Raw genomic sequence first — 71,646 nt, 5'->3', positions numbered from 1 at the left:
TGCTGACCCATGACTGCACCCCATCTTCCAGCTCCAACCTCTTTGTTAAGTTTGCGGACGACACGACTGTGGTGGGTCTCATCAACAACAACGATGAGTCAATCTACAGGAGTGAGGTGAGCAGGCTGGCCTTGTGGTGCAAGGACAATAATCTCCATCTGAACGTGGAGAAGACGAAGGAGATTGTTGTGGACTTCAGGAGAACGCACACCCAGCATGCTCCCCTGACCATCGACGGTGCTGCAGTGGAGAGGGTGAGCAGCACCAAGTTCCTGGGTGTGCACATCTCTGAAGACCTGTCCTGGAGCCTCAACTCTGCATCACTGGCCAAAAAAGCCCACCAGCGCCTTTACTTCCTCCGCAAACTGAGGAGAGCAAGAGCCCCATCCTCCATCATGCACACATTCTACAGAGGCACCATTGAGAGCATCCTGTCCAGCTGCATCACCGTGTGGTACGGCGCCTGCACCGTGTCCTGCCGTAAGTCTCTGCAGCGCATCGTGAGAGCAGCTGAGAAGATCATTGGTGTCTCTCTTCCCCCCCTTCTGGACATTTACCACACACGGCTCACCCGCAAAGCCACCAGGATTGCAGGTGACCCCTCCCACCCGTCTCACAGCCTCCTCAGCCTGCTGCCATCTGGGAGGAGACTGCAGAGTCTCCGTGCTCGAACCAGCAGGCTCAAGAACAGTCTTTTCCACCAAGCTGTCAGGAGACTTAACTCCCTCCCTGCTCTCCCCCCCATTCGTCCCCTCAGCCCTCCTCCCACCCTCTGCCTTCCTCCCCCCTCTGCCTCCTCACCCCCTCTGCCTCCTTCCCCCTTTGCCCCCCCCCTGCACCCTGCCACAGTCTGCCCCTACAGCATCTGTCATCACCCCCCTCCACCTCCACCCCCCTTGTGCTCCACCAATTCACACACTCTAAAAACTCTGCACAGCCGTTTACTGTTTATGCTATTTGCACTATTTGCTACCTTTCAACGCACTACCTCACTTTTTAACTTAATCTGCACTCTGTTTATATTGTTAATACTTTAATTTATCCACATACTACCTCATGGTGAAATTCTCACAAGTGCCCTTGTCTGTCGATTGTCTGTCGTTCGTTATTTGTTGTCCAAAATGTCTTTAGTTAAGTTATCTGTTTTATAGTATTGTTTTTTTATTGCTAGTTTTTTTAGTGCTCTTTTTATGCACTGCAGGTTTGCACTGGGGGTTGGGGGGGATTGCAATTTCATCTGTGCTGTATGTTTAACATGGAGCATATTTGACAATAAAGCAGAAGGGTTTTCAGCTCAGGGGTCACCCAGGGTTTGTTGTTAGAGAAACACTGTACTTTTTTGGTGGGTACAGTGTTCTCAACACAGACGTGTATGTAATCTGTGATGCAGTGGGTTAAGCTGTCGATGAGGACATGGACAAGAAGGGCCAAAGCCAACTGCACCTGCTGAGGCGACTATGGTACTTCAGAGTGTGCAGGACTCTGTTATGGACATTTTATGACACTGTGATGAAATCTGCATTTTCTATGCAGTGGTCAGCTGGAAAGGAGGGAGCACAGAGAGAGACAACCTTTATGAGGAGATGCATAGATCATATCGCTGCAAGTGTCAAATAACCCAAAAAAAATCATGTGGAACTCGCTCTCTATTTCACCATAACAACGGCAATCCACACATCCTTACGAAACATGGACAGCAGAAGAAATGTCATGTTTGTATTGATGTGACTTCATCACAAAAAAGTAGTATTGGCCTACCCTTTCTAGTTTGTTTGTTTTGAAATGTAGCTGTGGATGAGTTCATGATGGGCAAGATTGTAGAGTGCTGTTGCAAACGTGTGGTTGTGAGAGAGTGTGTGCATTGTTTTTGGTTATGTTGCAAGGCGGAACAAATGTTGTGGTGTTACGCCCCCCACGGACTGAGGTGATGGGGGAACGTGCAGGAGGAGAGGCATGAGCATGTTGTCTTCAGCTCAGCAGGGGATTTTATTTGGTTCATTCAATGTACGAAACTTCAAGCAAGTCTGTTAAAACCTCTTTTCTTTACAAGCAGCCAACGAGGTATTGTATTTTGTAATTTAATTTATTTGTGTTAATTGATGCAAACCGTTGTCTGATGTATTGTATCGTATTGTATTTTTTAAGTTCTCACGGCGTGGATGGTGTGAAAGAAGAAGGCATCAATAAACGCTTGTTTCTTCCAAAAAGAGCTTTCCTGTGTTGCCGTGTATCGAAAGGAGTTACATGAAATGTATTTTGCAAATGAAATGGACAGCACAGGATGGTTGCTCCAGATGAGGCGAACAGGAGTAGTTTCTATCTTCTGGGAGTTTTACCAGCTCTGATGGCAAGAGTAAGCCATGTTTCTGTTAGGCAGATGATGTTGCAGTCCCTTATGTCCTGCTGGTATTTTACTGGACCTGTCAGATCATCCATGTTGTTATACAGGGTCTGGCAATAGCAAGTTTGATTCTTGGCTGGGGTGGGCGGTGGGTTTGATTTTGAGAATGTTCTGAACACCACCGCCTTGGTGCTTTTCCTCATTGTTCCTGCCCTGTGTTGTGTTGTGCAGGATTTTATCTGGCAGCCACTGATAATCATAGAAAACACCAGTCTCCTATGCCTAAAAGCATATTGCGATTGTAAGTTATATTTGCTGGAAGATAAGGATGTAACGATTTGCATAACTCCCAATACTATTCCCAATACTGGGTTCATTCTCTGAAGATTTGTTTTTTGCAAACTGAGACTGCAGACAAATTATGACACAAAAAGATTCCTTTAATTTTTTTCTTGAAAATAGCAATGCACCTCATAATCTCTTTGGCTCTTACACTCGTTTGGGCAAGCGGGGCTACAAACCTGGTTGTTAGAATGGTTTGGCTTTGCAGCTGCCAGCCTGTTTGTTACAACCAATGCCTCTGCGCTACAGCTGCTGATGCTCACCATATTACTATATTATAATGGCCGAAAAAACAAATTGTATTTTCATGTCACATACAAATCTGTTACAGTACATTTAATTGAGAAAGCACTATGTCCTGTTGACTAATCAAATATTTAAGGCACAGATTATACAGTTTTATCAGATCAGGAAGTTGAGAAATTTACAAAATATATTTGCTGGCCTTTATTTTTAATAGGTCGCTAATAGGTAGTTAGGTAATAGTTCCCAGACCCCCCCACCCCACTCCCCTTGATTTAGTTTTGTCAATGTTAGACACTGATAAAATAATCAGCCTGTTCATTATTAGAAGTATCCGCGCCTGCTGCACATGCATTCAGCACGCACTATATCTGCAGTGTTTATAAAGCAGCTGTTTCACAGAGTGGAGATGTTCACAGAATGAGACTACAGGGACTGTGACCAAACATTTCACCGGATGTGTTCTCGACTCTGTCGGTACGGATCAAGGATCAACTGTGTGCTGATGCACAAAAAGTTAAAAGGGCATGTTGTGGCTGGCGCTCCAGTGTGTGTGTGCTTTTTCAAAAATCTTCACAAAGACAACATAACTAAAGAAATATACACAGCCTCAGCAAAACAGTACAGACATCATTTGGACACAGCAGCGCCATCTTGAGCTCAGATGTACAAAGTACAATCAATCAGATAACACAAGGAAAGAAGCTACATTGAGTACAGCTATGAAAGCCTTGTGGAAATTTCACTAAATGACGCATTCTTTTGATTGCATAAACTTAGCACATTAAAACTTTATACAGCAGAACAATATAAACACAAATGACAGCCCAGCAACAGTCATCAGATGCGACATTATATGTCACTTTTATATGCATTTTGATTGATTTAAAATTACATTTATGGCTTAGTACGTGTTACAAGTTACAAAGATGTTTTCAGCAGGCCTACATTCCATAGTTGAGATCATCAGCAAGTAAAGGGGTTGAGCTGACAACATCGGGCAGATCTCTATAGTTACCACCATAATCATATCATATAAATAAATGGACAGCTATAACTGTCTTTTAATATCTCAGAGGAATAAGCGACGACAACTTTATTTAGCTATCAATGACAAACTTTTTACTTTTTACACCATAATCCAATATCTCTTGTTATTATTATAGTCTTCGTCATTTTTAAAAAAGAAATCTTGTTGGTTTTGTTGGTGTTGCCTGCTGTAATTAGTTTAAGTTTGTTATTATTTTTAAAAATATTGACTTAATTATTTTATCCATCCTACATTTCAACATTTTTTGTTTTTGTTTCATTTTGGAACAAACTTGTATAACTTTTTTATACTCTTGGTATAAATTGTATGAAAATATCAAAATTTATATTTCTCAGCACTGACAAACACAATCACTTTCTGATTGATTCATTGTTCCATTTATTATAATTTCTTTTTTACTTTTTGTTATTGATATTATTATTCTAAATTGAACTGACCTATATATTTTAGTTATATATCTACTCATTAATTTAGATAGGTATATGTTATAAGCCAGCATATAAAATACACAAAATGTATGTTACTCTCAAAACAAGCCCTCCCTTTTTTCCCCTCAATGATCCACGATACAAAATGATTCGTTTTTCCTTTCTTTTTGTTTACTACTATTTTGTTACATTTGTTATTATAAATTGTATTGTCTTATCACATTATATTTTTTAACCTTTATTTGTTTTTCTATCTCATTCTCAAATATATTCAGAATTTAACTTGATCACTCTCTCAACATCACTCTCTCATTTATCCATTAGTCCACTTTCTATGATTTAAATTATAGTTATTTTTATTATTAGACTTCAAGACAAATAATTTGAATCATACTTTAGGAAACAATGGACATCATTTATGGAAACAAATAACACAAGCACAAATGTCCTACAAAATAAAACAAGGCCATCAGCAGTTATACGATATATCATAGTTATTTTAAAGCTGTTGCAGATTAAGTGTCCAAAGAAGCAGTTAACAGCATTCAAACTCTAAGTGCTTCTGTTTTACTTTTTCATAACAAAGATTTGAAGTTAAAGAGATTCAAAAAACAGGAGGGTTTTTCCCCTTAGAGAATATTTCCACTTGTTCGGAACAGGAAATGAAAACAGATCAGACAGATGTTTTACCCCTGTGAGTTACTTTCAAAAATATGGATTTCATTTAAAGTAATTCATGCATAGATTTTGTAATTACAAGTGACTAGTCTTTGTACTTGAATGGTTATATACATAAATTAGCAGGTTTAAATTTAAGTGTGAACAACTGTAAAAAACATACAAATTGTTTTTGTCTGCATAATTTAATTTCAACTTCACAGAAAAAAAATATTCCGATAATCTTTTTTTGTCTTCAACATCCTCTATTGTGCAATGTACAGGTAAATGTAAATTATTATTTTTTTTTTTTTAAGTTTTATTTTTGGCCTTTTTGCCTTTATTTGAGAGGGAGGACAGTGGATAGAGTCGGAAAGGGGGAGAGAGAGCGGGGAGAGACATGCGGGAAGTAGGCACACAGGCCGGACGCGAACCCGGGCCGCCCGCTCGCGAGGACTGAGCCTCAATACATGGGGTCGCGCGCACTGCCGCTGCGCCACCGGCGACCCCGTAAATGTAAAATTTTTATAACCATCAAAATTAAAATTTATTGAAAGAGAGATACATATATATATATAATTTTTTTTTCAAATTACAGAAAAGAAAGTCAAATTGGGATCCTAATAAACTGCATTTAAAAAAATGTAAATCAACCATTGAGGACCTATGCTATTGTTATTTTTCATTAAGGGAAATCATCTTAAAATTAAAGCTTTCAGACTAGCTGTTTTTCTCTGAATTAATGTTTTCTATTCTGTCACTAAGAAGCTTTTAACATCAGGACTGAGGAGAAGTGTAATAATCTTTGAATGTGTGACCTTCTGGCATCAGATATTTTAAATTTAAATCATCAAATTTCAACAAACTTTATGTTGTTGTTTAGACATGTCTTTTTTTGACGTGATCTTTTTAATTTTGCCATGCATACACAGCAAAATAGCAAAATGATCCTAATACATACCTATGTAAACTGAAACAATAATAATAATGATAATAATAATAATAATAATCATTATTATTATTGTGAAGTGATTCCAGGGAAGTGCAGTGATTTTTATGTGCAGGTATATTCAAACCCCGTCTCAGACTTAAACCATTAGGCTCAGTGGACGAAATTTCTGTATAAATTTAAACATTTACATTTTATATATCGCATGTAAAAGCAATGGATTTTCTTGACATTTCTGACACAGATTATTTAACTTTCAGAAAAAGAGGATATGAATAGAAGAATGAAGAGTAAAGGGATTGCAGATATTATATTAGAGAGATTTAAGTGGTGTGCTATATGGCCACTGGGATAATTGATTATGATACTTTGTGATTGACTGACACTGACATCAGAAAAATCACAAATACACAATTTCACACACTTGTCTTGCCCCTCTAGTCGTACCTGTCTGGTTGCGAGCTGCTTGCTGTGTGTCCATGCAGTTGGTCAGGTGCGGCGGGTTGCTGAACATCCTGCTTGGTGGCTGGTGATGGTGGTGTGGGCCAGCCACAGATGGGGGTTGAGTGGGTGGTGGTGGAGGTAGTTGTGCCCCAAATGTTCCATACCTACAAGCCCCAGTTCCTGTGAATTGCCCAGAGAAATGGACAGTGAAGGCGCTGAGGCCGCAGTGAGGGTTATCGTCATGGTGGTGGGGGTCAGTGTTGGCACCCCAGGTGGGTTCCTGCTTGATGAAGGAGTGTTGCCCTAAGGAGGTGTGGGTGGCTGCCAGGGGAGGATAAGGAGATCCAGCAGCATGGAAATCCAGCACAGGAGCCCATTGAGTGGCTGAGCTGATGGGCAGGGCAGGGCAGCTGGGGCTATGGCCCGGAGGGAGCGGGGGCAGCAGAGAGTTAAGGTCACGTACATCTGAACCCATCTTGTTGGCGGGAGACAAACTGGACCAGTTAGGCTCTGTGCAAATAATTCTCCCTACAGCTTTCTGACTGACTCGAATCCAAGGCAGCCACCAATTGGATGCTAAAAAGTCTTTGTAAAAAGAGTTTCACCTTTTTCAAAGTTCTCACTGGCTTGATTCTTGTCCATAAGTTGTGCACAACACAACAAAGATGCTCTGGAATGTCCAACAGAAGGTCATGAAACAAAGGAAATGTTTCTCTGCAGCAAAACACTGATAAGAAATAAAGAAAAATTGAAATGTTGTTCAGACTTTACCATGTCCATCAAAACAGTCCATGTAAGAAAAGAGGGGCATCTGCTTGATGCTTTCTCAGTAAATGGAGGGAAAGGAGTGGACGACTGAGGAGGAGTGGCCTTCTTGTCTCTTCCAGCTGTGTGTGTTTTTGTGTATATTTACACGTGTGTGTGTGTTCCAAAAAATGTAGGGGGCGGAGTAAGGAGGGGAGGAGATAGGGAGCCCTCTCTCTGCCTTCATTGAAGTTCATCCTTCATCTGAAGGAAAAACCAAAGGGTAACAATTACAAAGCCCCTCCAACAAAAAAGTTCCTTGTAACACGTTCCTTGACATTTTGATGATGTGGGGAAAAATATTAAATTCAATATTTCTCTCAGATGACTTAAAACAATATCCCATGAACTACCGTTTTTTCAAACAAACGTTTAAACAACTTTGAATGTAGGCCTATACTGTACATTATTTATGCATCAATTGTCTTGTATCTAAATCCTAAGCTTACTTTTCGACAGAAACAAATTACTTACGAGGCCAGGCGTTTATTGTTTTATAGGCCTCGTCTATTTTCACATGATTTTTACATGTTAATTTATGCAAGCCTAATGGTTAACAACTTGACCTCGAGATAATGCACATTATTTTCTTGATATGTTTTGATATGGTCGTTGAGTTGTCGGGAACAGACAGATCTCTCTCTTTCTCTCTCACATACACCTTTTATTTATTTCTGTTTATCCATTTAGTTTGTTATTTCGGATCTCGTTATGATAACTACTTCAAGCAAGTACGAGAGGTAAGTAAAGTTTCTTAGGCAATTTACAAGAGGCAATGAAGCATCTGTATAACCTACATTTAGGTTACACAGCATTGAGGCTAGGCTATCTGAAATAAAATGAAAACATCTTATTAAATCCATAGTAGGAAAAAAAAAAAGATATTAAATCAAATTGAGCTTTTTTTTTTTTAGCTAATACTACACGATTTTTGGGCCAGCTTTACAACATAAAAAAGTAACACAAAAAGCCATGAAAAAGTGAAATAAAAAACATAAAGCATATTGGGTTGATTTTTTTTCATATTTTATTGGAATTATTATAATAATTATTATATTCATTACTGTGGCCTAATGACCGCAATTGAAAGGGGGATAGGCTAACCTACTTTGGTAAAGTTATGATATTCACAGTTTAGGCTTTCCCAAATCACCTACCCATCAGCTGAACATTGCTTTTAGAAAACTGACACCTCTTTGCAAACACAACAGATGGTGCATGTTAGCACATGAAAGGGGGTTTGAAGACAAAGATGGTTTATGTCTTTTGTTTTGCTAATGAATTTTCAATGACCTTTTTTGTTAAGTCTTGTAATCACTGTCAGACAGGCCAGAAGTAAAAAGGACAGCCACAGGACCATTAAATCTGACTGATTTAAAAGTTTTACCTCTGAAAAAAGCACTGAAATTGATCAGAATGACCTAAGAATCCATGAGTTTGTCCAAAAAAAGGATTTAAACACACAAAATAAATAATGTTTATTTGAATACAATTTTGTGTATTTTATTAAACTTTTGTACACTCTTGGTGTTCCCGGTCAGGAACTGCTCCAAAAAAAGTTTACCGTTAATGTATAAAGACATTGATCTAGTAATATTGTGAAATTGTTTTGGGATAATTTCCTTTGTAAAAATTAAATATCCTGGTCACTTTTGACCAGGAACACGAATAGTGTTAATTTATGTGACTTTTAATACTTTAAAAATATTGACTTAATTATTTTATCCATCCTACATTTCAACATTTTTTGTTTTTGTTTCATTTTGGAACAAACTTGTGTACATTTTTTTTTTTACCCCTTTCTACTCTTGGTATAAATTGTATTGAAAATATCAGAATTTAGATTTCTCAGCACTGACAAACACAATCACTTTCTGATTGATTCATCGTTCCATTTATTATATAATATTATATATTATATATGGGAAAGCCTAAACTGTGAATATCATGACTCTACCAAAGTACGTTAGCCTGCTCTTATTTCTGTCTGTTCTCTATCTCCATTCAGGATCACATCAGCCAAATACTAATATAATTAGAACAGTCCTACATGCACCAAGTCTGTATATTGGCATGGCTGCCTTTCTTTTCTGTGGAGCACTCAGGAATTTCACCAGATGATTAATCCAGTTTAAAGAGTGGTGGCCTCTGCAGCAAAAACACATTCCATAACATCAAACAATAAATCACTTCAAATGTGGGCTTGACAACATTAGCCCCCGTGATTCTTTACAAAAATGGGAGTACTATATCACTTTCATGCTTTGCCTTTTATCTTTTTCCACTTTGTTTAGATAATTCCACACAGTGATGGTGGCCCAGACAGAACAAGTCATCTTGCATTCTTTAGATGGGCACTATAGATAGCACTACATCCAGCATATTCAGTATCCATTAAACTAAATGTATAATATGAATAATATGTAATATTAAGTCTGAACTGTTTTTGTATGCTTACATGTACTATTTATGGCACTTTATGGTGTCTCTCCCTGTTCCATTACAGACTCCCTGTTCTATTGCAGACCAGTTGTTATTCCATCCTCTAATCTATTTATTAATATAAAGGATGATTGACAAGGGGATCATCTTTTCTTAATAGAGCTTATTGGTATCTTTTTTTAAAAGTACATTATTACCTTTCACAAACCACATTAGTATTTAAAATAAACACAATGTACTTGTGCCCTAATAAAGGCATAAGCGCTCAGTAAAGAAAATCCCCTCATCCCAATTATACCCACCTGATAAATTACAGAAATCTCAGAAAGAGGAGCCAGAGTGAGATGTCCTGATCGGGTGAAGACCTCATGGATAAGGTCCTTTGCCAGATGTTTCCAGTTCACTACACTACATTAGGTTTGCCAGTCTGCCCAGCAACCTTCCCTGCCATCTGATCAAATTACCACCAGGTGGTGATCAGTTGACAACTTCACCACCTCTTCACCTGAGTGTCAACAACATATTGTCTGATGCAACAACTATAGAGATGACCATGGATCTTTGGAGCCAGACTTTCTGTACAGGTTGGTATGGAGGAGATATTTGCTGGTTTCACACAGCTAGCCTTCCAGAGACCTCAACCGCACCATAGATTTGTGGAAGGCACTGCCATGTCATGGATGGAAAGAGGCGATATTGGAAACATAAGGGGACCATAAATTGGGACATTGCTTTGGCAGAGCTGAACATTCATCCCAGAGGTGAACTCTGCAGGACTCTGGAGATGAGCCAGAAGTGAGATCGGAGTTTTTTTTTGTGTGCTATAGTTTGTGAGTGTCTCAAGAAATGACAAAACTTTGATATTGTGAAATTACAATACCCTATTTGTGAAAGCATGTGAAACATTACGTGACCTCAACAATTATTGCAGTATATTAGTAATATCCCTCAAAAATAATTAAATCCATAAAAAAACAGTGTTTAGTTAACTAAACTCTATTGAGTTTAGTTAACTAAACACTGTTTTGCCGTTCTCTGCCGTTGTCTGCCAACTTCCTTGTGAAAACCTTCTATTTGTAGCCCAACATATTGCTCTTGCAGGACAGCAAACAAACATTGTGTATCTTTATAAGAGAAACACAGAGGTTATCAGAGAAAAATAACCATCCTGAATGTAGGAGGGGAAGCTCTGCTGAAACTCTGAAACTAATGACCTTTAACCTATTTTTCCCCTCAATCTGACAGGTCATTATAGGCTAGACTAAATGCCATCAATCAACAACGACAGATTACCATCAGCTTGTATTATTGGTTCCCTGCATATAACTATTTGAAGGGAAAAACACCGTATCCATCTTTCATCAGTTGTCAAAAGACAATGTTTATTTTATTGTCTGGATAAATCCAGACTGTGTCTAAAATGGAAAAAAGTTTATGGAAATGATCAACAAAATGACTTTCTTGTATCTTGATAAACAGTCATAAGTCTTTCTTGAGACATTACAAGAGACTCCTTTATGCTGAATATCTCGGCCTATATGCCATGTTTCACTACGTTGATTTTGCGTGAACTTCTCCCTCTCCAGCCCTCGGGAGGAGAAAAGGCCTGCCCCCTCAGTGAGACATAAAAAGTGTTTAATCTCAATCCAATCTTCCTAATGTAAAAATATCTGGAAAGTCTAATTTACATAAGAACAAGAGAAGTCTTGTAATATAGCCTTTACCTGCTTTTTGTAAACATAACAATGAGCATGGTCTTGTTACCTGCTCTTTTGTTAATGTTAACAGACAAACAGTAAGGTCCTTTACCTGCTTTTGTAAAGTGTCTTGAGATAACGCCTGTTATGAATTGACGCTATATAAATAAAGATTGAGATTGATAAGAACACAAAACTAGAAAGAATAACAAACTAGGTATGCGAGAGAACCATATACCATTATTAACTTTAAGCCTTTTCAGGTAATCAGAAAAGTATGTCTACCGCCACTATAATCCTCACTGTAAAATAATTCACACGGAAATAAAATCTAAAGGGTATCATAGAATTCACATACAGTTTTCTGTGTCTCCACTTCATCACTCTCTGATTGGTGTATCAGGATGACAGCGGAGAGGTGGAGACAGAAGTTTTTAGGAGATGGCCCTAAAAGTCCCCCCTAAAGAAAAATAAAATAAAATAAAGACTAATAAAAAAAAAAAAATTAAAACGAGTTTAGATGCTGTTACAGAGTATTACATAGTTGCAGCTGTTGTACTTGCATTGGCAGCCGGAATCAGATGATCAGTCTTCACACTCTTCCAACATGTTTTGACTGATGTGTTCTCTTCTGAATGCGTTTGCGTCATCATTTGCAATCATGTATATGTTCCCTTCATGCTCTTAAATAAGCTCCAATAATCAGCTGGTTTTGGTAACAGAAGTGACATTTCATGGCAGTATTAGTGGGGGTCAATGCAAGGCAAACACTTCATGATTAATACATTTAATCAATGCATTAGTTAATCCACGTTTTTAACTCGTCTTTTCAAAAATACATAAATATAAATATTTTTTTACTGAATATATTTTAATGCATTTAGTTAATAGTGTATGTTAATATCTTATAGGAAAGCTGCTCAATAATTTGTGTGTAACATGATCTGAGGAGGTTCTACATTTTTTTGCAGAGTAGAATAAATTCAAGTAAGAATATATTGGTGAATCTCAGACGTGTGCTTCAAACATTCGTATTCACGGTTTAAGCACATATTTGTGCATTGCACTATTAGTGAATTTGGCCCATTGTTCGGATGAACAATCACACTACACAGAGAAAAAAACTTAACCCAAAGCGGATAGGACTTATAGATCTGTGTGTAATGAGTGCGTAAGAACATTACCACACAAAGAGTGGCATTTATCAACTGGTACTTTTGGAAACGTGTAAATTTAAAATAAAATGCCGTAAGATTTAGATCCATGTTTCGAGTTTTCTTTTAATAAAAACCCCTAATAAGTGACTTTGTCTAGTTTAAAACAGAGGCGTTGCCTAATTGGTCTGAAAATCTTAAAAAGACCGCTGTGACAGCCGTTTGAAATGTTTTACCATATCAAGTTTTACATTATTAGATGATTTGGCGACCCGTGCGCTCTGCAGTAAGAGCGTTTCAAAAGACGCACTGATCTGGATGGTCCAGCTTGTTCTCTGGCGAGAGCGTCACTGCTTGATTAATCCCACAAACAGCTATGACCCCGATGATGCTGCACTGTAACTGCACTGCTTGCGGAGTATTCTGTTATCCTCCAGCTGCAGATACTTATAGCTTCTGTGCTGTGATGTGTTTTAATTTTTTTTGCACTGAGTTTAAGATCAAACGTAATCAGACTTTCAAAAAGAAAGTGCACGAGCCTGCAAGTTAAAAACATGTGGGATTAACTCAGAAATCTGAGAATAACACTACTTTGCTGCTTTCAGGCTGTCTTCCTACAGTGACAAAACACCCACCGTTTATCATTACGCTCGAGTGTATCTACAATGTTTATGTTTACAGGTCTCAGACTGATTTCTTCATATACTAACGGCGAGGTCACGTCATTTTATCAGTCTCCCTTACGTTAGTGTCATATTGTATGTAAAATATTAAAAACGGCTCACTACATGCGCGTTTATAGCCTGATAAACTGCCGGTTTTAATAACACGTTTTAGTTTTAATAAAGATGACTGAGGCGCAAGACGCACAAAGCGCAAAGATGCCTTCACACATTTCGCCTTCTCGTTACTGAGCACAGCAGCTTCATCTGCTGCACGTATTTATTGTTTAAACAATTAAAGGGTGGAAATCAGGTCGGCGAATCTCTGTCACAATCATTAGATACATATCCTCAGAATTAGTCACAACAAAAACAAAACACGAACTTGCAGTCTGCTGAAAACCATAAGAATTTCTACTAGCAAAAAGTATTAAAGCCCTAGGCTTTAATACTGAATTTTCTATTGATTTGTTTTTAATTACAACATAATCATGACCTTTGTATTTTATAAAAGCAGATACTTAATGTAGGAAACATGACATAATTTTTAAGTCCTAAATGAAAGGGGGGGAAAAAAAAGAACCCATACTGTAATATTTTCCAAACACAAAGATTATTGATCTCATTTAGATGTTATCATTGTATGAAACTTTATTAACATACTGATTAACGTATGCGTTTCTTGCTGACAGATTCCCTCACTACCAGTCATTCTCATTATAATCAATTAAAACGGGCAAACAGTCTGACTGATCATAAATGATTCAATCATATTCTTTTCATGATATTTTGATTTCAACATGTCATACATAATATTTAATCCCAGCTCATCACATCTTTACAAACGGACAGATGTTCAGGTGGTCATGAAAGTTTTTTTTTTTTTTCCATGAAGTTTTATTAAGACAGGTTGAGATGATTATTTGATTTATAGTGTAGTAAATTAGGGAATATTGCAAAACTCTGAGAATAAATTCCATACAAATAAATGTCTTCACATAGGTGTTCATAAATCTTGATCTATAATACATCTGTATTAAAAACATATGTAGAACGATTTAAATCCAATAGAGAAATCTGTTAGTTGTTGCTCAAAGTTGTGGTAACTGGAACCTTATTGGTAAAAAATGTAAAGGTTCATTTCTGGCTTGTGTAGGGACACATTAAGAGTTTTTCAGGATTCTGAATCCAATGCAAAAATTTGTTTAGCAAAAAAATCCACTACTTAATAGAAAAACGGCCACACCCACTTTTACTTGAACATTTCAAAGTAGCTATATATGTGGATTTCAATATCTGGAATACTAAAAATTACTGCACAACATTGTCAAATGTTTCAAGGATCATAGAGCATAATTCTCAATTACATTTTAAATTAAACTACATTTTTGCATGTATTTTCACAATAATGAGTGAAATATGCCATTATAAATCATTAAACTTTTTTATTTGGTCATAGAAAGCATCTTGCAGAGCACCCCCCCTCAGTGTCTCATGAGCTCCCAATTTAAGAACAGTCGTATGAAGACTCAGACCTGGACCCCTAAGATATTTGACAATATGGTGTAGCATTATTTATTTTTACTAGTATTCGAGATATTGAAATCAACATATAAAGCTACTTGTACAATTACAAGTAAAAGTGAGTGTGGCCGTTTTTCCACTTAGGAGTGGATTTTTTGTGTCCCCACACAAGCTACCTAAAACCAGAGATTAACCTTTTTATTTTTTCACCAATAAGGTTCCTGTTATCACAACTTTTCCTATAGCAATAGGATTATAAGATACTTTTATGAATACATTTGTGAAGAAATGTCGTTTATTCACAGATTTTTGCAATATTCCCTTTTTATATTTATTTAAATAGGACAGTGGATAGAGTACCAATTCTGGAGAGAGAGGGGGAAATGTCATGCAGGAAAGAGGCTGCAGGTTGGACTTGAAACAAGGCCTCCCGCTTGAAGAACTACAGCTTACATACATGGGACACGACCTAACCTCTGGGCCATCAGTGCCCAGGGACAAATATTTAATCTCAAAGATATGCAGTTTAAGTATCTGTGAAGTCAATACACTGCCTTGAATGAGTAATACAATGGTAAATGAGCCTATGCCCCATCAATGAAAAACACTGAATTCCTTGTATTCTATTAGTGTTCTGAATGAGTCAACATTTTAGGGAAAAAAGTATGGTAGTCTCCATCAGCCAGCAGTGGCTGTTAGACCATAAATAGTAGGTTGAAGTGGTTGTATTTCTCTGGTCACTGTGAGTAAAGAGTTCATTATTTTGAAAGCCGTATAGCTTCTATAGCTAAACAAACAATGTCTACAGATTATTAAAATCACAAAATGTTCAATGTTAAAGAAATACGTTACTCAGATAAAGCTGATGTATGGATGTATATTATATATTATATTTTTTCCCATGGCACCCACAACCAACAGTTTATTTAACATTAAAAAAACAAAGTCACAAAAAAAGGGTGCATTGGGGGACACAATGATGGAATGTGAATGTCAGCAGTGTCTTTATTTACCCTGTAGAAAACACTGGGCATTAATTAACAGCAGGTATCCTCCCTAGCCAGAGAGTTATTGACGGTTTCAAAGCTCCAACACTTTATAACCCATCCTGTGTATGTCTGCAAGAGGGAGGAAGGGACAGAAACTGTATGTGAGAGAGAAACTGAACGTGCACATTTGTGTGCACATTAAAAGTGACTCCTTTATAATCAACACCTCCCCCACCTCTCAACCCCTCCTGTCCCTTCCTACTCATAGGGATAAGGGTCAGCAGTAGTAGACAGAGACTATCAAACGCTTCAGATTTCTTTATGAGCTCATAAACATTCATGCCTATTCATAATCATTAAATGTGGTAAGATGGAAGAGGAAACCTTATGCCACCATCAAATGTGGACTGTTAATTATAGTATGTGAGGAGAATAATTGTGGGAGCTAGAGAAAGCAGGGGGTTTGTTAACAGTGTTGGCTTTTACTAGTAGTATACCCTACTGTTCTTTCAAGTTCATAAAAGTACATCGTACATGTTTGACGTGTATGATGTAAATGCGTGTAGACTTATCTATAGTCCGCTACTTCATGCCCACACAGGGGCAGCAACTGAGTTAACGAGAGATTTGTATAAGCATGTGTTAATTAGACTGTTCAGAATGGATTTTTCTTAATTAGGATTGTGGGTGTTTTGTTAATTACCTTTTTCTCAATTGATTTAAAGAGGTTCTGACATGTTTTTGTGCCCCTACTAATAATAGCGCCAACAACAGCAGCAGACAGAAGATGGTGTCACCCATAGGTACCTAAACCCCAGAGAGCTAATTTGAAACATTCAACCCAGATATGCTATGAGGCTAATTATTTTTCAATTACCATGTAAACAGTTCCAAGCCTTTTGAACTGACAATAGTGCGTGGCCTTTTCAGTTTGTTTATTTGACTCACGCTGTGCAAGACGTGAATTTTATGTTTTGTTGCTCGAATGAATTACATCCGACCCCACAATGTGCCAAATAGTGTTCTTTTGGTAAGTGAAGCAGCACAAAGCTGACTCAGCCAGCCTGACTGCCACAGGAAATAAAAAAAATGTTGTGAAGAAGAGATGGCAACAAAATAAATTACATTTGAATAATGTGTAACATATTTTACTTTAATTATAAGAATAACTGGGGCTATAATAAACTTCACGCAATAAATTCCAAATGTAGGATAAAGATTTTAACAAAAAAATCATAATGGCATTTAAAACATTTCTAAAAACATTAGAAATTGTGAACACATCAGGAAATTTATTCTTTGAAAAAACTGGATCCCCTCAAACAATTCTTGTTTTCTATAACTTTAAGTATAAAACCCAGTGAACATATTAGCAGACGGGAAACTTGCATGTTGAGGAGGAAAATTAATCAATGTTTTAGTACTATAAAATGAAGTATTTTATTGTGTGGAATATTTAAACTTACACTTTCAAGAGCTACAAGGTATGTTAAAAAAAAAAAAAGAAGTTAAACATAGAAACATAGCCTCCGTAAACAAAACAGTACAATTTGGATTTTTAGTCGTCAGTTCTTTGTCTTTTGTGCAATTGTACCCTGTCTGTGTTGAGAAATTGTTCCATTTTAGAGATCTGGGCTCTGAAGGAGTGTTGGTCTTCCCTGACTGGAAGCATGTGGGAGACCTCCCAGTCTTTTTCTAAACTCGGACCTGGAGCTCTGCCATCCCTAGTGTACAGAGAAACAACCAAAAATGATAGTGTTACTACTCTCAATACAGAACAAATACTAGATTTCATATAGTGTGTAATGTACATTTTGCAGTTGCATCAAGAATTTGAAGGACTTTGTGGACATCATGACTGTGTATGTGATCATGCTTGCTCTCACAAACAAAAGTGTATCATGTATGTACACAGGAATACATTGCAAAATCCTTGTCAAATTTTCTTGATTTTTTTCTGTCTTTGCAATACATCAATGATACAGGACCACATCAAAAGATGAATTAGCATGATCCACAACAACTGTTGTTCAACATGATTTTTAACAGTACCCTTCACACATTGCGTTTAGTTAATGAATTAGGTTTTTAAAAAGTTTCCCTCCTGAAACAGCCCCGAGTGCACTATAGCATAGTTTGCAATGCTAAGCAATCAAGTTTTTGTACAGGAACAAAATGAGCTTACACTGGGGTGGTCTGCCATAACAGTCTACTGACTGTGTGGGAGAATGAGGAGACCGGGAGTGAACTGATGGATGAAGTAGCTCTGCTCTCCTGTGTAAAAAAAAACAAACACAAAAATGTAGTTAAGTTATCTAAATTGGCTTTATTTTTGTCTCTGAGATGGATCATTAACCAATGAACGTACAGGTAGATAAAAGCAATGGGAACAGTATGCAGCTCAGAGAAAGTAGCCAGAACAACACTGATTCCTGTAACATTATCAATTAATCAATCTTTATTTGTATAGCTTCAATTCATAATAGGTGTTATTTCAAGACACTTTACCAAAAGCAGGTAAAGGACCTTACTCTTTGTCTGTTAAAATTATAAAAGAGCAGGTGAAAAGACCATGTTCATCGTTTTGTTTACAAAAAGCAGGTAAAAGACCTTTTACCACATTACAAGTATGCAGAATCTAGTGCAGAAAAAAGGTGCTTCGACCGTTACAATTTTTGCAACTATGCAACCAAAGATTTTTCTTACACTTTTGCAGCACTATGATCTTATCAAATAGTGAGTTTGCAATGAAAAAATGAATAAAAAAAACAACCCAAACAATGGAGAAAGTCAGAAGAGACAAAAATGAAGTGCATTTAGACGATTGGTTGTGTAATTATGCAGTAAAAAGAACTATTGCTTGAATTTAATTACCTGAACAAACTGATGCAGGATGGAGCCATCTGACATAGCTATGGGGCTGACTGTTCTCTCAGCAACACCCCAGTCAAGAGCTGGCCTAGAAGAGGACTCAATATCAAGCAGTGTTTTATTTGCTAGATTCTGCTTAATTGCTGATGATGCATCTTTCTCATGGCTTGAATTGACAGATGGCTTCCAGTCTGTCTCCCAGTTGGTTGCCATTGCATCTCCTGCATCTTCTATTAGGTCAAATTTCTTGTGACAGTTGTAAGTATTCACTTCAGCTCCCATGGCAACGTCACTTACATTGTTTCCCTCAATGCGAATGTTGGGCTGAGCTTCCAGTTTATATGCATTAGAATCAACACCATAATCTGTTAATAGCTGTGCACGGTCCTTATCTTGGGTTTCCTGAATTTGGGATAACGCCTGTGTTTCAACCAAATGTCTCACTAATGCACATTCTTCATTCAAACCTGTTTCAGACATTTCGTCTTTTCTGTTTGTGTTGTAAGGATTAATTGGTTGTACATGAACTGTGTCTGTTTCTGACTCTTGAATACTGACACTACAGTCCAACTGGGCCACTAGTGATGCAACAATGGCCTGTGAGCTATGTGGCTGATTCAGTGCTTCAGACACTTTATTTGAGATTTTTCCTGCTGATTTATGGGTTGAGTCACATTCCTGGATTTCCTCAAGCAATGGCCAACTTAAACTCATCACCTGAGTGTGGGACATAGCATCTTGAGCAAAACTCTTGACCTCATCATGGCAGAAGACTTTTTTAGAGCAGTCTGATTGCACACAGGTAGTAAATAGTGTCTTTGCATCCATGAAGGTAATGCCCTGCTGTGGATTGCTCTTTTCTGTAGTTGTGTACGAAGTCATCTGGGCATCTGTCTGGTTTTCTGGCATGTGAAGCTCAGATTTTTCTCTCTCCTCTGCTCCATTTGTCATTTCTGCCTCTTTTGTATCTCTAGTGGCTATTCCAAGTTGTTTGCTCTCTCCCACATCCTCTGCTGACTGCTGGCTATGCTCTTTTCTGCCTACTCTATCTGCTCTTTGGGTACTGATCAGTCCTCTCTGTAGTCCATCAGTTCCGCCCTCCTTCACATCTTCTCTGTGGGCTTCTTTTTTGCTATACTGCTGCCCACTATTACTCTCCTCTCTGTCTTTTTTTCCTTTTTTCAAATCATCAATCCATCCCTGATTTTTTTCAGTTTTCTTCACTTTAACACTAACATCTTGGCTTAGTGAGTCTAAAGATTCCTCAATAGACCTATTGCCAAGGCATGATGCAGTTGACGCATCTTTTACACTGCAAAACCCAGTTTTGCTAATCTGCAGACCCTCATCAGAAACAGAGGTAGAAGAATGAAATAAATCTGACCTGACATTACAACCTCTCTTACTTGTGCTAACATTTAAGTGTTTGTTTGATAAGCTGCAAGCTGTCCCATTAGGACTACTGTGGTTTTCGGTGTTAGTGGAGGCCAGGTTCTGCAGAGTTGGTAGGTCAGATTCAGAGATGGGTTCATGAAGAGTTTCCTTCCCTATAATCTGCTCCTCTAAAGTGGGAACGTGCTGGCTGTTATAAATGATGCTGTGGCTGCTGTCTGTCTCCTGTTCAGAGAAAATATGTCACATTCTTAGGATAAAAAGTTGATTTTATTACACATTAAACAAACAACAATACCAAAAACCAGGAGGGTAACATCCACTTAGCTAAATAAAGCTAAGCTCACCTGAAAAAGCCAGGCTGAAACTCGCTCCATCTCCCAATAAAACCTTAAATTGTACCACTAATGCCATCCAACCATATCTGCTGACTCAGGACAGGCTTGCATAGTCTCATTGTGTGCGTGCACCTGGTCTATTTAAGAAGCTCAAATGAACTGATGAATGAAAAGAATGTCTGATTTGAAAAACACCTACTGCAGACTATCAAACGCAGATGCACTGCATTTTATTGATATATGCTATTGTAGCTGAACCAGCAGTTGTTCATCACTATTCTTAATTATTACATATTTATGGTTTTAGTAATTGTATGTACAGACTGTAATGATTATTGAACTGGACATGCTTTACTGATGGATAAATAAATATTTAATATTTTGTTACTGTGTCAGATCACTGCGAAGTCCGAGGCAAATTTCCCATTGGGAAATTAAACATCTTCAATTAAACATCTCTTTGGCCAGAAAATATGTTTAAAGTTGGAAAGTAAAATCCTAAAGCTTAGTCTCTGTTTGCATTAGGGATGCTCGATATTGGCTTTTCTACCGATATCCGACATTGTCCAACTCTTAATTTCCGATACCGATATCACCGATACCGATATATGCAGGCTTTTTACATCAAAACTGTTAGGTAACAACAACATAAAATATCTCCTGTGGAATTAACACATTATGCCTAATTTTATTGTGATGCCCCACTGGATGCATATGTGAATGAAACATGGCTTTCCAAATGTACACACTGAGAAAAATAAGAGAACAACTTAAATTATGGAAAAAAGTGCCATATTTATTTAGTGTTAGAGAGAAACCTCAACAACAAACAGCCTCAAACAACACCACAGACAATATAAAAAAAAGGAAGAGGCATATCTTCAGTCTATTAGTTGTAAACAAACATAGTCAATGAATGTCTGGCCATAACTTGTCAAATAATATACTCAAACTAGGCTCAATCTCTTTTAAGAGTAACAAAATCCTCTCTCCTGATGCCTCCGGTACTCCAAAGGGCATCCTTTCTGGGACATGACTTCTCCTAGGTATGCATGCACCTAAAGAAAGAATAAAAAAGACAGGGAATAAATGTATAATAGAATTCCTCCATTTCTTTAATAGAATTTCTATTATTTATTTTTCTTTGAAGCACTGACTGCCAAATGGTTATTGTATTCATTGTATGTAATGTATATTTTTAATGTGACACACTCAGCACAGCAGATTAAATTTAGTTTGATGATTAAGTTAATCAATTACTCACCTGCGCTGTCTCGCTTGTAGGTGCTTGAGCTGCAACTTCATTCTCTGCAAGGATCTCTCTCTCTCATATACTTTATTAATCCCGCGAGGGGAAATTCGGTTTTCACTCTGCATTAATGGAGAGGTCTCAGAGTGAGGGGGCTGCCCACAGCGAGCGCTCCAGAGCGGTTTTTGGGGTTCGGTGCCTTGCTCAGGGGCACCTCGGCAGGAAGTGGACTGGCACCTCTCCAGCTACCAGACCAGTTTCCGGACTTGGTCCGTGCCGGGACTTGAACCGGCGACCCTCCGGTTCCCAACCCAAGTCCCTACAGACTGAGCTACTGCCGCCGCCGGATTTCTTGGTACATGTCCCGCAGGTTCGAGCCTTGTTAGGTGGGCAGTCCTAGTCCTCCCGGCCTGGGTCATCTGCACTTCCACCTGCAGTCTCTCCATTGCTGCCACATTGTTTTTTCTCAGTTGACTCTTTAATCGACAACTGTGTGGTTTTCTTCGGTTTCGGCTTCTTTTCATCACTTTGCTGCGCAAATGTAGCAACTCCGCGTGATTCTTCTTGACATGGGTTATTAAAATTGATGTATTAAAGGAAGACACCTTGTTTCCTCCTCGCATAACCGACGCTTTGCAGTCATTGCAAATTTATTGTCCGTAGTTGACACTTGGAAATAGTTCCAAACCACGGACACCTCATTCACCGGGTGAGCTAACTTGTTAGCTACGAGTCTAGCCTGTTGTATTTGTTGTTGTTAACGTCATCACGCGCCCATAAACGTCTCGTGCTGCGTTCATGCAGACTCGGAAATTCCAATATCGGTTCCAATATCGGTTGTAAAAATCCGATACCGATATTTCCAAATATTACATTTTTAAGTCAATATCGGCCGATATCGGCCCTCCGATATTATCGGACATCCCTAGTTTGCATATGTTCTTTTTTTGGATAATTTCTTATGATTCTGTTTTTGTAGTATCACAAAAGCAAACATTACATGTTCATGTCAGCGTCTTTACCTTCAGTCCATTTAAATGCTGAGATTCCAGCGAGAGTTTGGTGCGTTTATGATTCATTTTGTCATCAGCCTCTCGCACTACTTGAAGGTCCTGATGCTGACTTTTGATGCGATCCAGAAACACAGCCTTCTGAGAAATACAAAAAGACAAATTAAAGGCTTGATCACCTATTTCAGATAATAACTATGAATCATCAACATTTTTCCTTTTTATAACATTACAAACTAACCTGACACATGTTTTTTTAAACACAGAATGTCAGTATGTAATATTATAATTATGCCCTTTGTAGGTTTTTCTCCTACTTCTTTGTTCCAGCTGGTCTTTGAGGATACGGAACTCTCCATCAAATGGGCAACCTTGTTTTCCATGGCCTTGCTTTTCTTTTGCATCAACTCATGTTCCTGCTTCAGGTCCTGCAATAAAATTAATCACCTATAGGATTTTTAATGCAACACTAAATTTTTATGTGCTTATTTAACATTAATTCGAGTCTTACACAGGACAGGGGGACAGAGGGCTCCTTTCTAATACAAATCAGAAGGCTCTTGTCATTTTAAATAATGAGTTTAATATATATATATACATACATATATTAATCGGTGAAGTAAAATTAAAAAAAGGCATACACAAACTTAAAAGTGAATAAACTATAAAGCCATGAATGGATAATAAACACTTCCGAGTATAATTCAGTTGCCATACTCACTATGTATATGTCGTGATACACCACACTCACATTTCCAAGGAAAAATAATGGAAGTAATTTATTTCTGTCCTTGTTTAAAATTTCTATTATAATTTTAAGAACCCTAAAACATGCCTGATCAGAGAGGGGCCAATAGGTAGTGCCGGGTTTTTACCTGCAAAACATAATAACATACTCTATTGTTTATGCCTTACTCATTCTGAATTACGCTGGCCTTAATAATAATTAAAGGACGGGGCTTACAGATATTTGCATAAAAGAGAATATAAAAGGCTGGAGTTCGGAGTAGCAAGAATCTAATCTATTTATCCAATATGCTGTTGTTATTTTGTTCCATTTTTGAGAAAGAAGTCACACATACTTCTCAGAAATGTAGCTACAAATTCCTTCACATTGCTGATAATACTCAATTTTATTAGCCATCTTACACTCCGGATGATTATACAATTTGGTTCTAAACGCTTGACATTCAATGGTGTCATTTAAACTTGAACGCATTTTTATTTGAGAGATAAAATTCAATTGTGTTCAATCAATTGTGTTATGTGATATAGTCCTGATGTTTGATCAGTTGGGGTATTACATACTGACAATAAACAGAAACAAAAATAATAATAACTACGAGTTATACATTTTCAAAAATCATTCTGCAGTTGTCTACTTATAGACTGGAGGGAGGTAGTGTAACTGCTGGAGAGCGGCACTTTCATTTTTTTTTTAAATTCTTGTTTTCTTTTTATTCCTTTCCCTCCTAAGAGGGAGGGAAGGTATGGTCTACCATTCTTAGCTTCACCATCCTCCACATTGCCATGAGAATGCAATGCGGCTCAGTGCCCACTGAAAACAAACGAAAAAGTTTGTGTGAATTGCAACTGGCTGATTCACTTCTTAAAGCATGCTGGGATACCAATTCAAATTAATGTTGTCAGTTCAGGTTTATGTATCAAATAGCATATCACCATTTCTCTTCAATTGGCTTATTATGCCATCATGAGGAAGAAAAGCTGTAAAAAAAAGTGGTTCAACCAGCTTTGTTTGCATTGCTAAATTTCCAAGCGTACTTTGAGAAGCAAATCAACAGCTGCAACACACAAGCTAATATACGTGCACAAAAGGGAGGTAGTGATTGCAGTCCAAAAGACATTTATGGGTGTGCAGGGGAAGGTAGCATGGGATGGCTGTCTGGGTTGATTTGTATACATTGCGAGCATATTTTAGATTGTTCCATAACAACTGTAACATGACAAAACATTCTGCATCCCTTGATGTAAAGTCTATCAATTATCTTGTGGTGTAGCTAGTATAGCTACACTAGAAGTTAGTGTTTTACTATATGTACGTCTTATTCCCTTTTTATCTAAAACTGAAACTGTTTCGTCTGATATAACATATTTTGGAAGTTTTTTGTCAGAGATGAGTAGGAACATACATGACAGCATAAGAGAATAATATAAGGATTAGATGAATAGAAAACGTGTATAGGAGTAAATGAGTGTTTCAATATTAAGTCTAAGCTCATGTAAATATGTACACTTCATAAAGTTTTATCTAAACACTAGTAAAGAATCAAATACTGACCTGATAGTGCTGTTTATATGTCTGCAGCTCCTTTTCCACTTTGCTGGCTGCCTGTGTCTGACTCAAGAGAAGTTGCTGGGTATGCTGCAGCGATCTCACCACCTCCTACACGAACATACAGGTATGTGAAGTATGTGACTGACAAAGCTTGGTTTAAGCTTAAGTAAAATCTATTTTAAAAATGACGTGTTTCGTTTTATACTTCGGACAGAAAAGTATCTTTCAAAACAGCACTCAAAAAAATATATTGAGAAAATATAGTCAAAATAGTGCCCCCTTGAGGTTTCATTTATATTTTCTAAGTTCATACCCGTTTATCTTCTCTTAATGCTAGATTTTCTTCCCTCATTTTCCTGATGACTTCAGTTTCCTAAAAATGCAAAAGAAATACAGAAAACTATATAACTATTATTATCTTTGTGGCATATGGACTTTTCAAGAAAAGGAGTCTGATTTTGATGTGAAAGCTCAGAATCTCAGTATGGGTTATTTACCATGTTGAGTTTCTGATACAGTTGCTGTAAACACCTCTCTGTTCCTGCAGGAATTTGGGTCTTGTCATGTCTAAATATTGACATGTTGGTTTTGATCAGCTTGCTACTTACTTCATCCAACTCCTAAGAAAAGCAGCATACATTTGATGATTATCCAAGTTGTTCATTTTAAATACCATTAAATACACATTTTCAACAGTTTTGTCTAAATATTCTCTTGAGGCAATATCTTTGGAGTCCATCAATTTTATTTGCTGTGAAACAACAAAATATTAACCAAGGGCGGGATGTTTGAGAGAATAAGCATTCACAGACAGATAGTTGTAATTCAAATATGATGAAATCTTGACTTAAATATTAAAGCAATTTTTGACATACCTTCTTTAGTGACATAATGGTTGATATTTGTTTTCCACTAGTAGAAGTCAATTTTGTATTCATCTTCTTGGCCTCATCAACTACAACAATTACACAAAGCCAGATAACATTAATTCAAGATAAATTTGTCCAAATGTAAATATTATTGTCACAATAAATATGACTACAGATTGAGATTGCAATGGTTATCTACACTGTGAACATAGCAGAACATTTTCCCTTATTTTTAAGTAACACAGTTGCTCCACAAAATAGTGAGACACACACATTTAAGTGCAGAGTATAATTTACTGAGTGATCCATATGATGTGCAAGATGTATTATATAGGCAAGTTTGAACTCAGCTGGGTTTTAGCATAAAACAAATATTACTGATAATATTTAATAATTCATCTCCTTAGTGGCTGTCTGAATCCCAAAGATAAATGGCAGCACTACACAAAACGTCAATTCAGAACTCCCCCCTAAATAGACTATTGAAGTAGAAAGACCTGCCTGGTTCTTCTTCTAAACTGACAACATAAATCTACAATGATCAAAAGAACTATAAATGTTAATTGGCGGCAGTATACATGGATCGGTCCGATGTGTCCTTGGGCAAGACACTTTACCCCCTTGCTACGTCAGGGGCGTATGAATGGCCATATAACCAGCCATCGGTGTGAATGGGTGTGAATGGGTAGGTGTGACCTGCAGTGTAAAAGCGCTTTGAGTAGTCAGAAGACGAGACAAGCACTATACAAGCTCAAGTCCATTTACCATTTTACCATATCTTACCGTTCTGTTCAAGTTTCTCGTGGGCCTGCTTGACCATGTTACACTGCCTGGACAGAGCACTGAAACGTTTCTCAACCTCTCCCAGCTGGATCAGGTGGCTGTCCTTTGACCTGCTCTGCAATGCTAGTTTCTGTTCCTATGCAAAAGAAACAAGAAACAAAGAAATGAGAGCCTTCTAAATGTTAAAATACCCTTTAACTAATAATTCTCAAAGCAGTTGCCCAAAATTTTGTAAAACATTTAATAATCATTTTTGTAATGACAAAATGCTTTAGAAAAACAAAGAAGCTTCAGGTGCCACTTGGTTAGTTTGTCCGAGCTAGAATTAATACAAGGAGTAGAGGTGGAACGCTAACCTGGCTAGAGTTAGTATTAGCTAGAGTTAGCGTTAATCTATCTAGAGGTTAATCTATCTAGAGATAACATTTTGTTGTAAAATTGGACTGTTTTTATGAACTAACTTCTGTAGGATAAAAGACCGTTTTATTCTAGACAGTTTGGAAACATAAACTTGTTTGTTGGATTAAAAAAATTAGATTATTCTGTTATGAAGTGAACTTGTATCCGTTAGCTATTTCAGCTGCTTCCAGTCCTTCTTCCAAGCTGCACTAATGTGCACAAAACTCCTGAAACTTCCTGAAATTTGCTGCAGGAGTGAACACAGTCAAGTTTTTTACTCCGACTTTGTTTGACTTGGCATGAATTGTGCGACCTTTCTGCACTTAATGAACTTGCATCATTATGTTTTCTGTTGGACACTATGTTTTTCTCCCCTTATGTCAATATACATGGAGTACTAATAAACATGAGCCTCTGACAAGATCGCCCCTTTCGCTCAATGTGCCTGTGTATTGTTTGTTTTTTCACTGCATTTTGACCTAAATCTGTAACTAAGTTAATTATATTTTTATAAATTGAACCACATCTCTTGCCTCTTAGTGAAATAAACCAGAGTGTCTTATAAATTGGTGTCGTTAAATTCATGCATTTCCTTGGGAGAAATTCCAAAACCCTAACCCTTGCAGACACATTGCCACATATGGAATCTAAGTATGTACACCATTGTGCGCTTCTGCTCAATCAGCTTTTTACGTGTCGCTCTTCTTAGCCTCCTGAGACTGACCCTCCTGTACTGTAAACTGTGAATGTGAAATGGCAACTCAGGAGGATTTCAAGGGCAGCTTGCAGAGGTTTTGCCAGAAAGTCTCTAAATTTCTAGAGTGTCAAGATGATGTTGAGATGTTTTCAGGAGTGCATGTGTGAAAACAGCTTTAAAATACAAAAGGGAAACTTTCTGTCAAGTGATTCAAAGGAAGTGACACACAATAATCTAAGAGTACGCCTCAAACTGCCATTGTCTGTATCCTTCCTTTTCCCAGTCCCTTCCCTCTCTTTAATTCACACTCCCACTCGTCCCTCTCTCTAAAAACCAAGCTTCATTTGACTTCCTCTGCAGAAGCGCTGTTATGTGGTGATGGTTAAAAAGCTATTTGTAGTTGTGAAACATTTGCATGTTTTTGTCTCTTGTTGTAGCAGTTTAAAGTATCAAACACTCCAGTATTGCTCATAAAGTCCATCATTCAAACTTATCTTTTCTTGGCACCACTACAGTGTAAAATATTTCTCACACCCATCAATCCCTTGTAAAAAAAATGTACGAGTGGAAAAAATAATTACCAGCTCATTTGCTTTCTTTTCCAGATTGTATTTCAGCATCTGTCAAAAAGCAGTCAAAAAAAACTAGGTGAAAAGTAGTTCAATATCTGTAACAGCATATGAATTTCATTTCATCCATTTATTTATTTGAATTAAGACAATGCATATTCATCAACATGTCAGCATAAAGCAGCAATGTAAAAATGCCGGAGGTAGCACAATAGCTCATTTTTATCCGTAGTCCTAAGACAGGTATAGTGAACATTCAACAAGACAGATACAAAAGAGTACATAATTCACAAGACATCACACATTACAAGTAGATCATACAAGTTACATATCGGTTAATATGAAGACTTTAAGATCCAAGGAAAGGAGCAGATAATCTAACTGTGCGTGCATGTCTGGCTAGTTTCAGTGCGGTTTTAAATGTTGAATAGGTGTCACAGTTTCTGACATGGGCTGGTGGCCCGTTCCATGTCTGTGTGCTTCTGATAAACCCCACCATTTGGCCTAATTTAGTTCTGTGCCTTTGAACGTTGCAGTCCCCTCTGGTCAATGCTCTGGTGTTTACTCGATTACTCCCTTTTTTTTAACTTATAAAATCCATCAAAGGAGGAGGAGCAAGTTTATTTAAAACATCCATGAATATCTGATAACTATCAAATCCAAAATGTTATACTTATTTAAGATGTTACATAAATGATACTGTAAAGGCTTTTTGTCCAGAATCTTTAACGTTCTCTTGAAGATAGACTTTAATGGCTTAAGGACTGTCTCTGAGGTATTTGACCAAGTGGTATAGCAGTAATTTATGTGGCTGAAAATCATGGCATGCATATAAACCTTTGCCGATTAAAACATTCAACTCAAATAATCATCAACAGTATCATACTTCCTATGTATTAATGTGAGTCTGACTCAGACTGATTATGTGCACTATTTTATTTGAATGAATCAATTTGCATTCCATTAATAAATCTTTCCTGAATTGATTTTGGTTTGGTTTTACAGACATGGAAAATTATTCATCAGAAAATTCAGCACACACAATCACACTATTCTCCAAGGATCGATTAAAATAACCTTCATATCCCTTCTTCTGTCATCATAGAACTCAAACATCTAAATTATAGAACCCAATACACCAAGCATAAATCTATTTATATTCATACAGGGGAATAATGCCTGGATACTGGAATAAGAGAAACATTGTGAGTTTCCCATGATCATTGATGAGTTTTTCAGATAAATTATGTCAGCCAAATTGTCACAGGTGAGGGTAGAAAACAGGGAGGGAGGACCCAATTGCAGGTAAAACAAAGGAGCTGATTTATTTAAACAAAAGCCAAAAAATGTTCGAAAGCCACAAGGTGAAAAACAAAGTGAATCCAAATAGCAGAACAAAAGCAAAACAAAAACTTACTTCAATGATAACACAAGTTACAGACTAGACAAAGACTACACATGACACTCAACCAACAAACTACAATAAACTGAAGGAGGGAAGAAACACAGAGACTAAATAGACCAGAGGCCTATACTACGAAGCGAGTTCAACATATCCAGGTTCTCTTTCGATTATCTGGCTTGACAAACCCTGACATACGAGATCGTGATTATCGGTCCTACGATGCCAGTTATCAACCTGATCCATCAACCCAGGGTTGCCAAGAGCGCGTTCACGTAAAAGGGGCAAAGTTAGCGTCATTTAACCTATCACAATCTTCACCGTGTCTGCCGTCAACAGATGGTCATATCTACAAACGTTAACAAAACCTAAAAACTATATTAACGATATAAATACGTTAAGACAAACAGGCTGCAAAGAGACACAGCTGCAGGAACAAATGCAGGAAGGACAAAAAAAAGTAAAATCTGCAGCTTATATTTGTCCCATCGTTAGTTCACCTTAGAACTGACTATAATAACTTGTTTCTTCTCTGAACTGAATGTGTTGCTCTGACTCTTTTAAGCGGAGAGAAAAAAAGTTTGAGAAGTTATATGTAAACTGCAGCTCTGACCATCACAAACAGTGAGAAATTAAACATTAGTGAAAATACAATTCAAAGCCACAAGAAAATATTCATAATTGTTCATCTTAAATTAAAATGTTCCGGCGCTTTCTTCAGTCTCTGTTGAAGGATATCAGTGAAACATAATCATTAACTAAATGGACTACAGTCTAATGTAAAATCATGCGGGACACAAAGTGTCCTTCCCCCTCTCCATCAGCTCCGGGAGCTCCACGATCTAAAGATCTGATTGGTCAGTGGGCGGAGATTTTCAAAGTTTGATCTCTTATCTCCAACATAACCTGCTCCGGAGCAGGTTAGGTGTTCAGCATCCGTAACCGTGGTGATATACCCAGGTAAAAAGTAATCGACCCTCGTAGGACTGAAAACCCAGAGTTAACCCTGAAGTTACCTCGCTAAGCTCAAATCCTGTTTCGTAGTATAGGCCTCTGGGGTAATCAGACACAGATGAGACTAATACGACAGGTGAGGACAATCACGGTAATAAACACAGGAGTGAAACACACAGAGAGGCAGGAAACACTGAAAACTACAAAATAAAACATGGAATGCTGAAGAAACAGGGAGAGAAAGCAGAAAACAGAGAGGCACAGGGGGAAGACATTACTAAATAAAACTGGAAACACTGAAGACTAAACACTAGACTAGGAACCTTAAACCTAAGTAACACAGGAAACAAACTTACAGATAAAATCAGGATACAGGGAAACACACTAGGGGAAAAAAATGAGAACTAAAAAAACTATGAGAGAATTGATTTAGCTTTATTTCAGATTTTTTCTTTTTAAGTCTTTGCGTTTGAGATGCACTTATACTTAATATTTGATCAAATCAAACAAATTGATATTAAAAAATATTAATAAAAAAGTATTTATAAAGAAAAGTATTCTTTTATCATATGCGTATGTAGCACCTAGATGAATTTGTTTGATAAATTAGATTCAGAGTGTCAGATTAAGAAACACATCAGCCAGCCTGCTCACAAATACCACCAATTATTGTCAATGCAGATGTTTGTTTACTTTTGGCAATAACTGTTTTGAAAAAACTTCCATTGCCCAAGGCTTGATGAATGACTTTAATACAAAATAATAAGGCATACATTTTAAAATCAAAGGGCCGTAAATTGTGTATTATATTAAGGTATTATTTGCCTTTTTAAGCAGTTTCAGGCAAGGTATTTACTAATATTAGACTACTTTTATGAATTCTTTAGATTTAACGATGGATCAATTGAACAACACTAATGGAAACAAAATTGCAATAAAGCAAACTGTCATGACATGGCAATTAAATCACTTTAAGGCAAACTCTCATTAATGGGGAAATGCGTTAAATTAAATGAATCCACCAGACCGCGCCAAAGAAATTCACACATGGGGCCTCACTTTGGGCAAACAGTCTATTGTCTTTGTTACCCAGCTGGGCTGTTAAAGTGCAGCAGACCATGGGGATGGCTATATATCAATTCTGTGGTGTCATCCTTAAAGATTAACACTCTCACAGCAAGAGTAGGTCAAGCCTGTGCAGTAACACCTTCTAGCCTTGACTATCGAGCATAAGCATTATTGATTAGTCTTTTTTAATAGCTTAATGCAAATAACTAATAACCACACTTCTGATTTTCAAGAAAGATGACACAAAAGAGAGAACATTGATGTTGTGTTTTAGAATGAAAGATTAACATTGAGAGAAGAAGATGTTCTTGCTTTAAGTACCTGAAACGACTTCATTGCTTCTTTTAAGTTGATAATTTCCTTGTCTTTTAATTCAGCACTGATCTGGAATATCCCCTGCAATTTCAATATGAAAAAAAAAAAAAAGACCACGAGTGGCAAAGAAAAGAATAGCAGAGCACATTTACTTCACCACTTATAAGATCAGTTGAACAAAATGATATTATAAACATATGGGGGAATTAACTCTTCTTACCTTCTCCTCCTGAATGTTACTTATTTTGGCCTGGAACTTCAGAGATAAATAAATTCAGATGGTTGTAATGCAATGTTAAAATCAATACACTGTTAACATTTAATAAAACATACCTGCTTCTGTACATTCATGAGTGCCTCAGAATGCTGGCTTGTCACTGTTTCTGTTTGATGTTGTAGGGATTCCTGTCACAAATACAATCAAAACAATGATAAAAGGAACACCAACAAACAAGGGGTAGAATTTAGAAGTGTTGGATTTGTTAAATTTAAAACAAGATCATATTATCTTGTGAATGTCAATCCAATACCAAAGTAATGATCCTGATGTGAAGAAAAAAGCCAGCAAGGCCCAGCCATACCTTTTCCCACTCCAGCTCCTGGTTCTCCAAAACAAGTTTACTGATCTGATCCTCAAATAGTGTCTTTGCATCCTAAACCATGAAAAGGAAAAAGTAATATTAAAGCAGATTCTCAACCAATTTTGCGCAGAGAAAAAAATAACATTCAGAGTCAGGAGTAATTACCAATAAGACAAATCTGAAATAGGAAAACCAGTAAATTAAAATAACAATTCAGTAAATTAAGATCGAGCAATGGCTGCTGCATTTGATGACAACAGGCACAGAACAAGGTAAAAACACAATTTTGTTTTATTCTTCAGCCAACTAACTCAATGTAGTTGAGCTAGAACTAACTTCAGCAGTATGTTTCTTTTGTTAATTTCTTTTTTAACCACACTGAAAAAGAGGCACATAAGAAGGGAGGTGATCTATGTGGAAAGCCATGCCTATCCTCCCTCTTTTCCCAGAGAAGGAAGGTAAAAGTCAATTGCTTTCTGTATTCTCACGACTTTTTATGTGCATGGGGGAGCTGGTTTACTTGCTGAGTTTATTTTAAAAGTCCCCATTAAACCATGCTAGAGGGATGGCATCTCACCTAAAAAAAGATTGCAATAAAGAAAAAACTGTTCATTTTCCACAGAGGAAAAGTTTTTCTGTATCGATGTGTTTGTTTGTAACTGGGTATGCTTTTGAAGGAATTTTAAAGCTTCATCAAGCTTATTAATCCATAAACATACAAGGGACCAACAAAAAAAAAAAAATCAGCTTTGGACAAAGAATACAAACATTTACATTTCTGATTTTTTATAAGATTAAATATAAAAATGAACTACATAGTTATTTGCCATGGCATTTTATCAAAGCTTTATATACTATAATACATTGATGGTTTGTTGTAAAGTTAGGATGATGTAAAAATGTTTTACATATTAAAACAATGTGATAAACATTGCTAAACATTGAAACCCCATATTTGCTTGAAAGCAGCACAAAGACAACACTATTCAATTATTTGAAAACAATCACATTCTGTTTTATTACATTTTAAACAGCATCCACACTTTTTAGGAATTGTTGTTGTATCTGGGAATGAAAATATTTGAAAGATTTTATTAATGCACTACTATCTCCATTTAGAAGCTAAGAAAATCTAAAGAAAATCAAGGAGTATTTTCCTGTTGGTCACTCCTAGTGTTCTTTGGATCTCCTTTGTTTCTCATCCACGTCGAAGTGAGCAACAGAAACCAAAAAAGAAATGAGGTGGTGTAGCCCTGCTTTGCACAGCGTCACATAACGGACACTCTGATTGTAAACAAAGGAATCAAGCTGTTTTTGTCGCTGATGTTTGACTGCATCACATGCTGTTATGACAATATTTATCTTGCTCTGAAAGCTCTATGCACACTCCTTAAAAAATGTTCTCTGCGTGTATGACATTTTAGTATGACATAAACAGGGTTTTTTTTGTTTTAAAGAAGAAAATAAAAACAACTGTAATGTGACTTGCTCAAGAAAATATGCACATCCTTTTGCTTCCATCTCCAGCCCATAAAAACACAACTCCAAACTGCTACGCTGATAAAAGCAGCGCCTTAGGGCAAGCGTACTTATAGTATCTTATATTTGTGTCCTGGTTAACACAACTATAAAGATAAAAAAGTAATGGCAACAACGACCAACATCCCATTCGCCCACCCTACTCCTTAAGTACACATTCAATGTGATGTTGAAAGTACTTGCTTAAGGGTGTATGTGATCATTATATTTCAAAGTTGTGGATCAAATCTAGCTGTGTCCTGTCTAGATGTTCAAACAGACCAGCTGGTTAACTTGATGAACTCAGTATATAGTCCTTGTTTATTTAAATAATACTTCCCCTTGAAGTTTTTTCCTAGTTTGATCTGGAAATTACCCTCTGCAATAACGAAGGATTTGCTCGACCAATCCTTTAAATGCTCCTGGAGGAACAGAGGAGGCATCTGGATTATGATGATGGGAAACACAGGTGTATCTGGCTGTGCTAATCCAAGAATAAAATATATTATACTGATAACAGAGAAGCAATAATAGAGGTAAAGGTTTTTCATTCAGTTCGTTTCTAACCGCCCAGGCCATTGGTATTTCTAATATGCCATTCTAAGGAGTTTGAGGCAAATTTTATAGGAATGGCAAGGGGTTAAAAAAAGAAAAGCTATTTTTTATTCCCAAACTATGTCTTTAAATATACTTTTCTCTCTCTCGCTATATATATATATATGATAGCAGCTGTACAATAGGGAGACATAACAGTATTTTAACAGTATTTTAAACAAGAACCAAAATGGGGTCACACAATATATTGACAAATCTGGTGAGTAGCTAAGATTATAATGCAGGGAAATTCCAAACATTGAGATCAACGTAATGACCCTGCAAACTGAATTTGCAGACTCTTGCCAGCTGGATTTACACTTATGATCACCCTGACTCTACTCAGACGTTTTACTAGGGTTCTAGCAGGAAAACATTGATATAAAGTCAGGGCTAGCAAATTTGACAGTGTTCAGGATATTTGGACGTCAGAAAATTGTTCAAATGCATGGAAACAGAAGTGAGAGGAACGACTAGACATGTTAGCATCATAAAAAGCACCCATAAGTTTTTGCTGCAGATGGATTGAGGCAGTAAGTCAAAAAAAATTGAACCTTTTAAAGCTACAGTGTACTCAAGCTGAATTTAAGTTGCAGTGCTGTTTTTAAATATGAGTTTAGTTAATGCAAATAGAATAATTTATTTAATTTATATAATGAGTATTGAAAATGTAAAACTGTAACTCAGTAATGGGTAGTTATTTGGGAAAAAGAATAAAAGATTTCACTTTGATTTTTTTGTTTAACAGTTGTCAAACTGAATGATTAAGTCTTCTTTTACATTGTCTTAGTTTTAATATATTATTATTTTGGAGCAAAGAAATAACCATGATGAATCATATTTGCTTAAAACAACAAAATTCCATAATGAACACATTCATTTCTACTCAGGACAAATACAATTGTGTTAAACTCTAGGGTGAATTCTCAGCAATCTGCTTAACAGGCTTATAATTTTTCTTTGGAAATTAAGAAAGAAAAGAAATAGAAAGTTTAATTGACATAAAATCAATAAAACTTTTGTATTGAGATAAACTAAAGAGAAAGGGGTATTGATTCCACAAAACTTCTGTCTGATGTTTAACAGTATACCTGCTCTTTTCTTTTAATTTTTGGGGGTTGCAAAATGATTGTTGGGATAGGGAGAAAAACATTCCATTTTGTGTTGTCATACATAAAATGTATTAAATGTTACAATTTCTCTTAGGCTATACAAATCAACAAGAACATCCTTTGACCGGTTCTTTGGTGAATGGGTAAAAAAAGAGGGGAATACAATCTGCTACTGGTCAATTATATTTGTGAAGCACAGTAATTAGGCTTTATCGTTGTTCTTTCCGCGAGTACCGGTACTTGAAATTCCCACAGTAATGGATTTTCCTTTTTTAAAAAAATACACATTACTAGCAGATGTTTGTACTATACCCTCTGAATTTGCAGCTCCTCAACAATTTCAAGTAGAAGGGTTTTAAATTCCAACAACTGTAGTAAGATGGTGCCTCCACTTTCTGTTTGACTGCGATTGCTGGAGAAAGACAGCTCCTTCTCAAGCGCTGGTGCTTCTTTCTGCAAACACATTTTTTTTATGGTTAAAGTTTTTAATAATTTACACAAACGTAAAAATAATATTGCAAACTTTATAACCCAAACTAAAAATAGGCTACACTAAACAAAATACATTGCCAAAGTCATGCTATTCTAAAAACAAGAAAAAGTACAAATATATTTTGCCAAAAGGACATTTCTTACCTTTAAGTTTATACTAAAGGTTTTTTAGTCAACTTAATCAGAAAGTAATACAATAATTGCCAATGTTCCTTGCCTTCCTTTTCCACTACTGACAGAAGACATTACTCACTGCTGCATGTGTGCTGAGTGTCCCAGAGTCTGCACAGAGATCCATTGAGTCTTTTCAAGGCCGATCAAGGTCCCACCAGGCCTCTGCTGACAGTTAATCAAATTTTTTTTAGTTTTTATTAAGAAAAGGTTAATTGAATTGGCTGTTTAATAAGCAGTAACTGTCTGCAATTTGACTCACACTCGCTTATAATTACTTCCCTTTCTATACTTTTGACTGCTAAATGATTTGATAATAATAACAGGGTAGCACATTAAAGACTGAAATGCTGCATAATCACTACCATCTAAACTAATGGCTTTTAAATTGCCATAAGGATTTTTTTTCTTTGTTTCACACCACCCCATTACTGTGTTAAAGAAACACATAAGCACTCTTGGTAAAAAAAAAAAGAAAAAAAAAAGGAACTGGCCCATTGACACTAATAGGGGTCAAAGCAATAACATTGCCTGGACAAATTGTGCTGTCAATGCTTTTTAAATTATCTAGGTTATATAATTTGACCTGTGGATGGTCTGGTAACTGTCTGCCTCCTCAACATAACCAGGAAACTGAGTGACACACACCTAACACGTACCTCGCAGAAAATATGACTATTTAAGGGGGAGGTCTCCACTAGCCACTGATCTCTTAATAGAAGAGACCCTTTTCCCATTTAACTTGCACTGGTGTAAATCATTTGGGAGAATTAAATGATCCCTGCTAGAATTGGCTACTATCATAAAATGACAGTGTCACCTCGGGCTGAGGAGGGAGGTGAGGAGAGAATGTGTAAATTTGAGTTAGTGTGTCATAGTGATAATGTAAGTGTCTAACATTTGCTCATTGTGAATGTGACTGTGTGAGAGAGGGAGTAGATCGTCTTTATTTTCTTTTTTGAGTATTAAGTTTAATAGGTATCAACAACCAACTATGACCCACGAAAAAGACCAATTATATGACAACTTCTTTCAACCAACATGAGTTAAGTAACATAAAGCACTAAGAAACACAAAATTAGTTAAATCATAACCCTTATATTGTAAAACAAGTGATCTTCGCAGGCGCGTCTCACCTATGGGTGTTGCAACAGCAGCAACACCTGCACTTTCACAAAAACAAAAATTCCTCCTCCTCACTTTTTACGAAGGGATTCATTGTTGAAAACATATTGGTCAACTAGAAATGACTGAATGGCAAGCAAGCCTATCATATCCCAGCCATTTGACAAACCCACAGTTCCAAGCAACAACAAAGAGTTAACAGCAGAGCACCATGCAGGAACGGAGCCTTAACCAGTCGTAATACGAGGACAACGTATAAGTATGGAAACAGATTTTACCTATTTGAGCGAGGTAAAGTTATCTTTTGTAATTTCGTCCTGTTGCTTGACGTGTCAGCTAGCATTTTTAATTCAACATTAAATAAAAAATGATATGCAGTTAGTAACTTCCCTAATTTTTAAGTGCCGATATGACAGTGGTAATCTTACTCAGTGCAAGCTGATGTAACGCATCTCTAAAACACATTTAGTCATCTCTTCCACTTTTAGCTGATACTTCATCTCTTCCCATGAAGCTTGAGTAGATTAGTAACATTTAGCAATCTAATGTTGTCAGTGATGGCTCATATCTTTATGAGTTTGACTTCAAATTTTTTTTGCATCATAAAAATTTGCTATGAGTATAAAACACGTTTAATGTAGCCGCAGCTACCTGCTCCTCTCTGCTGCATTCTCAGTCACACACACACACACACACACACACACACACTTTATTTTGGTACATTTTTAAATTTTAAAAAATTAATTCAGATGTACCAGCTTGTACCAGTGTAATTCAGATGTACCAGCTTGATAAATGCAGCAACACAACACTGTGCTGTAATGTTAACTGACTTTAACACAGTAACACTCGGCTGAGGCTGACACATGGTTTATCATGATCTTGCATAGTTATTTCAGTAATCGATAAAAGTTGGCTGATTTAAAATAGATGTGAGACATGTACAGTTGTGTTAAAAATAATAGCAGTCAATACTGGGCTGCAGCAGTATCTGCATTTTTCATTACAAACTTAACTATTTACCATATCAACTGAAAACATCTTAAGGATTTAGGCTCCCCGTGAATTACTGAACTAATATTTAGTTGTATAATCGCGGTTTCTGAGAACTGCTTTACATCTGTGTTGCATGAAGTCGACAGGTTTTCCAGCCCACAATGATTTGAAAACATTCCACAATTCATCTGCATTTCTTGGTTTTGCCTCAGAAACTGTATTTTTGATGTCACCCAACAAGTAAGGCCTGGGGATTGCTCTGTCCATTCCATAACTTTAATTTTGTTGGACTAGAACCAAGATGCTGCTCGCTTACTGATGTGTTTAGGGTCATTGTCTTGTTGAAACACATTTCAAGGGCATCTCCTCTTCAGCATAAGGCAAAATGACCTCTTCAAGCATTTATTATATGCAAACTGATCCATGATCCCTGGTATGCGATAAATAGGGCCGACACCATAGTAAGAGAAACATCCCCATATCAAAAATTTACCACGCTCTTGTGTTACTTTAGACAAAATGTCCACTGTTTAGGGTTTTTAAAGTCACCTTGTGTTTGTTGGTTTTCTTAGAGAAGTGAGAGAAGAGAGGCTGGTTCAAATTGAACAAACCAGAAGGTTTAATAAAGCAAGGAAATATGATGCAGGTACCAAGGGTGTTGTCCCAGCTGGGGGTCTACCTTGCTGACTTGCAGGTTAGCTACCAAAACCAGAGGATAGACAACAAATGTAGAAAGTCACAGGATTATATAGTTGCAGTAAGGTGCCTCCTCTAAAATGTTTGTGCGCTGTGACAGTAGAAGTTTTGGCAGAGGTGGGGTGATGTTTGTGTGTTAGATTAAGACAGTGTCCTTGAAAAGTTGTACACAATAGTCTACTGCAAGTTTTAGAGCAAGAGAGGAGAGGTACATTGGCCTAAGAAAATAGCTTTAACAGTACAGTAATTTTGGTAAATGTTATATACCACTTACAAACACTGTTATAAAATTAGAACAGATCAGTATATTTTTGTAATCATTTTTGCATAAATCTCTTTAACAACTTTTCTCCTGCAGAAAACTACCAAATGTTGAATCATTTTTATGATTTTAACCTTTGAAATGCCAGTTTGAGTATATAACGCTAATTTTTTTTTTTATATGAAAACACTGTTTAGAAAAGACAAAAATGTTATTTTCCATATTACTGGGGGATATTTTGTCAAAGATTATCCAAAATATTGACTTTGATAAATTGTTTTTTGTAGCATCAGATTTAAAATGTATTACGCTCTTGAGTCATTATAAGACAAAAATGTCTTTCTCTTTGAGAAAAATAGTTATGTTTGATAGTTCACAACTAAAATTTTCAATGTTCCTTATTATAGGCCTATGCATAAAATATTAGTAATTTCATAGTTTTTCCTTTCGTTATTGGCCTTAGTAGGCTATTTTGAGAAAGCGTTTGGTTGTGTGTGTCTGTGTCGCCACATCAACACAGAAGAGTAACGTTGACACAGAGGAGTAATGGTCAACACAGACGAGTAGCCAATCATTGCATCAACATCGTCTGCACGAACAGATACAGCCACCAAATACAGTCCTAGCCATCAAATATTTGTAATATGGAAAATAACTGGGTTTTTTTAGCATCATATAATCAAACTGGCATTTCAAGAGTTAAAATAATAAAAATGATTGAATGTTTGGTAGTTTTGAGCAGGAGATAAGTTGCTTAAGAGATTTATGGAGAAAAAAAGTTTTTAAAAAAATGTCAATCAGTTCTAATTTTATAGCAGTTTTTGTAAGTGGGCATTTTTGTCCTTAATGGCTCCTTAAACATTTAAAGTGATGACTGAGGGTTAAAAAAAAAAAAACATTTTTCAGTTTCTTATTGCTCAGCCTTAACTTTCCTTACATTTATGTGCTTACAGTCGAATCCAAAGTGGTTCCAAAGGTTTATTTAACACTTTTTTCCCCACATGGAATAAAAACTGGACATGCAGAGATGAAGGCCTCGCCAATGTACAAGTAAGCTAGCATGCTAATCTATTCACTATACCAAAATAACATCGCTTGTTCATCTTTTTGGAAATGAAAGCGGTTAAAGATATACTTAGACCTACTATACCTTTGGGCACAGTTCACCAGGCACACAAAAAATGTAACTGCAGCCAAATGTGTGTCCTGCCTTGACTTGACTCTTTATTTCTGTCACACTTGGTTATCCAGCAATAACGTTCGCCACGTAGTAAAAAAGCGCGAGGACGAAGAGGCCCTGTAATATGGTGCATTCAAGTGGTGTCGCACACATCGGAAAAATAGTTTCCGATAAAAACAACTCGGAGACCCGGAAAGAATTAATATCTAAACACTGTTTAAAAATCGTGATCATTATTGAAAGTACTTGAGCCTCTTCTGCTTTTCCTAAATCACACATGGTTAATGAAGCCGAGTTTATTTAAAGTTTGTTTGTTTTTTTTGTTTTTTAAATAAAATGTTTTAATATGCTTTTTAACTTATGACATGCCTGTCTCTGGTCTGCTGGAACACTGCAAAGTATTGGTCACAGTTAAAGAATTCAGTACCAGTAGTTAGGTTTATAGCTAGAAATGAAAAAGGCTTAATTTCTTCTGGACCTACTGTCAACAGTAGTAGATAAACAGCTTTCAAACTTCCTCAACACTAAACATTTGTACCAATACGCATAGAAAGATACACATGAGGGTCCATTTCCATTTTATTTAATCACAGTATTGTCAAATAGTCTGGCATTTTGGGCTATTTTCTCAATCAAGAGAGGACGGTAAATGCTCAGGGGACGAGTCACACGTGTTTGTAGATGAGGTCTGAATCTGAGGGGAACCTTCTGTAATGAAGGAAAACAATCTTTAAGTTAATTGCAAAGTATGTATTTCATTATGATGTTTATGCCATAGACCCCAAAAAAGATCTGTATGGTTCTAAAGTTTCCTTTTTAAATAAGTAAATGATAATATTTTTGTTGCTCTTCATAAAGATAGGCAAACTATTTAAGAGGAAAAACAAAAGAGGATATGACAGCTGGCTTAGGTATAGACCAGCTCATAGTTTTTCTGCTATAGGCCTAGACTACCGGGGAACTGGCATCTTGAACTCTTATCTCTCTCTCTCTACTTCTTTCTCTCTCTCCCTGCTTTCATATGTTATTACTGCATGTCATTATCTTTAAATTTACTAACCTCTCCTTTTTCTGTGAGCACCTGAGCTCCCTTAGGTTCCTTGGGATTGTTGGTGAGGAAGGTCTGCCCTAACAACTTCTCAGTGTTATTTATTTATCATTGTTCTACTTTTGATTTCTTTGTAAAACTTAATTTCGGCTACAACAAAAAAATAAACGTTTTGCTGCTGTGATGTTCATTTATAGTCTCCTTGTCTGTGCTTTCATTTAAGACAACCTGTTCTTTGATATTACAATAAATTAACTAAACATTAAATGATAAATTACAATAAATGATGTGGGCTCCATCTGATCGTTTTCTATAAGTCTACGATAATATAATTTACTAGGGAAAAATAATCTACATAAAGACTTTTACAGAATGTATTACGTAGATTAATTATAAGCCGTTCCCCCAGGATGCTGCTGAGAAACCATGGTAACACACACTTCCTGTTTCCACCTGAGAGAGTGAAGTTTGTCCCAAAGCCTGCTGCTGTATTTCTACCCTACACCTGGATGGAGGGGACTTCATTCAGCTGCGAGTGTGACTTCTGACGGAGTGCACTCCGTCACGGAGGGGAATGTGTAGGGGTTGGTTTGAAAAAGGCCCTATGATTCTGTAATACTCCACCTTCTTATATAACGTTAAAGCACTTTAACCTAACAGAGAAATACGTCAGGGACATGTGCAACTCATACAAGTGAAGTGTCCTCTCTCTTCACATCTGCAGGGAGCCTAGGACAGGGACAGACAGACGCACAGAACCTGTTTATGCTGTTTTTGGTTTTGGAACTAACTTATGTTACATTCAAAACAAAATATTTTAAGGTCGCCTTTATAGTAGCTTTATAAACTTTAATCTCTGAAGTGGAGACACATAAAAACCTCTAGTAAAAACTCCCTTTAGACACTAGGTGGCAGTATTTGGCTGTTGTTTAGGTTTGTTACATCCCCGGATTTCTATGGGACGTATGGAACAACAATAATTAATAAAATTAGGATCAATAAGAATGGAGACTAGAAATTTGTAAAAATAAATAAATAGTAAAAGTAAGGATTTATTTACAATAATAAATTACTAACAAAAACCAACTGCACTTATTCTCTTGCAGCCTGATTAACAGGTGAGTCCAATTATCCACACGTTGAGAAAGGTGGGCGGAGCACCAACCTGCAATAGAGAGGGAGGGGAGAGACAACACGCCACAACCCATAACACCTCCCCCCATAAGATAAAAATTTTGTTTTGGACCTAGCATTCATCCAAATACACTACCAAAAGACCAAATTATTCACTTTAGCAGATACACAATACAATAGGCTGGTATCTACTCATACAATGCAAAAAAAAAAATTCTTATCTCACGCAGGGGACAGGGCATCAGCCACCAGATTGTCAGCCCCTTTCTTGTGTTTAATCTCTATGTCGAAACCCTGAGTGCATAGCGCATCAACCACTGGTTGTGATTGTACAGCTGGGCCCAGAAGACAAGTGGGCTATGGTCAGTGTACACTGTCACAGGGGTACCTGATGCTGCATATTCACATTTCTGAACATGGCACAGAAAAAGGTTCTGATTTGTGATGCTCCTGGCACAGTGTAGCAGCAAGGAACGGTTTTAGCAGCAAGGAACGGTTTTAGCAGCAAGGAACGGTTTTAGCACCCCCCCTCTTACATCACATGTGCAACATAAGTAAAGGACAACATGTACAATTCCCAAGGTCTGAATATATTTTACCATATCTAAAACAAAAATACTTTCATGACTAACAGCCGTCTTTACATGGGTTTGCATATGAGCCAAGACATAAGCATATTCTCCACGTTTCCACAAATTCTATATTTGTGCTGTGACCCTTCTGAAATCGTAATTTCTTTGGTTCTGTTGGCCTCTTTCCAGATGTTGGATGAAGCTGAGAGCAAATAAAAAAGCAAGCAAAAATAATAGTGTTTAAGATTTTTGGCATAATCCAGCAGTTCTGGTGTGCACCCAAAGAGCCGCGTAGCTTTCACTTATGTAGGGGGCTACATAAGCCCACTCAACCGACTGACTTTACTTTAAAAAGGACCTACAATTTCTACCCAACTAATGACACAAAATAAACACACTGTGCTCATGAACAAGTCCTAATACTGGTATGACACGTTTAAGTCAACATCAATCTGATAAACACAATTAGGAATATCATTTTATTTATAATACATTGATATAAAAGACCATGCCAGGCCAGTGCATTAAATAAACGGTTTAGAGGGGATTTTTATACAGACACAAACAAAACTTGTAATGGTTAATCTGTGTATAATAAAAAGTTGTTCGCTGGCTACAAGACACATTAGATACTATCTACTTTAATTAATGTTGGCCTGTTTTAAAATTCGCATTCAAGTAAAAGTTATAACTATATATGTTGCAAGTCACATTTCATACATATTTAAAGTAAGACAGACCTTGTATTAAATTCTTTTTTAAACACTGGAAACACTTAACATTTGTCTACTACTCACCACTTTTTGTAAACTTTCCACCATTTTCCGACAACTTTTTCCCAGTTTTTTACATCTTGTGAAATTCTGTGAGATGTGGACAGGTTTGAACATAGATATAGTAGACATGTCTATGGGTATGAGTTCCTCCCCTCTCGCCTGTAGACAGACCCTTATTATATATTAAATTCAACAGCTAAAGGGGCATACATATGGTCACTGATCAAAATGGCTTGACGAGGGCGAGCGAAAGTCTTCTTTCTTTTTTAGAATGGAGTAAAGCAAAACATTATAGGCTACAATAGCTCATCTTAAGATTAGAGATATAAAAAATAATGACCCACCTTATTGATGATAATAGTTCCATATTTAACTTTTACAAAGCATTCGACTCCCTGGAACATGGCTTCATTTGGACAGCTTTCACAAAATTTGGCTTTTCTGCACAGCTATTATAAAGATGGCAACAGTGCCTATAATCAGAGATGAGCAGAGTTTAAAAAAAAAAAAAAAGACAACAAAGGGTGTGATAAAAGTATTTATAAAATAACCAATAAGAACAGAAAACATTCACTGTGAGACTTGAAGTGGACTCGATGACGTTTCACTGTAACTGAGACCCAGAGCCATATCTATATATATGGCTCTGGGTAGCCTACCTATGATTGCTGCATTCAAGTGTTCCTCGGATGGCCACAATTTTCGAGTTTGGAAGCGGGCTAAACTCTTCAGACTTCAAAGTATTTTCGTGATTACAGTTCCACAAGTCGTAATGTTGTAAAAATAGCAACACACATAATTGATGCAAAGAATAAAATGTCTTAATGTCTCTTTAAAAAGTTGTGTTTTAGCAAAAAGTTGAATTACGTGAATTATTATTTAAGTGAAAAATACAATTTGCCCATGTGTTTACTATCATGCCTATGATATCATGTCGGCAAGAAGGGCACCTAATTGTTTTCCGAGTTTCCGAGTTGTTCCGACTTGAGCCGCTGTTCGTGTAGCTTAGCCTACGTTTTATGAAACGGAAATTCTTTTTTTCCGACTTATCCGACACGACACGAATGCACCATGTGTAGATCGCCCAATGCCCTCCATTAACAAAATGGCCTGCCAATAGGTGCGTGCTGACCATAGATTGTGCTGACGGACGCCTTAGGCTACCATCCTTGTGCACATGGCTTCAATAAAGGAAAGAGCCGCTGCTTTGAACCTTTCAGAAAACATGTGTATACGTCCTCAAGGTAAGTAAATTGAACAACTTATTCAACGAGGTAGGCTAACTGATGTTTTATAGTTCAAAAGGGGCCTTGTCTCATACTATGAAATTTTGAAACTGTTTCTCTACTTGTTGTCTTAGTATTTTTTATATTTACCTCAACTCTGTTCTGATATTCGGCAAATTTGACATTTTCAACTCACTTTTATTCTCCAGGCCTGTTGTTAGCATATGGAGACGACAGGAAACCGATTCAGTCTTGCAACTTTTGGAGTGGCCTCATCTCACACCTCAGGTCCTCAGTTACAGTGAAACGTCATCGAGTCCACTTCAAGTCTCACAGTGAATGTTTTCTGGGCTCAGAGGCTGCCGATGTGGTCGAAGAACATATCCACAATATTAAAGGATTTCAGGGTGTGTGTTGGACTGCTGGTAGTGGATTTTATGAAGGCCTATGTTGCTGTATTATGAAATGTCACAATGTTTTTTTGTGAACAAAAAGACATCTGAAATTGCTTTGTTTTCTTTCTGTTGTATTCTTTAAGGTGCACGTATTTCTCGGGACAAAGTGGTGAGTGTTTGCCAGGGACTTTTAGTCCACAATGTTTTTGAGACAGTCGGTGCAAAAGTATTCGGCGGAGACAAACGGACAACTTTCTTTCAGGACAGCAATAGTGCTTTTTACAGGTGAGATGACGCACTTATGTGTGCCGTTTCTTTTTGTTCTGACAGTCAGCAATTCATTACCATACTAAGCTATAATTTGTCTTTATTTTCCACACAGGTTTGCATCTGTTTGTACTCTATCAATTGATGATTTAGAAAGAGGTTGGCCTCTACATAAGATCCAAAAGCTCTTCTGCAGAACTTTTTCAGAAAGGTATGAAGTCTAAGTTTTAACAAGCATACTTTTAGGTACTTATTGACAATCAGGTTTAAAACATTAATGCAGTCCCACTAAATTCAAGCAAACCACTTAGACCGGCTGGCAAAGTGAACAGAGCATGATACCCGTTTCATATAACATTTTATACACACGTACATTTTAAAATTTAAAAAGATTTATTCTAGGTATGGGCCAAGCAGTGATTTTGGGCCATTTGATGACTGTGGTGGCGTCTGCACTTTTCTATGTGGTGGTCTGCTGGGGAGGAGGGAGCATAGAGAGAGAAAGGAAGAGACTTAACAGACTGTTCAGGAGGGCCGGTTCGGTCCTGGACTGTCCTCTCGACTCTGTTGAGAAGGTGGCTGAGAGGATGATGTTAATGAAGCTGACATCTATCATGGACAATCCCTCTCACCTGCATGACACTGTGGGGGCTCTGAACAGCTCCTTTAGCAGCAGACCAAGAAATCCACCCTGCAAGACTGAGTGCTACCACAGGTCCTTTATTCCATCTGGAGTCAGGCTGTTTAACAGCATCACCGCCTCATGACTGATAATAATAGTAATTGATGCAATTTCGTGAAACGATATAGCCTCTAACCTCCCACACACTCGCATACATAGAGCATATCCACAAGTATAGTCTTAATCATGTTGTCAACAATTTTAGAATAGTGTGTTTTGTATTCCAGACAGGAGGACCAGGCATGCAGTACAGGGACACATGTTCCGATGCCCAACAATACCTTCACTAAAGCCAATCAACTGGACATCCTTGAAACTGCCTGCCTGTCAGTGAAGCCTCTGGTGGACTCTGTTGTTCCGAGTTCTGGCAAAGTGCAAACTGACAATCACCACCAACTACCACAATCCTGTGAGAGAACACAATATTACTAAGAGAACTAAATCTTATTGACAAGAGCTGTGACATAATGCTTTAATGTAAAAATGATAAATGTATTGGGGTTTTTTAAAATTTCATATGTACTTGTTGTCACAGACTTAAGAACTTCTTTCAGAACACCGCCCTCGGAAATGGTATATTTCTTCCATTGAGCATAAAAAACCCCCCCATAAGGGCATATTCTTTCTATCATCTTCAGGGTGGTTTTTTGTTTCTATAATTGAATTTAAGAGGCAATTCTAAGTTGTGCTAAGGTGAAAACTGTAATTTAGCTTTCCTCGAAAGCGTTTTTTTTTTCTTCAAACCTGCACATTGGTTAAAATAATCCAAATATCTGTAAAGACGTTAGACAACAAAAAACTAACCACTTGTACTTTTCCTCAATAATGTAATCTTATAGATCATTGGAAAACTCCAAATGTAATGTTTTATGTACACATCTACATTAAAGACCGAAAAAAGTCAATATTCAACATTCAAGTTAAATTGTATTTATGTAAGATACAGAAGTTATCTTAACTGCTTTTTAATGTAGGGCACGTCTGGATTGTGAAATGTAATTAATACCAAAGAAGGCTTTACTTTGTTTGCAATTGGATAGAAACTATATAACTTCTCGGGGTTTTTTTGGGGGGTTTTTTTGTCTCGTTTCCCCAGTGTTAGATGACATATGGAGAGAGCAGACCCTACGAAAGCTGTTGATCCTCGTTGAGCTCCCTCTGCTGGAAGGTGTTCTTCAATGCACCCAGGACCGATCCTCCACCTCATCAAACCCTTTATCTCACAAAAGAACAGACCTGACATACAGCAGCAACCACCTAGACAGAAAGATCCTTGAGGCCTTCTTAGAATCTCAGTATGTGTATTAATATCATTTGTGGCTTAGAAATGCTTTGCTGCTCTAACTGTCTCAGTGAATATCTTGTAGTGGTCTGAGGCAGTTTGTGGCTGATAGATAGATAGATAGATAGATAGATACTTTATTGATCCCGAGGGAAATTCAAGGCGTCCAGTAGCAGTATACAGACAGGCAGGACACAAGACATTAGTTACAATACACACCCGCTGTCCCCCCCCCCCCCCTGTATGCAATAATCCCCCAAACAAGATTTAGCAGTCCCTATGTGACTAAGAATAAACATAATTATGTGTTGAACCTGTGCAGTTAGTATTAGCAATTAGACTTAAAACTTATATAGCATAATGTACATAACCTGTGAGGAGAGAAAAACATGTGCTGGTTAAAACTGATAAAACTGCATATTATGATTTGATGTCTTTAGCTGCTTTCATTGGCGGTTATTAGGAATATATTTATTTTGAAGTATTGGACTCGAAACATTTTCCTGCATTATGTTATAAGATTTACCTCATTGACTAACAAAACATTACAGTAGCTGTCTAAAGTCTGTACTGTAAACATGACCCCTTTGGCCCATGTGTATAGTCTCTTTGCCAAACTAATATAAGCTAAAAGGCTGCCTGTGCTAGATTTAAATAATTTTAGATAAGCAAATTATGAGTGTTGTCATAATTCTAAACTTCACAGATATACTGGAGATAACAATATAGTTACTTAGATAACAGTTGTGTTAAATAATTTGTAATACTTCTCTCTCAGGGAAGATGAGTGGCTCCATGCAGCTCTGGACTGTATGGTCTTTCTACCTGATCAGTCAGTAGTAAAGCTGAGCAGAGAGCTACCTCATTGCTTTCCACTGAACAACGACAGCTGTGAACTACTGCCTGCTCGTAACAGTTTGCAAGATAGAGGCGAGTAGTATGTTGAATCTTAAAAGACTTGGGCAGTTGTCAAGGGCAAGTCAACTATATGATGTTCAGAAAGGTTTAAAAATGTTTTGCAGCTATCTGATATAAGTTTTGTGTCCTTGATTGTAAAATGCAATATGTGTCATTCATTCAATAACACAGATGAACAGCCCCGTCTTTCTCAGAGTTCTTTGGCCCAGTGTAAACAGCTGCTATATTCAACACTGGTGACACACTACAGCCACAGGCCTCCACTACTGCCTGAGCACATGACTGACATCTACAGGGCAATCACTGACTTGCTGGGTAAAACTGGTATTGTGTGTCATGCAGTTAATCAAAGTAGATTTTGTTACTCTTTATCAACACCAAAGTTGCCCAACTTCTCTTAAATTCTAAGTATCTTCACATCACTGACTTCATTCTCTCTCTTGCCTCATCAGTGAACACTAAGATAGCTATAGCTCTTGAAGCTCTGCAGCTCTGTCTGAAGCTGTTGCCTCCCACCTGCAGGGAAGAGCTGCACAAGCTGCTTACATTCACTGCTCTTGCAGCGGACCCTCAAAGCATAACATTGGACAAAAAGGTGAATGCTAGTTGCTAAATGTTATACTGTACAATACATTTTTAAAATGATCAAACTTTCAGGACATTTTTACCTTATTTACATTTGGAATTGAGCTGTATATGGATACCAAACCAGATAACAAATGGTCAGACCTCTGACATCTAAGATGTGCTTTTGTACCCTGTAGATGGACAACAGACTGGCAGTGACAAAATCCTTATCTGGAGCAGTTGTCCGCTGCAAGGCTCTGTCAAAGGAGACAAAGAACCTAATGGTGGTCTTCATGCTCAGTAACATAAAGGAAATATTTAAAGTAAGGAGATCACATGCTGTGCAATTATATTCTACTTTGGGAAATGCATCAGTTTAATTTAGAATGAAAAGCAAGTGACATGTTTGGACAGTCCCATTTTTCACAAAAGTTACATACAGTGGAAGTTTGAAGATTTGAGACATGTAATTCACTTTCTATCATAGGTTAGGGAAAGTAATACCATTCATGTAGAACTCCCTTTAACTTGTAACCATACTATATTCTATATTTTAATATGCTCTTTTTGCTTCAGACACCAGGGGCTCTGCACAGAGGAGTGAGTGACCAGCTGTCCGACCTTGTAGATGGGAAGAAGCCTAATCCAAATGGTAAATGACTACTCAATGTTTTCCATTAAACATATTTTTTCCCCTAAGAAAAAAGTATTGTGGCTCAGTGGTAGTTGACTGTCTCCCATTCGAAAGTGAGGTCATAGGTTCCGATGAATAACTTAGGTAAGACACATTACCTTGAAATACTGCAGTGTGGAATTGCCTTTGCTAATGGAACAAATATCAGATTTTCTTTTTTACAGATCATAGGGAACTTGTTTGTCCTCATTACACTTTGGCTGTGGACAATCTGATATTTCACTGCCTAATTTTTATTGTATACCAACTGATAAAAGTAACTACATTTTTAATTTTATGTTAATTGTATGACCTTACCGGTGAAAAAGTGATTTTTTTAAAAATGTATTTCTAGTGTGCATTCCTTAAAGCAGAGAAGGAAAACATTTTCCAATTGCGATCAGCTTCCTCACCAATATTTTAATAGATTTTTTTAAAATTAGTTTTCAGGGAAAAAGCATTGTATTCATGACATGTTTATAAACGGCACAATTGCAACACACCCATGAATTGATGAATGCTATGTCTTTGTTAACTACAACCTTTCATATGTTTTCTTATTATCAAATAAAATGCCTCTTTGATTCCCGTATTAGTGCAGCTGACTGCAGGGTGTTGTGCACAAAGACAACGCCTGTTATGAATTGACGCTATACAAATAAAGATTGAAGGATTGAAAGTCACACTGAATAACCAAACCACCTGTGCAGTTCAGCTCCTTAAATTTGTTTGCAGCTTCAGGCACATTGATTTGGATTGTATCCCTCAAATTTACAATTTTGATCCACAATAACCACTCCCATCAACCTTGAATAATACCTGTATTTCACAATTGCAATTTTGTATTCTCTTCTGTATATACCTACTAGTAAAATTTTTCAAATTTGTACAGTATATACAGTATGTTACTGTTGTATTCTTTTTTTACTTTTATTTCTCTTGCTGCAGCAATGCCTGAATTTCCCCCTTGGGGATCAATAAAGTAATATCTTAACACATCTTAACGCGTCTCTTATGTATCGGGCAAAGTGAATACTGACCAGACATTTATTAGTGGTGCAAAAATATAGCTCCTTTGATAACTGATGTGTAAAACTCTGTTAGCTATAACTTGAAAAACATCAACATTCTATTTAGTTTAAAGTGTACTTTGATGATTATTGTCAACAGTTGTCTGTCACACAAAGTCCCTTCTTGTTAATTGCTTTGCTTTTTCTGCCTTTCAGGTTCGTCATTCTGTCAACAGGTCTCCAAAAAGACTTATGATGACTACAAAACGAAGACCACGAACCAGGAACTGTGGGCTCTGCTAAAAAGCATCCACCTGGACAACAACATTTCAACTAAAAAGCGAAAGCATCTACTTGGACAGTTTTTCCAAGCCCACCCAGAGATTTTTAACAAGTACTTTTGTGAAAATGCTGTCGATTTGCTTTGACTTTGTAAACCCTTCATGTCCCTCATCGCCACTATCACTGTTAGCTTTAGATTTTGTTATACAGTGATGAGTTAGGCAGAAGCTTAGTTTTATTTTTCAAGGTTCGTATATAGGCAAAGACTTGTTTGTATTTGCTTTATATTTCAACAAAACAAATAAATGATTTATTCACACCCAACGTTTGCGTTGCTTGTGTATGTCGAAGAAAATAGACTCTTCTTTAGTCACGGGTTTGCCATGGGAAAACTAACAAAACAGTCACCCCATAATCTGCGGGCAACACGTTTTGCAGATCGACTCTGCAAGGGAAATATTAACAGTGGACATATAGGTCCGGGCAATACATTTCCTGTCATATAATATAGGTATAAGTAGATATAATGCAAAATACCAGATTCAGTTTGGTGTTGTATAAGAGCAGCCACTGCCCCACAATGCAATTTCAGAGCCCCAAACCGTTCAAGTGTACCAAGTTTTATGCTTTTAAGAACATACATACACATTTTTGTCATTCACACTCCTGGAGTCATCTTTTGCAGGGACAAAAAAAGTAAGTTTGTACTAAGGTATCATCGGTGTTGGATGAATGTTAGAGACTCGATTATATGATGTGATATAACATAAATGTAGCTTATTACAATGTGCCAATAATAAGAGCAAGGTTTATTTGCATTATGTATTTTATTATTATTTGTCTATTGTTATTAGGTTATTTACTCATTGGCTATCAGCATACACATGTTTTTTTAATTAAATGTATATCATAATGTTCCTATCAGCATTGATTGACTAAATTAAAAACAACTAAACACATCAATCACATCTTCCAACTACGACATGAGCGATTAACAGTCCCAGAATCTGCATCGGCTACTCTGGGTCAGTAGACAGACTTTCAGGCGTCTTGTCTGTTTTGTTTGTACCACTGTAGGGTTCCTGTAGGAGAGGGCTCGACCGTTACGTCATGGACACTCCTCCCAATACCGGAAAAAGCGCTGTTAGCGATAGCCCATCAGTGGATAACTACGACGTCAATATTGCAATAGTTTTTCAAGGATGAAACGGATTTAAACGAAGTCTTTTTTATCTTGTCGAATTTGTCTTACGTTGTTGATGAAATAATCTGCAAGTAATAATATTGCTTTTGTTGCATTGTGAGGAGGACCTTTACCTTTTAAGCTATTGACTCTCACTATCCCACTTAAGCTAAGGTACCAAATACGTTGTTCACAGTTTACTAAACTCTCATCTGGGCTGCAGACTACAAGGTTAGTAACCTTACCGACGTCTCGACTGCAATCACAGCTGCTGTTTCAAAAGGCGTTTTCTGTTAACCAATTACCTCAATCTCTCCTCTATACAAGGGTATACAATAGCCTACTGCTCGTGTCGTTGTTATAGGGCCTTTATCTCTAGTTTAAATAATATAACACGCACCTGTTATAATATTAACCGTTATTAGCATCATTAAAAATTCACAGATCAACGTTTTAAAGCATTCATAATCAAATACCTGCAATTTGCATTTTTTAAAAACTGTTTGTCGTCTTGCTGTCTTAGTATGCGAAAGGGGACAGACCACCTGGAGTCTGGAGAAGATGAGGAGTCAAAGGAAAGGATGCAAGATGCTTCTGAGGAGACAGTGAGGAAAGGGGTCTCTGCTAATACTCCAAGCCTGAAAAGAGGAAAAACTCCTCAAGGTGACCAAGAGCTGACCAAACAGAACAACAATTACAATCTTAAAGACAAGAATCAAAAATTGGGTTTGTTTACATTTTGAAAGATAAGACTGCATACTTCTGCAGGCTGAGTTTGTAGCAGAATTCTCTTACAAACAAATGAATCAAAAGTTATGACTCATCATTAATGTCATTTTAAGATGTTCTTTTTATCAGTGTATGGACACAGATATTACAAGATCTCTAGTTGTCATGATTTACCTGTGTTTAAGGATGATATTAAAATTAAATGCTAAGTTTGACATCTTTTGCTTCCATTCAATCCTCTGCAGAGCTTTGCGTTTGGGGACACATAAACCTCTAAATAGTCAGAAATTTTGAAATTGCAGAAGGCGGCAGGATTCTTTATGAGAGAAAGTGTCTTATTTTATGGCAATCAGATAGTATAGATGATTCCTTTTTTGGATACAGTTGCAAGTTCAGTTCTTCCGGCTATCGTCAGTTTGGTGTTATTAGCAGGAACATATGAACTTAAAAAGGGCACAGAAAAACAAAGGTGTTATCCTTGCACGTTTGTTATTTGTCATGTCAAGCAACAACCATGTTTTTGAGAGTTGAACCTTGATTATTAAATCTGGTAACAACACATTTATATGACTCATTGATAAACTCTATTTGATTATATAAATGGGATTAAATGTCATAAACCTGTTTGCAGCTCTTCACACAACTACCCACGAAGAAATTTTGTGAAAAAATAAAATAAAAATTAAGGTGGACTTTCTTCCCTAACAGCCAGTCCTCCCAGGTTTGTCTCAGTGGAGGAACTGATGGGAACTGTTAAGGGAGTCACAAATATGGCTCTGGCTCATGAGATAATGGTCAACCAGGAGTTTCAAGTCAAACCTACAGAGCTACCAGAGGGGAGGTAAGATTTTAATTGGAAAAAGGAACTGTCCTCTGTATCATTTTCCTCTTGTGGGTTTCTATTTTTGCGATTGAAGTAACACTCTCTCCCATGTCTCTGTACAGTTTGGAGCGCAGAGTGAAGGATATTATGCACCAAGCTTTCTGGGATTGTTTGGATGCTCAGTTAAAGGAGGATCCACCACAGTATGAAAATGCCATTAAATTGCTGGCTGAGATTAAAAAGGTGAAGCAGAGGATTTTTTATTATTATTATTTTTTTAATTTATCAAATAAACAAGCCTCATGACATGTCAAACATGACTTTCCTAATTTAAGCTTATTTTGGTTGCCATCCTTTTTCTTCTGATATGATCCTGCAGTTCTTTTTCTTTTGAGAACGTCATGGCTGCCATGCTTTACCATATATTTGCATATACTACAATACCTTTTCTTTTCCTGTGTTTTCTATATTTCCTGTCTTCAATCGTCATCGTACCTCCCTCCCAGACGCTACTGTCTTTCTTGCAAATGGGCCAAGGACGTCTGCGCTCCCGTATAGAGGAGGTTTTTGACCTGTCTCTCTTACAGCAGCAGGCTGACAATGGAGTGCTTGACATCAGTCAACTGTCCCATTTCATCATTGGGATGATGGGTTCGCTGTGTGCCCCCTGCAGAGATGAGGACATCAATAAGCTAAAGGAGATCACTGATATTATTTCTCTACTTAAGTAAGCCTATGCAAAAAGACAGATGACCATTATTTCTGTGTCACAGGCCCTAATTTATTTAAAAACTTTTCTTTAGTGTTGTTTCACGCAAACACAGGGTAGAAGCCAGCTTGTCCTGGAGGGATAAATTTCCAAATCAATGAAGCCTTAAAGGGACTTTTTATAGTTGGGTTTTAAGTTAGGCACTTATCAGTAATAAATATGTCCCAGACAGTGAACTGCTATCAGTTCAGATAAAGTAGCTGGAGACTTAGCCATGTAATGCCTTTACATGGGCGGTGAGATACTTGAAAGGGTCCTTCTTATTAAAAAATGAGACTTAAAGTCTATACTATTTGTTGTATAAATCTGTTGTATAATCTCTGCGCTACCATGTTCATTTAGGCTAATCTTTTGGGACTTTTTTTTTAGTCTGAGCTGGAAACAAACATAATTAATAATGATTTTTGAAGAAGGGTTATTTTTTTGTTGTTGTATGAAGAACTTTTTTAAGACACCAAAATATGTTCCCAGTTTACAGTGGTACATAGCTTTGTTTCCTTAATTTGAACTCTGACATTGTGAAACCGCGGCTGTGTGGACCGTTATCTACTGTACATAGTTCAGTAACTATTGGATTAGAATCTTATACATCCCCACTCCAAACTGTCTTAACTACAGCATACTTCGGATGAATGTCAAGTTAACTGAAAGGCAATTTGACTTGAAATTTCTGTCCTGTTGGAGTCACTCAAAAACACAATTTTGTGAGTAATATATTTTTTATTTACAGTATGAGTGTGCCCTCCTCTGCCATCCTTTCTCTTAGGGCAATTTTCTCAGTTCTGGATTTGATGAAGATGGACATGGCTAACTTTGCTCTAAGCAGCATTAGGCCTCATCTAATGCAGCAGTCCGCTGAGTATGAGAGGAGCAAATTCCAGGACTTTTTAGAGAAGCAACCCAGTAAGGACTACTTATTCCATTTTATATATATATATATATATATATATATATATAGAGAGAGAGAGAGAGAGTTCAGTTCATATAGTTCAGATAAAGTAGCTAAACTGGTATGTATGGTTGAATTATCTTTTATTTTTAGATGCTTTAGACTACACTGAGAAGTGGCTGGAGGACTCAATGAAATCCCTGAGAAAAGTGAGGGAAACTTGCTCTAATGTTGCCTCATCTGACCCTCGCTCACTCAGTACAGTTGATGTCCATAATCATGCCTATCTACTCCTGCTTAAGTGGGATCATGCCTCTGATCCATTCCCAGAGGTAAACATTATCAATACACTGTCACGACATTTTTTAATTTTTTTAAAATGTTAAATTAACCCTTTTTATTTGTTGCTGCAAATATAAACAGTGTTTTCCTCCATCTCTAGACGGTGTTGATGGATCAGGTTCGGTTCCAGGACATGCAGCAGGAGGCTGAGAAGTTAGTTCTGCTCTCCTCTGTGCTGCTTATTGTCTACACGTCCACAGGAGAAGCTATCTCAGGCCTTCCAGGGCTTATTGAGACTCTTAAAAACACTATCAATGTCATTCTTGCAAACATTGGCACACTGTGAGTACTAGCACTTTTATTGTTATCAATTTTATTTTTCCCTGAAGTATCTAAGTATTGCTGATTGCCTTTTTTAAAAAAATGGGTCCTAGATTAATGATCCAGATCTGTGTTTTTGATTAAATGAACATTACAAAGACTATATAGAGTAACAAACCTCACTGTGACTCAGTGGTAGATGCGTCATCTCTCAACCGGAATGTTGGGGGTTCGATCCCCAGCAGCAACATGTCTGTTGTGTCCTTGGGCAAGACACTTATCCCTGAATTGCTCCCACTGCTTCAGCCGCAGTGTGTGAATGTGTAGGTTTGACATGCAGTGAAGAAGCACTTTGAGTTGTCCTATCTCCTATCCTATCCTATTCTTCTTTCTGCATCTTGTCCCATCCCATTTCAAGCCCAGCACAGTTTAGCAGATGGCTGTTCCGTCATGAGCCCGGGTCTGCTGAACATTTCTGCCTGTTAAAAGGAAGTTTTTTCTTTCCACGCTATGATGAATTAAGCTGGGCTCTTGTAATATAGCCATAAGTAAGGTCCTTTACCTGCTTTTTGTAAACATAACAATGAGCAAGGTCTTGTTAACTGCTCTTTCGTTAATGTTCACAGACAAACAGTAAGGTCCTTTACCTGCTTTTGTAAAGTGTCTCGAGATAACGCCTGTTATGAATTGACGCTATACAAATAAAGATTGATTGATTGATTGATTGTCAGAAAACTAGAATTGCGCTATATAAACTCAAATCTATTTGGGCCATTCCATGCCAAGTGGTCCAATTTTAGAACTCTGCCCCACCTGACTATCTCAGATTTTGATGAAATTTGGTATACAAGTTCGATGTGAGGGAAATAGATGAACAAACACAGGGCATTTTTCTGTCCAAGGCCAACTTTGATGGACTCTAATGTAGAGACAATAACTTATTATTTGGCAAACGAATCTAAAGTTATTTACCATTCGAGGGAAAAAATTCTGGTTTATTTAAGCAGTTAAGAGGCAGTTTCAGCTTGTGCAGCAAATACAGTATATATCGACATAAATATTTGACATTCAGTTAGGGAGACTGTATATATATATATATATATATATATCAACTACAATAATGCATAAACTCTGTTTCCATTGGCTTGGAGTGACATGAATAGGCTTTTTTATCCCAATCCATGCAGCCTTCATAAAGGGGCTTTAGTAAATTGAGATTGTGAGTAAGTGTGAAACAACACAGTAGTAAATTCATATTTTTTTAAATTGCTTTGGCATGCCAGATCACAGAGAAAGTAGTCATTCTCAGGTCAGTAAATACTGACCTATTGTCAAGTCCTTTTTGCATCTTATGCAAATGTACATTTACATAATTGACTGTCAATGCATCCAATGGGGCCATTGCAGTATAGAATTTAGATGTTGATACAAGCTTGCAGATGCAATAGAGTGAATGTCAACACACAGCCAGGGCACACTGGGGACATCACTGCTATGTAACTCAACGTGAGCTAATCTAAACAAGGCTTTATTAGGTTGTAGTATAGTTGTAGAATTAGTATGGTTTAGTATCCCAAATGCTGTCTAACAGCCCCATATCCATTATCTAGTAAACCATAGTTGGTAGTGAGTAGATATAGTCAGACAGTCCAAGACCAAGCTAAAAGTGGTTGTGTACAAAAAGCGTGTGTTGCTACAAGCTTATGTAATGCTGTGTACTGCAATGGCCTGCATGCATAGACCAAAAAGTATGTACACGCCAAAAGTTTATGTTTCATAAGATATGATTACTTCAAGTCAATGGCAGAAATCTTGGACACCAACTTCGTTTTATTTGATGTCATAACTCTACTGAAAATAACAGGTTATGAAAATAACACTTTCATATAACCATATTAACTTAACAACAATCAATGTTACAAAATATCTATATAAAGTATCTATATGCTGTGTCTCAAGAACTGTAATAGCTACAGATATATACTAGCTACCAAGACATCTGCAAGACCCAACTTTATATTCAACTTCAATACTTCAATGGGGTTTAAAACCAAGTCATCAAGTCGAGTTTTTAAGGAAAAAAACACATTTTTGGGCAGACATCTTGAATTTTGAGGCCGCCATGTTGGAATTTTGCGTGGCCAGCATTGTTTTAGAAAATAATGGGGTTTGAAGAGTATATGTACCAAATTTCATGCTTGTATCACAAAGTGAACAATTCTTTCTTTATCTGCTCCACTAGTCCCAATTCCATATTTGGTCAGTACCAGGACTTGAATCAATGACCTTCTGGATTCCAACCCAAATCATGCAGAACGAGCTACTGCCGCTTTTTTGCTCTCAATGCTCAGGAGACAGAATGCAACACCACAGCGTTGTATCTTAGTTTTCCTGTTATTACAACATACAAATTGATGCTTTAGCAATAATTATATAAATGATTGAATGCTGGACTTTGTCCAAGAAACAATATGTAGGCCATATGCCTCCAGTCAACTTCCTCTATTTGAATTCTGCTACCTTTGGTTACATATGGTTCTTTGCTTTCTTTGTGTTTTTTTGTGCAGTTTATTTAAAAAGCAATAATATGCTATTTTTTCATTTTAATACTAGCATCAATGACATTGTTATCAAACCTGTTTTTGTATACTTACACACTTCTTTGTTGCTGATTCCAAGGTCATTTAGTGTACAGGAGGCCTTAGCCACCATTGGGGAGAAACTGTGTGTTGATCTGGCTCAGTGTCTAAGCCAACATGGATATGCTCCCTTCTCAACTGAACAACAGAACACTTTAAGGGGACAAATCTCAGCCACCATTCATTCAGACAACACAGTCCGCAAGCTGATTGGTAAGAATGATGAAAATCCTGATCATTTATCTGTTAAAAACCATGTGGAGTTTTTCAACAAAAAAACTGCTATTAACCTTTTCTGTTTAAACGATCTGAAGAGCAAAACGTTACCACATTAGATTATTTGTGACCATGATTGTAGGCAATTTGTCTTACTTTTTACATTCATCAAGATGCATCATAGAAGCAAATGCTAACAAAACAAAAACTAAGTAACGAAACAATGCAAATTAGAAAATAATAAGGAAAAAGGATAGCAAAAAACATATTGAGGGAGGGACCTGGCTCCCAGACCAAAGAAAGTGTTCTATGCACTGTTGCCAAGTACAGTGTAGACCTGCTCTTTATCTTAAGTGTTGAGCTATTTCTGTGATTAAAAGGTAAACCGTCCTCTCTATGTTCAACCAATACATTAAAATCATTTTTGCAAGTCATCTGTGTAAAACTCTATGCCTCTTTGGAAATCTATCATATACACTGTATATTATAGTGTGTACGGAAAGTATTCAGACCCCTTTAAAATTTTCAGTTTTTGTTTCCTTGCAGTCATTTGCTAAAATCAAAAAAGTTCATTTTATTTCTCAATAATGTACACAGCCCTCCATCTTGACTGAAAAAAAACCCAGAAATGTAGAAATTTTTGCAAATTTATTAAAAAAGAAAAACTGAAATATCCCATGGACCTTTTTTTCAGACCCTTTGCAGTGACACTCACATGCTGTAAATTTCTTCTGATCCTTCTTGAGATGGTTCTGGTCCTTCATTGGAGTTGAGCTGTGGCACACACCTGCCTATAAGACCTACATAAGACCTTACAGCACACAGTGCATGTCAGAGTAAATGAGTATCATGAGGTCGAAGGAACTGCCCTAGGAGCTCAGAGACAGAATTGTGGCAGGGCACAGATCTGGCCAAGTTTACAAAAAAACCCTTCCCGTCCAGCCAAACTGAGCAATTGTGGGATAAGAGCCTGGCGGTAGGTCTCCGTCCTTACTACATGCCCAGGGAGTTCTCCCACACCATTGTTGTTGTTGTTTACATTCCTCCGCGAGCGCACGTTGAGACCGCGTGTGACGTCATCCACTCGAACATCTTGAGATTACAAACACTGCACCCTGATGCTTTCATTGCCATCTCAGGGGACTTTAACCACGTTACATTGAACTCTACACTACCGGACTTTCACCAGTTTGTAAGCTGTCCCACCAGGAAGAACAGGACAATAGACCTCCTGTATGCAAACGTGAAGGATGCCTACACTGCCACCCCCTTACTGCAGGTAGTGTCCATGTTAGGCGACCAGTCCAGCTTGTCATCCAGTTGCAGCCCCAGATACCCGTAGGTCCTGACCACCTCCACGTGGACCCCCCCGATGGAAACAGGTTCTAGATGTGGTTTGTTCCTTCGGAAGTCCACCACCATCTCCTTGGTCTTGGAGGTGTTTAGCTGCAGATGGTTGGCACTGCACCACGTCACAAAGTCCTCGATCAGGCTCTTGTACTCCTCCTCCTGTCCATCCCTGACACAACCAACTATCGCAGTGTCGTCCGAGTATTTCTGCATGTGGCAGAGCTCAGAGTTATACTGGAAGTCAGAGGTATACAAGGTGAACAGGACAGGGGAGAGCAAAGTCCCCTGTGGTGCTCCGGTGCTGCTGACCACAATGTCAGATGTGCAGTCCTTCAGTCTGACGTACTGTGGTCTCTCTGTGAGGTAGTCAGTGATCCACCTCACCAGGTGCGAGTCCACCCTCATCTCGGTCAGCTTGTCTCTCAGTAGGAGGGGATGGATGGTGTCAAAGGCGCTTGAGAAATCAAAGAACATGATTCTCATCACGCTGCTCCCTTTGTCCAGATGAGAGTAAGCCCTGTGTAGAAGATAGAGGATGGCATTGTCCACGCCCACCTTTGCCTGGTATGCAAACTGCAGGGGATCCTGTGCGTGTTGGACCTGGGGTCTGAGGTGTTGGAGCAGCAGCCGTTCAAAGGTCTTCATAACGTGCGATATCAGAGCGATTGGTCTGAAGTCGCCTGGCTCACTGGGGTTTTTCTTCTTGTTGAAGACGTGCTGAAGTGGCTCCCCCAGCTCAGCAGAGCAGGCCTTTAGCATCCTGGGACACACCTTGTCCGGGCCTGCTGCCTTCCTGGGGCGGAGTCTTTTCAGCTCCTTGCTCACCTGGTCTCTGGTAATGGTGGGGGGGGGGGGGGGGGTATGGATTGTCTCTGGAGATTGTGTTTGTCCTGGTTGAGGTGTTGGGGGGAGTAAGAGGGAGGGAGGGGGTGTGTAGAGGGGTGCTGGGGGGACGGGCACTGGCTGCAGCGACGGGGCAGTCAAACCTGTTAAAAAACAAGTTGAGCTGGTTTGCTCTCTCAGGGTCCCTGTCTTCTGCGTTGTTGTTTTTCTTCTTGCAGCCTGTGATGGTTTTCATGCCCTCTCAGACCTCCCTCATGTTGTTCTGTTGCAGCTTCTGCTCCTTCCTTCTGTACTCCTCCTTTGCCTCTCGGAGTCTGACCTTGAGTTCCCCCTGCACACCCTTCAGCTCTGCCTGGTCTTCCTCCTTGAATGCCCTTTTCTTCCTGTTAAGGATCTCCTTGACATCGCTGGTGATCCAGGGCTTGTTGTTCGGGAAGCAGCGCACAGTTTTAGTGGGAACCACAACGTCCATACAGAAGTTCATGTAGTCAGTTGTGCAGTGTGTGACCCGCTCAATGTCCTCACCATGAGTCTCTTGCAGGGCACTCCAGTCGGTGGTCTCAAAACAGTCTCTGAGCGCCTCCTCTGCCTCAGGAGACCACTTTCTGAAGGTGCGTGTTGTTACCGGTTGTCTCTGGATCTTTGTCTTGTACTGTGGCTTGAGTAGGACCAGGTTGTGATCGGACTTCCCTAGAGGTGGTTAGGGTGATCATGTCAACCATTACAGATGCAGCATAACACAACAGCAGGATGAAACCAGACATGATTAGGGTGATTATCGTTAAAGTGACCAGTGCTCAGTAAGGTGACTATCAATATACATTAAAGTGTCCAACTGGAGGCTGACTCTGAGGTCAGCAGTGCAGATGAGGAGTGAGAAAAAAAAAATGGAAAAATGAGTCCAGGGTTCACCGTGTGCTTCTTCCCTGCCGTGACAGTGAAGTGTACAGTCTTATGGCCAGGGGGACAAAAGAGTTCTTGAGTCTGTTCGTGGAGCACGACTGTGACAGCAGTCTGTCACTGAACATGCTCCTTTGCCCGGTATAGGTGCTGAGCAGAGGGTGGTGTGTGTTGTCCATGATGGAGAGCATTTTGTCCAGAGTCCTCCTCTCTACCACTGTCACCAGTGAGTCCAGCTCTGTGCCCACCACAGAGCCGGCCCTCCTCACCAGTCTGTCCAGGCGTGCTGCGTCCCTCTTCTTGCAGCTTCCTCCCCAGCACACCACTGCGTAGAAGAGGACGCTTGACACCACAGACTGGTAGAACATCTGCAGCAGCTTTTTGCAGATGTTGAAGGACCCCAGCCTTCTCAGGAAGTACAGACGACTCTGTCCCTTCCTAGGTCAAGTTTTCACTCTACTGTCTTTGAAACTTATGCTAATCTGCTCCTCAATAGTTGGGTACTTTAATGGCAATCACGATAATCCCTCCTGGTTTCACCTTATTGCTTTGGACACTTAATGCTAATCACTGCTCCTTTATGTTGCTGAACACTTTAATGGCCCAGTCTGTATCCCTGCATTGACTGTTTAATGACTGTACTCACACCTCTGGCACTACCTCAAACACCACTGTACATGCACATGTAACTAGTTTCTAGAAGGTCAGCACTTTGTTTCTAAGGCTCTTTAACTGTTTACAGGTCTCTTTTAATCAGCACATGTTTTTCTCTCCTTTCACAGGTTATGTACATTATGCTATATAAGTTTAAGTCTAATGCTAATGCTAACTTCACAGGTTTAACCTGTAATTATGTTTACTCTTAGTCACATAGGGGCTCCTAAATCTTGTTTATTCTATCTATCTATCTATCTATCTATCTTCCTTCTACTCAATACTCAGCAAAGGGTCTGAATACTTAGGCTATGACCATGTGATATTTCAGTTTTTCTTTTTTAATAAATTTGCAAAAAATTCTACAAATGGGTCTGAATACTTTCCGTACCCACTGTACATGTATATTTTCTTGACTGGGTTTTAACTAAAAAATAAATAGAAGTAAAGCCAGCAACATGTGGGTTAACTGTGTTTAATGTTCACATTTATTTTGTGATGACGGTGATGTCCTCTCCTTCTCCTTCCTTCTTTGTTTTTCCTTGTCACAGACTCGCGAGTTCAGAACTATCTTCTGGCTTCCCTTGAGTCCAGCCAACATAAAGTCCCTTCTCTCCCAGGAGGTCTGACTCCAGTCAGCAGGGAGCTGAAAGAGCTGGCTGTTCGCTTCAGTCGCCTTGTCAACTTCAACAAGCTTGTCTTCTCCCCATTCTACCTAAAGATTCTCCAGAAAATACTGACAGCAGGGGAGATCCCGAGTATTGATACATAAGCATGAACTTGAAAAATCTGTCTGTAGTTGTTATACACCTTCACTAGTAAAATTGAATATGAAGATAAAGGGTTAAGGAAGCTGATCTATATTCAGTAAATAAAGCCAGTTCTCCATAGTTGCACCTTAAGCCGCCATTATCAAAAACACTGGCTTTTATCCCAGACACATAATGTCACATTTTTACTATTTAATTATTACTATATTATTTAACACTCAGGTTTTATATTAGTGACCTTACAATAACTGTCTTGGACTTTGAATTAAGGATATCATTTCAACATTGCCTAGTATAGTGATTAACATAATTTGCTAAATCTAAGCATTTTCTTAATACTAAAGAAGTAAATGAAATAAAGTCAACACTATTAATCAGTGTTCATCAAAGATCAGAAGGAACAGATGTCATGCCTGGGTCACTCTGCCTACCTCAACCTTTATTTAGTTTGCCTTGATTTAACCAGGCATGTCATGAAGAGAACATTCTTACTTACATAGTCGGCCTGGCAAAAGCCTTTTGAGAGGAGGGGAAGTGGGGGCTGAAAAGAGGTCAATGTTGAAAGGACAAACAGCACACAGATGGAGACAACGCTAGCACATAAACACTCATTTTGAGCACAGTTAGCAGCATACAACATTTTCAACAGCCATCTGCATTCCAAACAGTCACTGCTACAAAACAAGTCAAAAGGACATACCAGGAAGGCATAAAACAGTCGTTACATGTACAGTGTATCCTTTCATACACTTACAACAGCAGCACAGCCCATAGAACATCCAGAGAGATATGTGGTATTGCATGCCATACACCGAATGGTGAATATTATAATGACAACATGTATGGGACAGACAGTAATGAATCAGCAGATAGAAGTTTGGGGAGTTAAGTGAACTGAGAAACTGTTGCAATTGTCAGTGAGAATGTCCACAATAGAGTCCTTGAATACTGACTTAGGGATGAGATTGTCCACTTTGATAGTTTTTTGTAAATTGGTCCAGTCAGTCTGTCTCATCCTGCAGAAAAACTGATGTGCTGTTGCTGAAATGACTAACAAACTTCTGCTGACACACTTTCTGAGCTGCTCCTATAGTCCTATCTTTATACCATCTTTTAAATTCTGCAATTCATTTAGCAAACACTTTTATCCAAAGCGATGAACATCAAAGACTAAATACAAAAAAGGAAGGACCTAGAAAAGAGGAAACTTAAGTAAGCACAAACATTTAAAAATCTGATCAGATATAGGTGGTGACAGACCAAGGCACAAAGGCAAATTCATCATATCCATCCTAAATTACTGTCACTGACGGTTAAAACCTTTTCAGTAAAATATGAGGCGAATATGTCTGGTGTGAGCAGAGTGGAGGATGTAGGAAGTGCTGGGTCAAAAAAAGAACAAATTGTGGCTTTGCAGATCTTGTGTTAATAATATGTGGGTGAGAATAAAGCAATACTTTGCTTATAATTAGTTGCTTAGGTGAGTGGACTCTTAGCCATTTTCGCTCCTTTTCCCTGAGCCTTGTCCTTTGCTCTCTGACGACTTCATTAAGCTCTGAGTAGAGGAGGTTTTAGCAGCATCTGTCTGTAGCCTCATCTGTAGTGTGGTCACATTTTTATGGGCAGGCAAATTCAAGTTTGCCTTTGATGAAAGTATTCAACAAATGAATACATAATTTTATTTCATCTAAAATTTCAAATGTCTTCAGTAAAGTCAGACACTTAAATTAAAGTAGGCATTGTATGTTTTTTTTTAGCCTGTCTCACATATTCTACACAGAAATCAAAACAGTAGAGAAAGTCCACCATACCTGATTTGTTACGATATAAAGATCGTGTTAACTGTGTTCAAATAAAAACTTAGCATGATGTGGTAAAGAGGAGAGGCGCCCATGATTCTTAGTGACAGAGATTAAGTTTAAAGGGGACATATTATAAAAATATGACTTTTGCAGTGTTTTTGAACACATATGAAGTAACTTCAGTGTCCACCGGCACACAGCATGTGAAATAAACCCATCCAGTTATTTGTTTGTGGTCTGTGTCTTGAAGTCTTCCAGCACAGAGAAAAGCGCCCTGTTTGAAATTTTCTCATCTAGTGACTTCATGAGTTGAAAAATACCATCCCCTTGTGGGTATCTCCACCCATGGACTCCACTGACTCCACCCCCAACCTGATGAAAACTTTTGTGAAAGTCCGCCGATTATTTTTCTCGCTTGCGGAGAAGGGATGGCTAACGGTGCTTGCTCGGTTTTAGGGTTGCACAGACCAGCATGTGGCTTTGCTTGAAATGTAAGTATTTTAAAAGGAAGGACCGCAACTGTTAGCTCCACTTTTTTAGGTGGCTGAGTTAGCACTGTGTTAGCATTGTAAGCTACTGTAAATACAGAGTAGTTTGAGTGAGCACCACAAGTTGTTTGTCAATTGAGAGTTGTTTCATTCAGGAGGGGTTGTCGTAGCACCCTAAGTTGTCTTTTAATTCTGCTGCATAGAAACCTGTTCTATTCAGGTTATGATCATGTTAGCTTTTGTTCTGAGTAAAACCAGTCACTTAGCATGGTCGATATGTTAGCTTTAGTTATTCATATTGTGGGATAACTGACTTTATAATGTTTTGATGAGAAATGCTCTTACATTAGACTGACTAAGAAACTACTAATTTTAGACCTAATATTTTGTCAAAAATATTGTGAGAGATTTGTTTACATTTACACCATATGATATAAACAGATCTGCCAACAAGATGGCGCCAGGGTGCGTGGCCTGCCTTCTGTCTCTCTCAGTGCTGTGTGTTTATGCTGTTTGTCTCACTTTTTGCTCTGGATGTCGACTCTGTACTGTTGTATGATCGCCGAACACTGCTAGATCTTCAACTTTTTGCTGAACATCTGGTAAAATCTGATCATGGGGGACGTGAAACCCTGCCCCCGTTCCTGGCGAGGGTCCCGGCTCACCTTGGCCGTGCCCTGGTTCCTCCTCTGCGACAAAAGCACCCACGCTGTAGGGGAAGACGCAGCAGTCAGCTGTTGAGGCTGGAGGCCCGCCTGGCAGGTTTTCCTATGCCCTCTTAGACTGAATTTGGAAGGGTGCCCAGCCTCTCTATTTCCTGGTGCTCACCAGACCCTGTCAACACCTGGACGATACCTGCTGAAAGATGTTTTCCAGCTCCGTAGTGGTGCGGGGTGAATCACCACAACTTGTGTCCTCTAAGTAGGGCTCCCAGGACAGTTACCGCATTGGCCCTTGTGGTTCCTGCCAGGTGTTGGGTCCAGCCAGGATGACAAAGTTCAGGCTGTGTCCCTTTGGAGAACCATGACAAAAGACTCTTTATCCCAGCAGACCTTGCAGGTACTCCCAGAATGCTTTGCCACACCTAACACATAGGTGTGAAGTTTGGGAGGGATAAAACCGGTTGCCTCCCATTGTTCACGCTCTTTCACACATCGTCTAGCGACGTCCGAGGATACTCCTCTGCTTCCTTTTTCACACCATGTTTTTCGTTGTTTAAAAGTTTAGGCGCGCAGCTAACCCAAGGCCTTGAAGCATACCGACATCCTGAATTCCAAGCTTAGATCATCCATTTGAACGCATCTCTAAGAAGAGCGTCTTATTTCTCCCGTATTAAAACGGTATTGAGAGAGATCGTAAGGATTACGTCTCGTTCCGTCCTGTAAAGAAAGGACATCCACGGAGATCACCTCGCTCGACAGAGGACACCACGGCCCTGCTCAACCCCTTGGACGCGCCGCCATCACCATACAACTGCAGGGAGACGGCTGGAGACCGTCCCAGCGAAGGACCCTTTTGTTGCTTCTTTCATCAACCGTGGACAAAACGGTTACAAGTGAGGCTTAGCTAGGTCTGGGCAGTTAGATATAGAGTGTGTTTAATAACTGAGTTATTATTGTGAAACTGTGATAATATTTGCTTGGTATTTGACCACTGCGTCTTAGGTTTTATGAGAGTAAAACCTCTTTTGTTTTCTTTATTTGGGCCGCTGCGTCCCGTGTGTTTCTCTGTGAACTCTCGCGTCATAACCGGGTAATAGACTCATTATCAGAAAGACTAGTGTGAACGCCGTCTGATACAAATTCGGCCACTGGCTTCTGGTAGTGAAGTAAACTATGCTCTGAGTTGTGCGTGAGTTCCAGGCTGCGATTGAGCTTTCGAGGTGTGCTCTTTTCTCTCTCTCTCCCCACCTTTTACGCACTTACACACGCACCTTTCAGCAGACGCACACACATACTGTAGATATCTGTGGCTTGTTTTTTAAATGCTGCAGAGACAGATCAGGTAGAGACAGAGTTTGACTCCATCTCAAGACAATAGACCAGGTTAGGAGACCTGTGTTCAGTGTCCGCCATCACGTGATCACGCGTGATCACGCTGCCATTTTGATCTCTCTCTCTCTCTCTCTCTCACTCACTCTCACAGAAACACGCGCACACACACATACACACACACACGTGCCACACTTGTTTGTTTATGTTTGTCTCTGTAGTTTAGCTTATAATAGTTGTTTGTTTGATTGAGTTTCATTGATTAACTTGATGTTTCTTTGTTAAATAAATTCTGTTATAATTTAAAGAGCAGTTGTTTGTGCTTATTGTGGATTTGCTTTGTGACTTAGGCTGGGTGAAAGGGCTTTGTGTTCGGATTTCACACCTTCAATTAAATACAGATTATTTTATTATTATTATTCTTATTATCAATATTGATATTTAATTAATTCATTTGAGACTGATATTTGTAATATTTTGGTTGTTCCTTGTTTACAGGGTGGTGCTGCGAGGTTGGTTCAGGGACTTCTCTTTAAAGAACTAAAAGTTTCAGGGACTTCTCTTCATAGACCTAAAAGGTTCATGGACTTCTCTTCAGGAACTAAAAGGTTCATGGACTTCTCTTCAGGAACTAAAAGGTTCAGGGACTTCTCTTCATAGAACTAAAAGGCTCAGGGTGTGAGGTTTCAGTTCTGTTTGGTAGTTTTCTGTGTGTGGTTGTGTTGTCCTTTCTCCCCCTCCCTTCTCTGTTCTTTTCTCCTCTGCAGGTGTGAGTGGCAGGGGGTGTGGCTGGCTCCTCCAGGCAGCAGACGAGGCACACCTGTCTTCCATCTAATCAACCCCTCCATATAAGCCTGGCTGTCACCCTACTCCTGTGCCAGATAATTCCGTCTCGTTCGGTAGTGGCATGTTTGCATACAGCAAGTCATTGATATTCTCTAGTTGGATTTTTGTGCTCTCGCTTTGTGAAAATTTTTGGACTGAACTTGTTTTTTCTCTTTTCTAGTTTTTGCTGGTGTGCCTCCTGGATCGTCGAGCCAGCCAGCCTCCTGCCTTCACTGCCTGCTCTTTTGTTTTGGAACATTAAATATCTTTTGGTTAAAACTATTTTGGTTCGTCTTTGTCGCTGCATTTTGGGGTCCGCCAAAAACAAAACCTAACACGGGGACTTTTCTTCATCGAACTAAAAGGCTCAGGGACTATTCTTCATAGAACTAAAAGGTTCAGGGACTTCTCTTGAAATAACTAAAAGGTTCAGGAACTGCTCTTCCAAGAACTAAAAGGTTCAGGGACTTCTCTTTAAAGAACTAAAAGGTTCAGGGACTTCTCTTTAAAAAACTAAAAGGTTCAGGGACTTCTCTTCATAGAACTAAAAGGTTCAGGGACTTCTCTTCATAGACCTAAAAGGTTCATGGACATCTCTTCAGGAACAAAAAGGTTCAGGGACTTCTCTTCAGGAACTAAAAGGTTCAGGGACTAATCTTTAAAGAACAAAAAGGTTCAGGGACATCTCTTCTGGAACTAAAAGTTTCAGGGACTTCACTTTATAGAACTAAAAGGTTCAGGGACTTATCTTCCAAGAACTAAAAGTTTCAGGGACTTCTCTTCATAGAACTAAAAGGTTCAGGGACTTCTCTTCAGGAACTAAAATGTTCAGGGACTTCTCTTCAGGAACTAAAAGGTTCAGGGACTTCTCTTTAAAGAACTAAACGTTTCAGGGACTTCTCTTCATAGGACTAAAAGGTTCAGGGACTTCTCTTCAAAGAACTAAAAGGTTCAGGGACTTCTCTTCTCAGAACTAAAAGGTTCAGGGACTTCTCTTCATAGAACTAAAAGGTTCAGAGACTTATCTTCCAAGAACTAAAAGGTTCAGGGACTTCTCTTCATAGAACTAAAAGGTTCAGGGACTTCTCTTCAGGAACTAAAATGTTCAGGGACTTCTCTTCAGGAACTAAAAGGTTCAGGGACTTCTCTTTAAAGAACTAAACGGTTCAGGGACTTCTCTTCATAGGACTAAAAGGTTCAGGGACTTCTCTTCAAAGAACTAAAAGGTTCAGGGACTTCTCTTCTCAGAACTAAAAGGTTCAGGGACTTCTCTTCATAGAACTAAAAGGTTCAGGGACTTCTCTTCAGGAACTAAAAGGTTCAGGGACTTCTCTTCATAGAAGTAAAAGGTTCAGGGACTTCTCTTCATAGAACTAAAAGGTTCAGGGACTTCTCGTCAAAGAACTATAAGGTTCAGGGACTTCTCTTCATAGACCTAAAAGGTTCATGGACTTCTCTTCAGGAACAACAAGGTTCAGGGACTTCTCTTCAGGAACTAAAAGGTTCAGGGATTCTCTTCATAGAACTAAAAGGTTCAGGGGCTTCTCTTCATAGACCTTACAGGTTCATGTATATCTCTTCAGAAACTAAAAGGTTCAGGGACTTCTTCAGGAACTAAAAAGGTTCAGGGACTTCTCTTCATAGAACTAAAAGGTTCAGGGACTTCACTTCATAGACCTCAAAGGTTCATGGACTTCTCTTCAGGAACAAAAAGGTTCAGGGACTTCTCTTCTCAGAACTAAAAGGTTCAGGGACTTCTCTTCATAGAACTAAAAGGTTCAGGGACTTCTCTTCAGGAACTAAAAGGTTCAGGGACTTCTCTTCATAGAAGTAAAAGGTTCAGGGACTTCTCTTCATAGAACTAAAAGGTTCAGGGACTTCTCGTCAAAGAACTATAAGGTTCAGGGACTTCTCTTCATAGACCTAAAAGGTTCATGGACTTCTCTTCAGGAACAACAAGGTTCAGGGACTTCTCTTCAGGAACTAAAAGGTTCAGGGATTCTCTTCATAGAACTAAAAGGTTCAGGGGCTTCTCTTCATAGACCTTACAGGTTCATGTATATCTCTTCAGAAACTAAAAGGTTCAGGGACTTCTTCAGGAACTAAAAAGGTTCAGGGACTTCTCTTCATAGAACTAAAAGGTTCAGGGACTTCACTTCATAGACCTCAAAGGTTCATGGACTTCTCTTCAGGAACAAAAAGGTTCAGGGACTTCTCTTCAGGAACAAAAAGGTTCAGGGACTTCTCTTCAGGAACTAAAAGGTTCAGGGACTTCTCTTCATAGAACTAAAAGGTTCAGGGGCTTCTCTTCATAGACCTTACAGGTTCATGGATATCTCTTCAGAGACTAAAAGGTTCAGGGGCTTCTCTTCATAGACCTTACAGGTTCATGGATATCTCTTCATAAACTAAAAGGTTCAGGAACTTCTCTTCAGACACTAAAAGGTTCAGGGACTTCTCTTTAAAGAACAAAATGGTTCAGGGACATCTCTTCTGGAACTAAAGGGTCCAGGGACTTCTCTTCAGGAACTAAAGGGTTCAGGGACTTCTCTTCAGGAACTAAAAGGTTTATGGACTTCTCTTCATAGAATTAAAAGGTTCAGAGACTTCTCTTCCAAGAACTAAAAGGTTCAGGGACTTCTCTTCAGGAACTAAAAGGTTCAGGGGCTTCTCT

General features: G+C 38.1%; 4 protein-coding genes across 13 annotated transcripts in view; 2 read left to right on the top strand and 2 right to left on the bottom strand.

The window, feature by feature from the left end:
* wt1a (WT1 transcription factor a) overlaps nt 1-6,999 on the bottom strand; it is a 79,709-nt gene extending 72,710 nt beyond the window's left edge. For all 4 annotated transcript variants that reach the window (XM_079345253.1, XM_079345255.1, XM_079345254.1 and 1 more), the window contains exon 1: nt 6,459-6,999. In XM_079345253.1, the coding sequence (XP_079201379.1) occupies nt 6,459-6,930 (472 nt within the window). In that variant the 5' untranslated portion in view covers nt 6,931-6,999. The remainder of the gene's footprint in view (nt 1-6,458) is intronic.
* Nucleotides 7,000-16,859: 9,860 nt separating this feature from the next.
* ccdc73 (coiled-coil domain containing 73) lies at nt 16,860-40,774 on the bottom strand. Of its 5 annotated transcripts, none has more exons than XM_079346185.1 (18): nt 40,637-40,773; nt 36,490-36,575; nt 36,057-36,197; nt 32,521-32,592; nt 32,273-32,344; nt 32,160-32,195; nt 31,946-32,020; nt 28,213-28,251; nt 26,536-26,671; nt 25,759-25,838; nt 25,381-25,503; nt 25,197-25,256; nt 24,887-24,991; nt 22,905-23,015; nt 22,600-22,728; nt 18,602-20,215; nt 17,913-18,001; nt 16,860-17,451 (listed from the first exon to the last, which is right to left on the bottom strand). In XM_079346185.1, the coding sequence occupies exons 2-18, from the start codon at nt 36,532-36,534 to the stop codon at nt 17,286-17,288; spliced, it is 3,093 nt and encodes a 1,030-aa protein (XP_079202311.1). In that variant the 5' UTR covers nt 36,535-36,575; nt 40,637-40,773; the 3' UTR covers nt 16,860-17,285. The 5 variants fall into 5 exon arrangements, with proteins under 5 accessions (XP_079202311.1, XP_079202310.1, XP_079202312.1 ...); XM_079346184.1 differs by having other exon boundaries at nt 36,490-36,572; XM_079346186.1 differs by having other exon boundaries at nt 32,160-32,189; nt 36,490-36,572.
* A 4,568-nt stretch (nt 40,775-45,342) lies between these two features.
* LOC306825388 (DEP domain-containing protein 7-like) lies at nt 45,343-51,822 on the top strand. Its single transcript, XM_079346099.1, has 12 exons — nt 45,343-45,440; nt 45,632-45,829; nt 45,961-46,102; nt 46,200-46,295; nt 46,994-47,175; nt 47,863-48,061; nt 48,827-48,978; nt 49,138-49,281; nt 49,419-49,561; nt 49,731-49,856; nt 50,110-50,185; nt 51,433-51,822. Exons 1-12 carry the CDS (start codon nt 45,374-45,376, stop codon nt 51,642-51,644), a joined length of 1,737 nt encoding a protein of 578 aa, XP_079202225.1. The 5' UTR covers nt 45,343-45,373; the 3' UTR covers nt 51,645-51,822.
* A 719-nt stretch (nt 51,823-52,541) lies between these two features.
* Nucleotides 52,542-65,744, top strand: tcp11l1 (t-complex 11, testis-specific-like 1). Of its 3 annotated transcripts, none has more exons than XM_079346191.1 (10): nt 52,542-52,912; nt 53,205-53,344; nt 54,119-54,251; nt 54,356-54,476; nt 54,824-54,960; nt 55,769-55,905; nt 56,045-56,223; nt 56,334-56,515; nt 59,174-59,346; nt 63,648-65,744. In XM_079346191.1, the coding sequence occupies exons 2-10, from the start codon at nt 53,206-53,208 to the stop codon at nt 63,866-63,868; spliced, it is 1,422 nt and encodes a 473-aa protein (XP_079202317.1). In that variant the 5' UTR covers nt 52,542-52,912; nt 53,205; the 3' UTR covers nt 63,869-65,744. The 3 variants fall into 3 exon arrangements, with proteins under 3 accessions (XP_079202317.1, XP_079202316.1, XP_079202315.1); XM_079346190.1 differs by having other exon boundaries at nt 54,821-54,960; XM_079346189.1 differs by having other exon boundaries at nt 52,545-52,912; nt 54,740-54,960.
* Nucleotides 65,745-71,646: the final 5,902 nt, after the last annotated feature.

This window comes from Symphodus melops (genome assembly GCF_947650265.1).
Source record: "Symphodus melops genome assembly, chromosome: 6".
In the NCBI taxonomy this organism is placed as follows: domain Eukaryota; kingdom Metazoa; phylum Chordata; class Actinopteri; order Labriformes; family Labridae; genus Symphodus; species Symphodus melops.
The sequence above is the reverse complement of the archived record's forward strand: the minus strand, read 5'-3'. Positions and strand labels throughout refer to the sequence as shown.

Coding starts and splice junctions, on each gene's coding strand:
- LOC306825388 (XM_079346099.1), top strand. CDS start 45,374: ATGGCTTCAATAAAGGAAAGAGCCGCTGCTTTGAACCTTTCAGAAAAC. Junction 49,282..49,418: donor GGCAATCACTGACTTGCTGG/GTAAAACTGGTA, acceptor TTGCCTCATCAG/TGAACACTAAGATAGCTATA. Junction 50,186..51,432: donor GAAGAAGCCTAATCCAAATG/GTAAATGACTAC, acceptor TCTGCCTTTCAG/GTTCGTCATTCTGTCAACAG.
- tcp11l1 (XM_079346189.1), top strand. CDS start 53,206: ATGCGAAAGGGGACAGACCACCTGGAGTCTGGAGAAGATGAGGAGTCA. Junction 54,252..54,355: donor ACAGAGCTACCAGAGGGGAG/GTAAGATTTTAA, acceptor GTCTCTGTACAG/TTTGGAGCGCAGAGTGAAGG. Junction 56,516..59,173: donor CTTGCAAACATTGGCACACT/GTGAGTACTAGC, acceptor GCTGATTCCAAG/GTCATTTAGTGTACAGGAGG.
- ccdc73 (XM_079346185.1), bottom strand. CDS start 36,534: ATGGATCTCTGTGCAGACTCTGGGACACTCAGCACACATGCAGCA. Junction 25,257..25,380: donor TGTATCAGAAACTCAACATG/GTAAATAACCCA, acceptor TTGCATTTTTAG/GAAACTGAAGTCATCAGGAA. Junction 18,002..18,601: donor TCCTGCATCAGTTTGTTCAG/GTAATTAAATTC, acceptor TTTTTTACACAG/GAGAGCAGAGCTACTTCATC.